Consider the following 71,552-nt stretch of genomic DNA (forward strand, 5'->3'; position numbering starts at 1 on the left):
GTACATGTAAATTCAAAGTGAATGGTTCCGTTATTTTACTTAATGATGTTCTATATGTACCTACTATTTGTAGGAATTTAGTATCAGTGTCTGTACTAGATCAGAAAGGCTACACAGTTGAGTTTAAGTCTGAAACGGTTGTAATAAGTAAGGGTAATATGTCAGTGAAAGGCGTGAGAGATCACAATATGTATGCACTGAATGTTGATATTAATAAAGTACCTATTTCTGAGTATTTGAATGTGTCTACTGATTGTGCATATTTATGACACTTAAGATTAGGCCATATAAATAAAAATAAAATGATCAGAATGTATAAAAGTGAATTAATACCACAAATAAACTCAGATAATTTTGATATATGTGAATCATGTATCAAAGGAAAAATGAGTAGTAAATCTTTTTCAAAAAGTTAGAAATCCGCAGATTTACTAGAAATTATACATTCTGATGTTTGTGAACCTTTTAAAACAAAAACTCATAGAGGAATGGAGTACTTTATTACTTTCACTGATGACTATTCAAGATATGGGTATATCTACTTACTCAAGTATAAATCTGAAGCAATTGAGAAATTCAAAGAATTTAAATTAGAAGTAGAAACCCAGTTGGGTAGACCCATTAAAAATTTGAATAGTGATAGAGGAGGAGAATTTGAAGCTTTAGATAATTTCTGCAAATTGAATGGTATAAGACACATTTATACTATGCCATATAAACTCTAACAAAATGACATTGCAGAAAGAAGAAATAGAACTCTATTGGATATAGTGCGATCGATGATGGCATATGCTGAACTACCAATACATTTTTGGGGTGAAGCATTATCGACTGCTACATATATATTGAATAGAGTTGAAACTAAAGCGAAACCTCTTACACCTTACGAGTTATGGACGGGACACAAACCGGACTTAAGTAGGCTCAAAGTGTGGGGTTGTAAGGCACAAGTGCTTATCCCAAGGCCACTAAGGGATAAATTAAAAAGTAAAACCTGGGAATGCAGGTTTATTGGGTACGTAGAAAATGGAAGTGGCTACAGATTTTATCATTCTGAAAAAGGATTGATAGAAAGTAGGGATGCCGTTTTCTTGGAAAATACGAACCTTATTACTCCTATTGATCAAATAGATTTGTTAAATGATTTAGAGAATCAACAGATCTCCACAGAATCTGACAATGAAAATTCTAATATTATTCAAATCCAGAATAATAAAAAAAAGTCAGATGGAAATCAATCTTCAGGTATTGATGTTGGAGATAGTGGGAGTAAAAGATCCAGAAGACTATCAATATTATTTCAAGATCATTATGCACTAAATACCAGTTTGGAAAATTTAGATAATGATCCTGAAAATTTTTCTGAGGCAGTCAATAGTATTGATTCAGATAAATGGCTTGAGGCCATGAAAGATGAAATAGAATCAATAAACAAAAATAACGTTTGGGAGTTAACAGATCTTCCAAAAGATAGAAAAGCTATTGGCTGTAAATAGGTACTTAGAAGAAAATTTAAAATTGATGGTAGTTTGGAAAGGTACAAAGCAAGGTTAGTGGCCAAGGGATATAACCAACAACCAGGTGTAGACTTTGTGGATACATATTCGCCTGTGGAGAGATTCACATCCGTAAGGATTATCATGTCCATTGTTGCCAGAATGAATTTGTAATTACATCAGTTAGATGTAAAAACAGCTTTTCTCAATGGTGAATTAAAAGAGGATATCTTAATGATTCAACCAGAAGGATTCCAAATTAAAGGATATGAAGAGAAAGTCTACAGGTTGAAGAAGTCACTGTATGGACTTAAGCAATCTTCAAGACAATGGTACTTGAAATTTCACCAAGCCATTTTGGAAATGGGATATGAAATGAGTCCACTAGATCATTGTGTATACATATGGAAAAATGATAATAAATTAACGTTATTATCATTATATGTTGATGATATATTACTGGCAAGTAATTGTCTAGATATGATGCATAAAACAAAAGAATTCTTGAAATCTAAATTTGAAATGAAAGACATGGGTGAAGCTGCCTATGTTCTTGGTATAAGAATTTCTAGAGATAGAAATTCAAATCTATTGTATTTAGATCAAGAGAAATATCTAGAAAAAGTATTTAAAAGATTTGGTATGGAAAATTATAAATTTTTAAGTACGCCTGTTTGCAAAGCTCATACTTTAAATAAAAGTATGTGCCCAAAAGATGGGGATGAAATAAGTGAAATGCTTAAAGTTCCCTATGCTCAAGCTGTGGGAAGCCTCATGTATGCAATGACAAGTACCAGACCAAATATTTGTCATGCAGTAGGATTGGTAAGCAGATTTCAATCCAATCTAGGTAAAGAACATTGACAAGCAGTGAAACGTATATTAAGATATTTACAAGGTACCAAAAATTTGAAATTGTGCTTTGGAAACAATGATCTAGAATTATTCGGCTATAGTGATGCTGATTTTGGAAGTGATGTAGATGATAGAAAATCTATAACTGGATATATATTTCTATTTGGTGGAACAACAGTTTCTTGGTTAAGTAAGAAACAAGGCTGTGTTGCTAAGTCTACTATGGAAGCGAGTATATTGCTTGTAGTACTGCAGTAAGTAATGCGGTATGGATAAAACGCTTTGTTGAAAGCTTAAATTTGGTTACATCCACAGAACCAATCAATGTGTTTTGTGATAATCAGTCTGCCATTTCTTTGATAAAAAGTGGAACACAGAGTTCCAAAGGAAAACACATTGATGTGCATTATCACTATATTTTAGATATAGTGGAAAGAGGTGAGGTCAAGGTTAATTTCGTTTCCTCGACCGAGATGGTAGCAGATCCAATGGCCAAAGGTTTATCTCTGGAGAAATTCAGAGAACATGCGACTAGAATGGAATTGAGAGAAACCTAGGTGAACCAATCTCATGGTCAGCATGTATAACTCAGCAAATTCTGGGGACGCCTAGAAAATTGGAGTTATGGAGATATCCAAATGAAAATTTTGGTCATTTGTAAAGTCACTGATAAGGTGATCAAGAAAAACCTCAAGAATGGCCTTAGGGTGAGTACTTGATAAAATTTCAGTGCAGGTTGATCAACCAAGTAAAATATTGATCATGGTAAAGTCGCTGATAAGGTGATTAAGGAAATACTCAGGTGAGTAAGTACTTAACGAAAATTCAGTATCATTCACTAAAGTTTTAGTGAAATGTGATTTGATTACCCAAGTAAATGGTTAATCATTTGCATTTGCAAAGTCGTTGATAAGGTGATTAGGGAAAAACCTCAGGAATAGCCTCTAGAGAAAGTATTTAACGAAAATTCAGCGCAGGTTGATACATATGTTATGTATTCGGCTGAAGTCGTCAATTGTGACAGGAGTATGGATTGTTGATCCAGTCACAGAGAATTGATGCCGTTCATTACAAATTTTTTAGTGAAATGAAGTCACCCCTAATATGTGATCAATGGGAGCACATATGGTAAAGAGTGCGGTCAGATAAGGTAATGACAAAAAACGTGTGCACGTAGAGGCTTGTCATGCTCTGACGCCGATCTGCAAGAGTAGCAGATGAGAGTTGAGTAGTGGAAAGCTTATATTGGTACCAAGGTAAAATACTCAACTGGATCATCACCGTTTTGTGTGATCAAGTGGGTGATGTTATTCTAAGGGGTGTGATCACCAAACGGTGTACCCCTTGGAATGATATTCTCTAACATGGTGATGGTTCCCATGAGGGATGATGTTAAAGGAAGTGTCAAGAGACACAACCTTTTGACTGTTCCCATGTGACTTTTGGGTTACCATTGGTTTACCAATGGTTGTGCCATTTCACAATAGGATGTGTCACTCCTTAAGGTTGTGACCTTTGGGTTACCATTGGTTAACCAATGGATGTGCCCTTTACCAACTGGTGCATGATGGCCTATAAATAGGGGTCATTGGTGCACAAACAAATGCACTCAATTCCCTTTGCTCATCACCAACTTGTGGGACAAATACCCTCACGGGAGTGTCACCATATCGTTATAATTTTCGCTTCCATTTGTTGTTTGATTCTCTACACTTGGGACCCGATATATACATAAAGATATGAAGGCGAAGACGACCATGACGATACTGTCTCAGCTTTTAACAATGACTGTGAGTCTATAGAGAGAGGGAGAGGGAGAGGCTACCAACAATCTCGTGGTCTGGCCTATTGCGGCCATATCGGGATTGTTATAATAATGATTATTAATGATCGCGCACCACGTCCAAGTACTGGGATAATTTCATCAACTCGGATTCAATCTACATGCTTTTCGCATGCATAATTGCGATCCATGAAGCTTTAGTCCGACCTAATTTTTTTATAAAGAATTTAAATAAAGATATAAAAATAGGATACTGAAACTGTGATGTATTAATCAATTCATAGGCATACACGAGTTTGAATATGAAACAATGGATATGCACTAAACTCATGCAGATAAGAACGTTTAAATAGTGTGATCTGGTGGTTGTTGTTTCTGATAGGATAATGTCACTTTGAAGTTTATCAATAATATCAATATTGGTTTCTGCATGCAATTTATCTTGATGGTGAGCATCTGTTGAGTTATCAAAGTGTGGGACGAGGTCTATGTCTGAGTTGTTTGTATATAGCAGAGTACTCATTCATCTTATAAACAATTTTAGGCTGTTCGATTCACTGGATAGAACTGCCTGCATGCATGTAGAGGGGTTACAGGCAGATAGAAGACAAACGGTGCTGCAGCAAGTAGCAGCTAGCGGTGAAACTACCACCGCCAATTTATAATGGAAGCCGGCCGCCGGACATAGAATCGAGTTGTGTTGACGTCTGTGCTATCGATCTGTTTCGAAGGTTTCCGGAAGCTACGAGATCAAGTACTTGTGTCAAGTTGTTCCGGCGTAGTACTGTAATTAAGTACTACATGAACAAGTTCCATGCATCTATGATCTATTTGTATTCAACCAGTTTGGACTGCTTGGTTGATCAAGAAGAGTCCGACTTGTCCAATTTGTCGTGGTTCTATTTCCAAAGCATTAAAGCCCGTTTTAATAGTATTTCTTCTCATCGTTAATTACAACTTTTTCTTTAAATTATAATATAAAATATAATAAATAATTTAATTTTTATAAATCTTAAAATAATAATAATATTAAAAAAATAATATTCTAATAATATTTTATTCAATTTTAAACTTTTATTTAAAACTATCTCATTTCATCTCACTATCTAAACCGTACCTAAATGTTCCGATATTAGATCATGTATTATTTTGTTTTTATGGTGCAAATCTAAATAGAAATGACATGATACTTCTATTTTTTATATAAAAATAAATTGTAAATTGAGATTTTTTTTATGTGAATTATTAGCTCAATTTTATAATAAAATATGTTTTTACGTAAATTTATAAATTTATTTTTAATCTACGTCAACAAAACATTTTTCAAATTTTAAAGCCTCTTTTTTATGAGGCTTTTTTTTTTCTTTTTTTGAGGCCGGAAACTTAATTAGGCCTTGAGATGTCCCACCGGCCTATATATTATATATATATATATCATATATATATATATAAGAAAAAATTGATTCTAATTATCATTTAACTTTAAGATCAGAAAGATAAATATACGCGCGTATATATGAATCTTAAATAAAAGTATTTTCATTCAACTTGAAAATTGATAGTATCCATTTTAATTTTATCCGCAATTCATGATATATAGTATCTATTTAGTATAAAACATGGAATACTCTAATCATTTCACATTATGTCTCACAAATGAGATATATATCCAATTAAAACACCCCAATATCATCATGTTTTGCACTAGTTTAAACCGATACTATTGATTTCATTTGAAATAGAGAGGATCCTTAATTATATATCTTGTTGTTTGACTACCCACATCATGAACTTACTCGAACTCTCCCTCATGCTGCTAACTGGGTCTCTTGGACTAATATTCTTACCAAATAACAAGGATATATATGTATAACTAGCATTAATATTAATCATAAAAGGAAGAACTATAAATATGACAATAGAGAAAAGGAAAAGTCTTCTTACAAGCGAGTTTGCGCATCAAACTGCGCACCAATGCTAATATATAAGGCATTTGTTTAATGAAACGATACAAATTGAGACGGAAATGATTTTCGTGAGACCAATAACTTTCTTCTTCTCTCAAAATTTTCTTTCTTTTATTTTTATTTTCAATAAAAAAAATCATGTCAATGTTGGTACATAATTTGGTACGCCAAACCACTTGTACCAAGCTAGCAAGACATGAAAGAAAATAATAATTTCTTGGATTGATCTCCTCCTGTGTTGTTTTTGTTCCACCAATCAAGTATATATAATAGTACTGCATGCATCTACATATTTATTTTCGAAGAATACGTTATTAGTTTTTGAATCCCCGTTTTATTTGGTAAATGACACCAAATCAAAGCTAATATTAGGTGTGCTAATAATAAATTTGCAAAATGTGTTTGTGTTATTGAAGCCTCCGTTAATTAGTAACATTCTTGTAAAGGCTGTAAACATAAGATCAGTACTTTTTTTAGTTTCTTTCCTTCGTATTCTGAGTTTTAATGGTTAAAAGTTTTCAAGTCGAGATCTTTCCAATATCATGGATCGATGGTTCTTAAACCAGATATCGCTTCTTGATCTAGTGCATGCATGCATGCGCAACCCATTAATTCCCAAATATATATATGCTAGCTTTCAGAGCAACAGTACTTTGTTCCCATCGAGCATGTATCCTACAGCCATTTTTAATTATCGTGATCTCTCTCATGATTCTTCGACTCCCTCTGAGCAGATTACAGCTCTTTGTTTCGTGTTCGTAATCGTCGTGTGTGCCACGGGCATGTCCTTGTTACATTTGGCCAAAATAATTGAGCCCCCGAGAACATTATTGGACCTGAGGAAGCGTGCCCTGGAGAACTTGCCGTCGATCTCAAGCTTTGAACCAAGTGATCTCGATCATCAAAAAACAGCAATTTGGAATCAGTACTTCTGTGTGATCTGCTTGGAGGATTTCAAACCCCGGGAGCCGTACCAAGTCTTTCCTTATTGCAACCACATCTTCCATTCGCATTGCATCAGACAATGGTTGAACTTCAAATGGACGTGTCCAATATGTCGTACCTGTATCCTAGAAGCACATGATCATCATTCATGATCACCTGCTGCAATCTGTACGTACGTACATGCTTGTGATCCATTGGTAGATGATCATTAATGGCGCTGAGCCGATTTAATTAAGGAAGCATATATGAAGATTAATTGTAAAAGGTGTAAATTAGGATGTTAGTTTTGTAATATACTGTTTAATTATTCGAAAAATGAAAACTTTCTTTCAGTGGGTGTACGGTGTATTATGATACAATTGAAATTGTAGACAGATTTGAACATAACGAAGAAAGAGTGGCATTCACGTACGGAAATAAATACACAGCTAAGATCAAGACAAGAAAACCCGATAAGAAGGGGAAAAAAAAAAAAAAATCTAGCCTTTGGCGTTGCGGAGCGACTCGCTTCGCCCTTGAGAGCAGGGTTGGGTGCTTTGCTCCTGTGGGTTAATTAAGAGCGGCGTTTCGGAAATTCTGGGTTTAGTGCCATAAGAACACGAGGGCGGAGACTGTAGAGCTTGAAGCTGGAGGGAAGGAGAGCTTGATCAAGCTTGAAGCAGGGTTGGGTACCTTTCTTTTGAAGGTTGGTTTTCGTTCTTAGTGGGTCCTTTTTTTACAAAAACTTGCGCAAAGCTTTCAAAAGTCCACTTGGGAGACATGAATAATAATGTTGATATGATCATGAGCAAGCTAATGTCTGCTTCAGGATTTAACTCGAACCAACCATGCTAATTACAATTCGTTGATCAATATTTTCGTGTTGGTTTCCTTTGTTTGAACCTTTATTTTTTAAGAGATCCTTTGTTTGAACATGAACAAGTATAATATATCCTGATGGAAAATACTACAATCAGCAAAATTTATATTCATTTATGTTATGAGTTGTAATACTAAACAGTCCTAGGTAGGGTCATGTGTAAGTCTCCTCTATTTAAAAAAAAAAAAAATAGTCTATCATTAAAAAAATAACTTTTTCATGTAGAATATCTCAAATTTATTCTTTTTTTTTTAAAGTGCTTGAGATTTACACATCTTAAGACTGTAAATATCATTTCTCTTATGTTATATATATGACCTAGCAGCAGTTCATGTAGTGAACCGCTTATCCTTGATTTAATCTCCTAATTGAGTCTGAATGCATGAAAGAGGTTAGTACTAGGGTAAACTGATTCATCACAGACAACACTATAGTACTTTATGCAGTCATATTCTCATGCATGGCTTCCACTGAAAAAATTGTTGGTTTTAAACAAAGAAGCAAGCAGAGGAAAACAAAGGAAATTCTTGAGAAACCTCAACCCAATTCTATGGTTCTACCTTTTCATTTCACTTTAATCACATATTTATACTATTACATTGAGACTCACAAATTCATTGATTGAAATACAACTTCCCAAAAATAGCTAACAATAGCAAACACTAATAATAATAAACTAGAAAACTGAAGAGTTTCTGGAAAACATAAATTAACTTCAATACTCCTCCTTAATTTGTTTTTTCAACAACTCCAAACATTGATTTGAAGAGTTGAAACTTGTCTCGAGGGAGTGCTTTTGTAAATATATCAGCAAGTTGTTCCTCTGATTTGCAGAACTTCAATGCAATTTCTACATTTGATTCCATTTCACGCAAGAAATGATATTTGATTGCAATATGTTTAGTTCTACTATGCTGGAAATGATTTTTGACAATTGCTATAGCTGATTTATTATCACATAAAACTTCAGTAGATCCCAATTGTTTTTCCCCCATATCTTCAAGTATCCTTCTCAACCAAATGGCTTGGTTTGCACAACTTGCAACTGCCACATACTCGACTTCAGCAGTAGATTGTGCCACATTACTTTGCTTTCTCGAACTCCAGGAAAATATAGCAGATCCTAGGCTGAAACAATAGCCTGAAGTGCTCCTTAAATCATCACATGAACCTACCCAGTCTGTAAATCCCACCAGTTTTGTATTTGATGTTTTCTTATACCAAATACCAAAGCTGATAGTTCCTTGTGGATACCTTAGAATTCTCTTGGTTGTTCCAAGATGAATTTGACCAAGACATTGCATAAATCTTGAAAGTAAACTAGTGGCATATAGGATATCTGGTCTGGTATTACACAGGTACAACAAGCTTCCCACAAGACTTCTATAGATCGATGCATCCACTTTCTTTCCACCATCATCCTTTTTCAATTTCTCATTAGGAATTAATGGGATAGCCACTGATTTGCAACATGCCATGTTGAATCTTCTTAAAAGATCTTCAGTGTAATTCATCTGAGAACAGAAAATTCCCTCAGCCTCTCGGCTCACTTCCCTGCCTAGGAAATAATGCATATTTCTTAAATCACTCATCTCAAAACTTGCCATCATATCCCTTTTAAAATTTTCAATCATTTCAATGTTACTTCTTGTAAAAACCAGATCATTTACATAAAGGGATACAATGACTAGATCACCACTATCTTGAGACTTTATGTACAGTGTAGGCTCACTTTTGCTCCTCCTGAAGCCTTGCACAAAGAAATATTGATCAATTCTCCCATACCAGGCCTTGGTGCCTGTTTTAATCCATACAAAACCTTTTTCAGTTTATAGACTTTGCCTTCTTCCTTTTCAAACCCCTCAGGTTGATCCATAAAGACCTCTTCTTCCAACACCCCATTTAGGAAGGCTGACTTCACATTTAATTGCAAAACTTTCCAACCTTTTTGAGCAGCAAGTGAAATCAAAGCTCTAATGGTGTCCATCCTTGCAACAGGAGCAAAAGTTTCATTGTAATCTATTCCATGTTGGTGCACATACCCCTTAACAACCAATCTTGCTTTATGCTTCAAGATAGAGACATCAGGATTTAGTTTAGTCTTATAAATCCATTTTACTCCAATAACATCTTTATTTGCAGGTAAAGAAACCAACTCCCAGGTTTCATTTTTCTCAGTCATTCTTATTTCTTCTCTCATGGCTTTTTGCCAGACTTCCTCCTTTGAAGTTGTTGCAAAACTGTTTGGTTCAAGTGTAGCATAATTACAATGCTCATAGACTTCACTAAGAAGCCTTGTTCTTCTTATTGGTGATTCAGGAGTTGACTCTTCTTCACTGTCATCAGAAAACACTCAAGTAGCTCTAGGACTTTCTATGTGAGTTTGCTGAGTATTACTTGCTTCAGTTTCAGCTTCTTCTTTTTCTATCTCAGTTAATGGTTGAATTGATATCTCAACACTTTGTTGAACAACTTTCTCAGCTTCCCAGTCCCAAAATGCATCTTCATTGGGCTTTACATCTCTGCTAACAATCAGTTTTCTAGTTTCCAAATTGTAAATTCAAAAACCCTTTGAAACTGAACTATAACCCACAAATACACCATTTTCAGCTTTCTCCTCTAGCTTGGTTTTTTTTCTGGGATAGAATATGAATATAACATATACACTTAAACACCCTTAAGAAACTTGTAGAGAGTTTTATTCCACTCCAAGCTTCATAAGGAGTCTGTTTGTCCACAGCTTTAGTTGGTAATCTATTCAGTAGAAACACAACAGTGTTTACTGCTTCACCCCAAAATTCCTTGGGTAGTTTCTTCTCATGCAACATGCTTCTAGCTATTTCCATTACAGTTCTATTTTTTTTCTTTCAGATACTCCATTCTGTTGAGGTGAGTATGCCACAAACAACTGATGTTCTATGCCTTCAAATTCACAAAATTTTTCAAGTTCTCTTGAGTCATACTCACTGCCTTGATCACTTCTTATTGTTTTAATCTTATAGCCTGACTGTTTTTCAACTAACAATTTGAACTTCTTAAAGGTTCCAAAGACTTCAGATTTTTCTCGAAGGAAATAAACCCAAATCGTTCTAGTAAAATCATTTATGAAAAGAATGAAATACCTGCTGTGATTGTGAGTTGAAGTCCTCATTGGTCCATATACATCAGTATGGACTAGTTGCAGCTTTTCCTTGGCTCTCCAACTACTCTCTAATGGAAATGGATGTTTATGTTGTTTTCCAACCATGCATCCTTCATAGACTGGTGTCTCCTTTTCTAAGAAAGGTAGGTCTGTTATCATTTCCTTTTGATGCATTAATCTTAGTGAATTAAGATTCTAGTGGCAAAATCTTTGATGCCACAATCTGGTTTCATCCACAGTTGCCACCATAGCTTTAGGAAAATTCCATTGAATAGGGAAGTTCCTACTTCTCCCCATTTTTATTTCAGCTAGCTCCACCTTATTCTTGTCATCATAAATTCTGCATAAGTTATTTTCAAAACTCAAGGAGTAACCATTTTCCATCATTTGGCCTACACTCAATAAGTTTTGATCAAGAGGTGGAACTAACAACACATCTTTGATAAACTTAGTACCTTCCCTGGTCAAGATGGCCACTGTCCCTTTGCCTTTAGCTTCAACAAGGTCACCATTACCCATCTTTACCTTTGTTTTGATAGAAGTATCCAAACTGGAAAAAATAGCTTCATCAGATGCCAAATGATTGCTTCATCAGATGCCATATGACATGCAAAGAATAAGTGCTCATTTTCCTCATTTTCTTCTGAATAATTTGCTTGCTGATTGTTCTTATATTTGTAATCATTTTCCATGTGCCCAAATTTTTTACAATTCCAACATTGTGGCTTCCCGGCATGATAACAATTTTTTTCTAAGTGGTTTGTCTTCTTGCAGATACCACAGGGAGGAAATTCACCCATCTTACCTTTCATCTTGCTTTCTTTTTGAACATCAGAATTATTGTAATCCTTTTGAGGCTTTTTTTTTTGTAATCTTTTACTTTTCTGTTTTTTAGATTCACTTTAGATTGAAATGCATGCTCCAAGAAACCATCATTCCTTCTAGCCAATCTTTTTAATGGGCTTGGAGAGATCCCATTAATTCAGTAACTAAAAGTGTTTGCAGGTCTTTAGACTCTTCAACGACTACTATTATATGACCATACTTCTCGGGTGAGCTAATCAAAATTTTTTGAACCATCCTTTGATCAATCACCTCTTCACCATGAGCACGCATCTGATTGACAATTTCTATTAATCTAGAACAAGACTCTTTTATTTCTTCAGAGTCTTTCATTTTCAAATTTTCAAACTCTCTCCTTAACCTTGAAGTTTAATGAGTTTTACCTTAACATTTCCTTGAAATTCTGATTGCAAAATCTCCCATATTCCCTTTGAAGTATTGGCCCTCATCAATCTTGGAAAGATTGATTCAGAGACTACATATTGTAGGATGAATAAAGCTCTTGCATCCTTGGTGCTTTCTTACTTGCTTTGAGTTGAATCCGAGACTCCTTCTACTGATATTGTCACTCCTTTTTCCACAACATCCCATGGATCTTGAGATAGGAAAAAGGTCTACATTTTAATGCTCCAATAATCGTAGTTTTCATCACTGAAAATAGGAACTGATGTTGTTCCAAAGGTAGCCATTTTTTACCCTCAGATGAACCTGGTTAGCTTTGATGCCAATTGTTGGTTTTAAACAAAGAAGCAAGTAGAGAAAAACAGAGGAAATTCTTGAGAAACCTCAACCTAATTCTATGGTTCAACTTTTTTATTTCACTTTAATCACATACTTATACTATTACATTGAGACTCACAAATTCATTGATTGAAATACAACTTCCCAAAAACAGCTAACAATAGCAAGCACTAATAATAGTAAACTAGAAAACTGAAGAGTTTCTGGAAAACATAAATTAACTTCAATAAAAATAAATGGATCCTTAAAGAACAGAAACAGAGAATCAACGAAGCTGACCCTTGTTTGAAACAAAGCGCGCAACTACTAAACAAGCATAAATAACATCGGTTCAATATCAACATGGAGCAAACAATACTAAATAAGGTAGAGGGCTAGGCCACTGTTTTGAAGTGTAAATATTAATTTCTCGGCAAATCAGGCATCACTAATCACTGGCACCTTCTCATCTCCTAAATTCCATCCTAGCAAACCACCGAACCGCTGCTGCAGGTAAACGATCAAGGCAAAAGCCAAACCACCAAGTGGGATAATCACATCCCAAGCAGTGGAGTAAAAACCAGCCGAAGGATCTGCGTATATGTATGTCCCAGCATAGTGGGGAGCATAGTTGTGGGCCCTGTAAACATCATATGCATGTGGTAGGAATCGGAGAAAAGTGTTTCCGATGTAGAATGAACTAGAGAGAGCACTCTTTCTTGAGTTCCAGAACATGTTGAGCAGTATTTGAGGCAAGAGAAAACCATCCAAGACCAAACCAGCATAAGATTTCAAGTCCTCCCAAAGAGAATGGTGTCGATAAGTTATAGGGGAAGCAACAAACATCACAGGGTCATGATTATCTTGATCTTCATTCCACCAGCTCATCGCCACAGCAATTAAGGCGCCCGTCACATATAATGGTAAAGCTACAAGGAGAGCTTTCCTCTCCACAACCCAAGTGCCCCTTTGATTCCCAGTGCTCCATTTTGTTGACCATATTTTTTGTAGAAGACGGAATTGTAATAACAAAGCTACCATTCCAGTCGTTCTTACAATTACCTCATTTGCTTCGACCCATCGGTCGGATTCAAGCCACATGTTCCTCCTTGGTTTTCTCAAGAACAGGGCTTCAAAGTTAAGCACGAGAGGTATTAACTGGCCAAAAGTAAGAATTGATTGCATGAAAAAGGAGATGAAGGGAAGCACATCCGGGTGCCTTTTCACATGAAAGATTTGTAGTACCACAAAAACGCATGACAGTGTGCTGGATATAAGTGCCATGATAATCTCCACATCCATACTCCAAATGGAAGATCCATCCTCGTAAAAATCATATGAACTCGAGTCTAAACGTTCAAAGTAAAGAGGATCAGATTTTTCCCTCGTGCTACTAATGCTTCCCTTGATGTAACGTGCCTTCTTTGAATTAATGGGAGGAAAATGAAATTTGACTAGAATCTCACAATCCCAAGAACCAGCTCTTGGTATTTGATTTTCTGAGCCAAGATTTCGGCAGCCTACCATACACATGCTTCCGGTTTCATCATCGTACGTGCCTTCAGCTAAAATCTCCAACATCTCGTATGATGTTGAAGATGTACTGTTGAAGGGAGAGAACCCAGTGGTTGAATAAAGGCCTATACTGCAGCTGATATTGACTGAACCACGTCTGCTGGAACTTGCTGGCACTACAAAGCCTTCGGAGCTTGAGTAGTAAAACTGATCGCCAATGGACATGGGAACTGAATTACCCCATGCAACTTGACCTGTAGAATTTTTCACTGAGATTTGGAATCTCATGACATCAGAGTGCCCACTTGGGTATCTTTCCCTATTGGCTTTAGCTGGTTTCTCAGACTTGGCGCACAACTTCATGGCAGTATTAATTTTGGTATACTCATACTTCAAGTCAGGAACCCCAACCCTATTTCGAGAGCTTCGAAGTATGATCCTGTCGAAGTAACCCAACTCTTTCACAGTTTTGTTTGTCCAAACCTTCCCCGCAATGTTACTAGCATCTTTGATTGACCAGATCGCAGGAAACCTGAAGCTCAATCTTGTTGAACAATCACCCACACGGGCATTAGCAAAAGATTCGTTGAAGCCCAAAAATTGGCAAGCAACAATACAAAGCTGATGCTTGCTCTCCTCCCATGATCCTTCTCCAACCAGAGTCGTCTCGGGTTTGAAACTCCGGTAATAATCAACGTAGCTATTGTTGGAAAACTCCACCAAAACTCGCATCCTTTCTGTGTCCTCAGAGCACACAATTCGATGCAAGAACACGACACGAGGCACATATCCGATGCCTGCAATAAATGGATTGCAGCTCTTTGCAGAGTTGCATTCTGAGGCATATCTCAAATCAAATTTATCGACTGCCCAGCTTGAGGCTATCGAACAGAACGTTCCTTTTGGAAGAGAACTAAGTGACATACCTCGTGGACTCTCACTTCCACCCGAACATCCTTTTATGCCATTTTCAGAAACTGGAGCGTATTTGTAATTCACTTGAGGAAGTATCAACATGGAAATTGGTCCAAAATAGGCTGGATCGTTGGTAGAACTCAGACTCTCTAAAGTCCCAGTAATCAAACCAGTAATACTAGTTGAATTTGTGAGATTATAGAGTTTGAGAATTGCAGAAAGAGTAAGCAAATTACCTTCCTCAGTGTAAGCATAAGCCGACCCAACCATACAAAGCTTCCCTTTTGATTTTGACCAGAATCCCTCCATTTCAAAACTTATCGAACTTCTATCATGAGAGCTACACGACAAATCTTTCTCGCAGTTGTACTTATTCGCCCTTTGAAAGGCTAAGCGCCCTTCAAACTTGAATAAGTCTGGGATGTTAGTATCAAAGACAGCCAAGGTGCGAAGTAGCAAGGAGTTTGAGAAAGTCGATTCGTACACAAACGGGTTCGGGTTCGGGTTCAAAACTGGATTGCCACCAGTATAGTAGCCATTGTGGGATCGAGCAATTGGAAAGTTTGGGAGCCGTGCTTTGTTATGGTGCGATCCATGGACGGTTGAAGAACAATGATCGTCGTAATTAGGGAGTTGAGTTGAGGAGGATGAGACAGAGTTCAAAGAAAAGGTGGCGTAAAAGAAGAAAAACATGAGAAGCCTGTGCCATCTTTGTGAAGAGGTGGTCATTGCAGAAGAGTTCTTAGTCATTGCTCTCAGCGATTCTTTCATGGGGTGAAAGAACAAGATCAGGAACCACTTGTGTGTGAAGAAGACTGAACTACCTATGGATTTTATCATTTTATGGTTGATAGTTTTGAAACTTGGACCCAATAATGGCCAAGACTATGAATAGTAGGTAGTTCCATGCAGTAATGAGGGACAGCTTGACTTTTGGAGACTAGAGCAGTTCACCTTCAAGACATTATGGTTGGACGGGGACTAGTACTTTCTCCATTTTTTTTTTTTTTTTTTTAAATAAACCATTCTTCATTCATTTATATAAAATGTTGATCAATACAGTGTTTGTCAAAATGTAAACTATTTAAAACAAAAACTGGAGCTTCTTCTATCCACACTTATTGAAATCATCAATCTTACACTTATTTTATTCTTGTTAAACTAAAGAAATTATTCTACTTATCATTAATATACCACAAATTTAATAAGAAAAAATAAAATAAAAATAAAAATTATGTATAGTGTATAGTATAAGAATGATAAATAAATTTCATTGAAATAAAGTTATTTGATCGTTAGTCTATATATAATCTCCAATGGGAGAGCTCATACAAATTCATACAATTATGTTTAAAAAAAAATTAAATTACAATAATATTCCTTTTAAAATAATAATTTTTTTTTTTATCTTCATTTATCAATAAAATTATACATACAATTCTACACTCAGAATTGCAAATAAAATTTTGCTCTGAGCGTAAGGATATTGGTTTAGGTGGCTGTCTGCAATATTAGGGAAGTTTTGGACAATTATAAATGTAAGAATAATGCAGTAATCAAAATTTGAAAAAATTATCAAGTTTTTCTTTTCTTTGAATTGTTGTTTTTTACTCCTTGCCGATTGTAAAGAATTCACCCGACTAATTGGTTTGCCACGTGACCGTTTGGATCCTACTTTTAATCTATCTCATTTTATATCATTTCATAATTATAATTTTTTTAAATTTTTATATAAAATATAATAAATAATTTAATTTTTTTAAATTTTAAAATAATAATAATATTAAAAAATAATATTTTATTTTATTTATTTAAAATCATCTTATCTCATCTCATCTTCCTGTCTAAGCGATTCAAATCTTTTTAATTCTAGTGTCGACCCTTCAGTAACAAAATATTAATATTTCAAAAAAAAAAAGCAAGGATTTACACAACTTTTAAGTTGCTTTTATTGAATTAATTTTTAAGTCCAAGTGCTCTTGACCTGTCGTTTCTTTCTTTTGTATGGATAAACTTGAGTCTTTCCTCATCCCATCCAAACGCGGGTGTGAGAAAAATCTCCATGCCCATCCGAAGTCGTTAATGTGGTAGGGCCAGCCTAGAAGTCTTCGCTTACTTGGAAGAAAAGCTCGTCCACAAGCAATCAGATAATGAAGAAGAATAAAGACGACTACCTCGACGTCGACGAAGACCTGGAAATTTCGATTCCCCCAGCCAGCTACAGCCCAAATAATACGTCGAGCAATAACTTACCAAGTCCAATCATTAGACAATCAGCACGCTGTTGTTTGCCCAATTTTCTCAACTAACTAGGTCTGTAAAGCGGTGGTCATTCGTTTCATGAACTGCTTTCAGTACCTAATCCAGGCTTCCACATGCACCCACACCATATATATCCCATATACATGACACTATAAGTGAGCATCATGATAGATATCAGAAAAATAATAGTAAGGATGTTTTAATTGCTTTACAATTGAATCATATGACGGTGCCAATGTAATTTAAGTACGCTCCATGAGAAGAGCCAAGTTCCTGATAGAGGTTAGATGTCAAACACACAAGATTTAGCAAAGTAAATGAGTTTTTAAGAGCTAAGTTGTAAAAACCGAACAAAGCAAAGAAGAGAAGAGAAAAGTGACACATGTAGACGACACCCTCTCTTAAGAATTGGACTGCTTTAATGATCCCATCCATATCTAGAAGTATGTCCATGATCTTTTAAGTGTACCCTCGGGGTATAAAATATAAGAAGTTGAGGATTGAAGTCTATTCAAGATGAAAACCGAGATCTATAAGTAACTTACAGGGGAATCCGGCTTCATCCCAATTTAATTAGTCCGTCTCTGTAAGCCCATCCATATCTGCAGCTATATACAGCACCCAAAATTATGTCCTCAACCCAAAGGTACGAATGTAGGTACTCTTTAATTTAACTCTATAGTCTTCAAAATAAAATCAGAAGCCTAAGTCGCATGTCATGGATGTAAGACAGTTTGTTTCACGTCTCAATTAGTCTTTCACAAAGAAAAGGCTCGTGCTGCAGCCTTGGGCATGTCAGACTCCTGCTTGTTCCCATTCATTGCAGTTGAAAGGAATTTCTCACAGTCCTCGGCCCCGATTTTGATAAATGCTTTCACAAGCATATCCACATACCCGGCCAAAATACTCTTAAACCCTCTTGAGCAGCTCTTGTCGCTAACATCAACGTCCTGCACCCCACCTTTGACCAAGCATCCTACTTGAGCACCATCCATATATGCTTTACATGCCACCAGAATATCGTGCGCGCGATTGCAGAAATGTCCCAGAACAAAGACCAAAAAAGGCTGCATCACACATGACATGGGATTAGATGTTGAACCTTCAGAAGGAAGAAACGAGGATGTGCCGAAAATGCCTTCCCCACACAGGCATACACAATTCGTATAAACATAGTATGGACTATATCATTGCCCATCATGAACTATTGAAATAGTGTACAGTGGACAGAACTAATGCATATTCTGAAGCACACAGTCAGGACGACAGTTACAGGACTTTTTGATTGCCAATGGTGGTAATGAAGCAAAACAATCAGAGAAGATAATCGTGAAGCCCTTCCATGCTAAAAAAGAGGACAACCTTTGATGTAATATCAGTTTGCTTACTCTGTTTTTAACTCGAATTCAAAACAATAAAGGTTACAATTGAAGCCCCTTTAAATCATTCTAATGGGCTTGAACTTCTCCCTCTCGAGCATTGAGGGATCTCATTCACCACCTACCGGATATTACAATATCAATGACATTCCTAGACAAATACATTCCTTTTCCTATTTTTGTAACAATTAACAAGGTACCTTTAGAAAAATCATAATACTATATTAAATAGGCATTTGATATATAGCTGGAATTTCAGGTGAGAATGCTGAAGAGAAAAGAACAAGGTGCCCAAGCATGTCATTGGGTATAAGGAGTCCATTGAATGCAGTCTCAAAAATATTTATAAAAATAAATTAAATAGGAAAAAGTGAACCATAAATCCCCTGTAACTCTTCTTCTCAAAGTTCTTATGCACTGAATTATTGCACATAACTTGGTTGTTGGCTAGGACTTCAGGAAATTTACCATTTCATTGAACAAAAAAGGTATCAGGAATTTTCATGATTGATGTACTCGACCATGATAACAAAAATTGAGTTAGAAAGCCAGCCAAGGATGTCATAAAATTTTTCTTGGAATTTAAATTTATCAAATGAATGGTACCAAACTCAAAATATGAAAAGACTTAACAAGGAATGATCAATGGAATCTAACCTTTGGTGGCCTCCTCATTGTGTAAATCATTGTCCTCAATGAGAGAATAAACACTTCCTCATTGTAATGCTGGGACTTCATTTCACCAGAGGCTGAGCCACTCATATGTGCATATCCAGGCTCATTAAAATAGGGCTTTGCATTCAAGATCAACCCTTGTATCGAGACAAGAACTTGTAGTATAGTTGAGACACCCGGTATCCACTTCTCATTCTTGTTTCCAGCCCATGTGTTAAGAAGACTGAGGCATACTTTCCCGCAATTGTACAAATTAGGATTCAGTCGAAGGCCACCAGAGTGGTAGTAGACATGCTGGCAGAAGCAAGTTCCTCAGTTGTATGACCTGCGATCTAAAACTAGAAGGTACAAATACAATGCCACAAATTTAAAGCCTCAATCACATACCGGTGGTACATTAGGATAGCCACTGGGGAAGAAGACATCAAAGAAGAATAGACCATCGTGGTAGGGAGTGCCTTCCGCTCCAATGATGACAGCCCGCAGAAGATCCATCCTTGTTTCGTAAACCCTAACAAATATTGTATCTGTTGAAAGGATAAAAAGGTGCATTAACAAAAGGGGGGAAAACAAATGTGGATTGGTGGGGAGGGGTGGCAGACACTAAATACATCCCACAATATATTTTATGTTTTAATTGCAAAGTAAGCTTTCGGGGTCTCACCAACAAATTTACATTAGAGTGTTTAGTAAAAGTAAAGGCTATGTGTTGGGACATAAACATAAATAGAAAGTGTGAAAGCTCACCAGGCAAATCCTTCTCCAGGATCTTCCACTCCTCCTGAATCCTCTTTGCCCAATTCTTTGATGACTGCAAGGAAGAGGGTGACAAAAACCTAAATTCCATAGGTTTAAAACTAAATATTGACTAGGTGACGAAGCCGGTGACTAGGTTTTTTTTTAAATGTAGTGATAAAAAAAACTAGATATTGAAAAAAGAAGTACATAATTCATCTTCTAAACCTAGTCACCTGCTTCATGGAGGAACCATGACCAGAATAGTGATGGTCTGAGTGATCTTCAACAGTATCAAATTGTTTAAAAAGCTGGAACTTTCTGAAATTTTCATCTTTGTCCCCGACAGAGATTGCCTCAACAGTAAATGCTGAATTACCCTCAGCAATATTAGACTGATTTTGGATAAAATTCGGAACCCAGGGGATATCTGCCACTTCTTCAGGAGAATGTAAACCATGAAATGGAACATAAAAACCGGGGTATGCTGCATGGTTAGTGAAAGAAGGCTCCATCATTTTAGCTTTTAAAGCCTCCGGCTGCCAGAGTGTAGATGGTTCAACCCCAGGAGGATAATTCGATGCATCCCCATGCACTGTGAACGTTGGATAATATGGAGTACTTGTACCGACTTGCGTCTTTACCATCTCGGGCTTATAATGTCCCCAAATAGATGAGTCAACTCCAGGAGGGAGGACTGGGTCAAACTGATTTACATAACTATAATTACTTGAACTGCTTGAAGCAACTGGCTTCTTCTTGTTTTTGAAAGCCTCCAAAAACCAGCGTGATTTAGATGATTCTTTACCAGGTGGGAGATTCAGAGCACTTCCTCTATGCGTCAAAGTAGATGATTTCTTTTTATCGGAGGAAACTAGTGGGTGATTCCGAGGTGAAGACAGATCCATTTCAGGAGAGGGAACCATGGAATCCGTTTTGGTTTGCACACCTGACCTGTGCACTGAAATTGGATTCCTGTTTATGTGAACAGGCTTTGCTGGCCATGAAGACCTTGATGCTATCTCATTGGTACCAGCAGAATCCAAGTGGATTTGAGCACCCGTAGAGTGTGAACTATCTCCAGTAATTGGCTTTTTCTTATGTTGAGCAAAATATGGCAACCAAGGAATAGGTGCCTCTATTCCAGGAGGAATATTCATGTTATCAAAGTGGGCTTGCACAATGGCATACTCATCAACATCCATAAAATCATCAACATAAACATCATTATTTTCATCATAAGATAGATCAGAACCATGACTGTCAAGGTTGATTATATTATGCAACACGGGGGAAAAACTCACTGGAGATTCAGCCCCATTCACTGGGTCAAGGGTTTCTACACCAGAAGCACCCAAAAGATAATTGACCAAAGCTTCCTGATAAATAAAATTAATACAAAACAAATCAGATAATGAATTGCTACCCGGAGTGTTTGTTGTATTAATGAGTCACAAAGCAACTGGTAGAACATATTTAATCACAAACCTTGGCTTGATGATCATCAGAACCATGAGAAACATCTTCTATTGCTTTCCCTTTGTTACTCGCATCAAATTTTTCATTACCGAGCATGACATCAGAAGAATCTAGATCTTTGTCTATATCGATCACATCATGCAGAATAACCTAGAAAAGTACAAGAAGATTTCCTTACCTTCATTAAGTGATAATGACACAAAATCTATAAAAATGACCGAGTTAAACTCAAATCATGTAAGCCAACAAGCATATTTTAACTCTGCACAAAGATTCTAGATCTATCTTATTTCATCTGTCTCAGAGCGTACAACAAGACAGAAAATGAAGCCAAGCAAGAACAGAAAGAGAGAGGAAAAAGCATACTCACTTCCCTACAAGCATTTGACCGACACGAAATAAATTCCAAAAGAAAGATTTCACAGCCACACACATCTATTACGTAAAAGAAATATGAAGGTCTGAGTTGGACGGCATATTTTGAGCCTTTCCGAAGTGTTCACATAGTTTATGTGATGTCTAAGTCAGCATCTTAGCTACAAGATTTCATACTTTAAACATCTCAAATCTGCATTCTCCACCTTTTTAATTTGTGAATTGGCAACGAATCTGTCAACAAAGTGCCAAGTGCAGTTCCAGAGCAGATGGCTCTGACACCAAAACTGACATTAGAGTAGCCAGACATGCATCACTACATGCATCTTAAAGTCAGTTAATGTTGTTCTGAAGATCAAAACACTGTGCCCTGGTCCTGTATTGTGCAGTAAATACATACAACTACCAGAAGTAATTCCATTTAGAGCATAACCAAATGGGGACATATATAGGAAACAAACTCTCCTTTGAGATAAAAAGAAACGTTTACAATTCAAGGAGGGTCTAGATATACAATGGACAGATGGGCTTAAATAGTTTGAAGTGTGTCTTGCCAAACAGATGGTCCTATTTCCCAATTTTTGAAAGAATGTTGTGATACCCCCCATTCTAATAAGTGATAAGGGTAGGTGGTGTATGAGATCCCACATTGCTTGGGAATGAGAAGTTATTGCTCTTTATAATGTTCCAATGGGACTCTAATTGTATCATTGACTAGTCCCTTTGGAGTATAAGCCATGTGGCTTGAGTCTTCCATTGGAACATTATAAAGAGAAAAGACTTTTCCTTCTCAAGAATTGTGGGATCCCATACACCACCTACTTTTATCACTTATCTACAACGGCAAAGCCTTGGAAGGAAAAAAATGTGTGGCAGTGAACAGACACAACAAAAGGATGATGTACAGAAACACTGAAAGTTAAATGCCCATTTCGTTGCTACTCAAATCTGGTTTACTACCTCAATGGCTTAAGATAATTTGTTGTTGGTAAGTGACAACAAAATATAAAATCTATGTCGGATAATATAAACATACAATGAATAATCATATTAATATATCACTCTTCTTTGATTTATAAGGAGACTCGCCATTTACAATAGCTCTACTCGTTAATTCTTTACACTGCCACCAAAGTTTTTTGGTGAAAATTTCTAACACAAACAGAAAACAGAAAAGATACCAAAAACTTTAGAGTAAAAACAACCCTAAAACAGGAAATTAACTAGGCACTTTAAGTCCCCAATGTTGCAAAAGCAAGCAATATTCTACACTGCCCTAATAAAGACGCACTCGACTTTTCAAAAACTAAAAAGAGTCACTCTCCTTAACAATTTCAAGCGATTAAAAACTATTTGCAGCATGACTAGCTAACAACGCCACGTCGTAGTAGAAACACTAATTAGAGTAGGAGACTTAAGCAGTCCGGAGGGTGCGATCGACAACCCAAACGAAAAACTGATAGTTAAGAAATTTAAAAGCCACTTAAAAGAAGCGAATTTTCAAGAATTCATTTATGCGCACGAATTAAGGCATGCGATCGAGCCAAAATAGAAGAGGAATAAATTCAGAGAATCAAGTTGAAAAGGAAAGGAATTTTGATTGTTTAGACCTCTTTTTCTCTGAACAATTTGTAAGGTCGGAAAATCGTCGGTGTAATTTCGACGACTTCAGGGTCCATGAACAAAGAGCCGTTTTCGTAAAACACTCGTTTCCTGTATGGAGAGAGAGAAAGTGAAGGAAAATGAGAGAAATTTGGTTAAAACGTATGTTATGTGCGAGAGAGAGAGAGACAGAAACGGAGAGAGTGCGCGTCTGTTTTATATATTAAAAAAAGAGGAAAGAAAGAAAGTGAAGAGAGTCAGAGAGAGACTGAAGAGACTTGAAAATATGGAGGAAGGTATTTACATGGCGGCGGCGGCGGCTGCGGCTGAATCGGTCGGCTTCATATAGAAAAAAGTAAGACCAAAAGGCTCGCTGCAGAATCGATGATGGCTTAACGACTAGGACGGCTTTTGGTTCGCCTCAGCTCCCTGGATTTTCTGTTTGGAGAGAGAGAGCATTTCTTTTGGCTCTCTGGCTTCGCGCCTTTGACGAAGCACATCAGCATAAGATATCATACAGAACTGCACACTTATGATTTAATATTTAAGATTTTGTAGAATTTAAAAAAGTTATTTAGATTTGATGAAATCCAGATTTCAGTTTTAAATATGATGATCTAAATAAGGGATTTAAAGTTTGAGATTCCACTCTTTAAATTCATACATCCAAATGCACCATTAAAGTTTCCATCTTACCATTATTAGATAACTGTATCAATTCTCAACCATTTCAGCTAAATTGCTCACAAAATAAAAAAACCATAATGGCTAAATTGTCTCTTAGTTAAGATGAGATTAAATTAATAATTTTGTCTTTAATATAATTGATTGAAACTGTCAGCATTCATATAATATCACAAAATCATAATTATCATTATGCGTCTAATTGGCACAAATCTTATCATTATTAATAATTATTTCTATCAATTTTCATGCGATTTGATGTAAGCAAGTTTATTGATTAAAAACATTTGAGAAGTACTACGTGCGTAAAAAAATTGTATAAAAATAAACTTATAAATTTATATGATTTTACGTGATCCGTTAAATTTATTTTATAATAAAATAATTTTACAATATAATGTATTATATCAAAATATATCATTTTATAAATTTATTTTTATATAATTATTTTATAGTTAAAATATTTTTCAAAATATTTTAATAAAATGGAAATCCAAAATTTTAACGTTATTTTCATCTTTAATTTGATATTTTAAACTGATTGATAATTAAAAACAAGAAAAAATCTATTCATCATCTTAACTTTCATCATCATCCCATCATCCCATGATGTGGCATTAAATGATAGGTTTATAAGTCAAATATAATAAATAATCTACAATCATCTAATGACACATCATAAGATGATGAGAAGATGATAGAAGTTAGAATGATGAGTAGCATTGCTCTAAAAACAAAATTGAAGGCGGGTGGAAATTATGTAGGCTGGAAGATCAGCGACGAGGAGGCTACAGCGGTTCGAAGTAGCAAGCAGATAAAGTGCATGTTTGGGATTACACTAAGAAATATAGTTTATAACTTAAGTATTAAGTTTTATTGTTAAAAAATTATTTATTATTTGATAATTTTATATTTAAATCACTTTTAAATAAATTATATTTATTTGAAAATAAATTAAAAAAATATTTTTTGAGATACATAGAAATTACGACAATTTGATTTTTTTTTTAAATTATATTATATCTTTAAATGTTTTAAAATTGTAATTATTTAAAAATTGTATAAATATTTTCGTCCATCGATAAAATTTTTAAAATTTAAACTACATTCTAAATTATTCAAAAAAACATATTTTTTTTCTTTAAATATATTTTTTAACTTATTTAAGATTAAAAAATATTTTAATACGTAAACAATATAATTTTTTTATTAAAAGACTTTCAAAACTATTTGAGTATTTTTTAAAACTCATATCGCAACCCCCGAACAGCCCAAAGACTAGTGGTTGGACCGTGTACATGGCCTCTCCGCCGTTGGATGATTAGTCCCAATTATAAAGAGCGTTAAGGTCACTCTCATGCATCGTACTGGGCCCACTGCCTCATTTGACCTCTGTGGGATGTCCACGTGGCTCGTTTGAAATTAGACGATGATTTAGGATAAGTTTTTTTTTTTTTCCAAATCAGGAAAGTAGTAATTTTTTTTTTTTTCTTCTTTCGAACAGGCTCTGAAGATGGGGTGTATCGGGGACTTACTAAAAATGGGTTGTTTACTGTAAAGAGTGCCTACCGCATGGCAGGTCATATTTTAGAAGTACAAAAGGGTGAAGCATCAAGTAAGAAGGATGCAGAAGGGTGGAAGAAGATTTGGAGCATGCATGAATGTTCCGAACACAGTAAAAATCTTTCTTTGGAGAGCAGCAAATGAGGCATTGCCAACAAAGAGGAATTTTGATACTGATAATGCTCTTTGTCCTATTTGTGAGCAGGTGAAGGAGACTACATGTCATGCATTATGGACATGTAATGCTGCCTCTTATGCATGGGCAGAGTTACAAAAATGGGCTTGTATAGATGAAGATTTCTCAACTTTATGGGAGAAGCTGGTTGTTTGTGACACTGCAGAAACAAGAACTAGAGGAAGAGGAGAATATGGTTTAGACAAGGAAGTCATGCAAAAGCTGAATTGGAGGAGTATCAAACATGCACAGGTTTTGTTAAGGGGTTCAACTGAGGCAGGAAGTACTACGAACAGGAATGTAACTTGGAAAAAGCCAGCAAACGATTTGTTAAAAGTAAATTGGGATGCTGCATTGGATGTGCATAACTCAAAGATGGGTGGAGGTGTTGTGATCAGAAATTCTGAGGGTGAACTGGTAGCCACATTGTGTATGCCTCAGTTTTTTGTCTCTCAATTCAATGCTTTATGGAGATGTATGACTCTTTGCATGGAAATTGGGTTAACTTCTGTCATTTTTTAAGGCGACGCTCTGCATATCATCAAGGATGTCAAGAACCAAGACTACAATGGTAGGTGGTATGGCCAGATCATTGAAGATATATTGAGAAGGTGTTCACTGAGAGAGTATGCTGGCAGTTGAACTACACTCCAAGGCAAGGGAACAACGCTTCTCATCTGCTTGCTATGAAAATGAAGCTTTGGTTGGAGGAAGGACCAGAGGTCATTGAGAGATGTATTCCTATTGACAAACTCTGTAATGGTTGATTTTATGAATGAAAGAGGAAGGGTTTTTTTTTTTTTTTTTTTTTAATAAATAAAATTCTTTCTTGATCCTTAGCATTGCGCAATACTGTTTTTAAAATTCATATTCTAAATTAAATTATGTCAAGTAAATAATATATATTGTAAAAGTCTTAAAATAACAATGCTCAAATAAAGAATTATCAAAACCATATCATTAACTTATATATCTTACTCTTCCACATGAATATAATTTATAGCCTTGCAACAAGGGATAAAGATTGTTTCAGCCTATTTTTTTCTCTAGTCATTCTTTTAAACTATAAATAGTTATTTACCAATCAATATTAAAATTCCCTACTATGGTAATTAGATTTGTTTTGTAAAATTTTAATTAAATTTTTTTTTCAAATCAAATTACACCATATAAACACTTTATTAACTGTGTTATCTATACTGGTTTATAAATAAAAAATTTCTCGTCAATAATGTTTATCCTTAAAAAAGAAATTAGAGAAATAAACATATGGTTTGGGCTCGAGTGATTAATGCTAGGGGTTTGAGGCTAATTATATCCTATGTATGTAATTAACAGAAACAGAACATAAATGGGTCTCCATGAATTTCTCCGACCTACGTTAATCTTTATATATCCTATATATGTATATGGATGTTTCACGTTTTCTTGATAGTATTGACATAAATGATTGTAGCTAGCAATGGAATACACATATATAATGGCAGACTACTGCATTAATGGCATGCAGGCTTAATCCTGACTGATCTATTTACTAATATAACAATAAATGATAATCTCTTCCTTTAATCAAAGCATATGTTTAATAAAATTGAAAGTTCATATCCTCCAATAGCTTGTGATGAATTTTCCATGAAGTTCGGGTAGATTTGGGAGATGAGATGAAAATTTTGTGTTTTATTTTGAAGTTTAAAATATTAAGTTTTAATATTATTATTATTTTAGAATTTAAAAAATGTGTATTGAGATTTGAAAAAGCTGAATTGTTTATTATATTTTGTATGGAGATTTGAAAAATGTGTAATGATGAGATGAGATTAGATGAGAATTTTGTGTTTTGTTTTGGTTACCAAACCTGCCCTAAGGGTTCCTGCAAAAAAAGATGAAATTTTTCAGTTATTGAAATAACTACTTTCTATCCCTTTTGTTTGATTTTCGTTCTTGCCCTACTTCCTACCCCTTTTGTTTGATTTTCGTTCTTACCTAAGAGAGAAGAGAGAAAGAGCAATAAAATTCTATAATTCAATGAGCTAGTTCTATTTTAAGTGAGGTGAGAGTAGGGGCCGGCCTCCATATGTGTCTATTAAAATGACTAATCTCATTATAGGCTCAATGACTAAATATTACAAATAAATACAATAATATTATATTATTATTCACCAATAATATTAATGTACATATATATATATATATATCATGTAACCAAGAAAGTACGTACCTGACTATAATAATGCAATTCGATCGGATGTTTTGGTAATCATACAAAATGTTGATTTGAACGTGTTTTATTTGGAGCATATATAAAAGCTGTGGAGGAGATCAGGCCGTATCGATCGAGGGCTAGCTAACCTTCTTTGTGCATGGATGATAAGATCATTGAAAAACATGTATAATGAATGTAAGGCTCAATTTCTTTGAAAGCAAAGTTGGCTACTTGAAGATCGCAAGTGCGCGCGCTGTGGAAACCACCAAGAAGGTTTTGTTTGCTGCCTCAAAAAAAAATAATTAAAAATTAAAGTCAGAATATTTAGGCTTTAATTCCATTCATCCACATGATTTTGTTGTTTGATTTTTTTTTCCCTCGCTGTGATCTTTTTGTGAGTTAAAACTTTTATGTACCAACATCTACGCGCGGTTTTTGGCAAGCTAAGACCAGGGTTATCATATTTTGTGTGGATCGATCCACGCGGCCTTGTTTATTTTTATAAATATCTCATCTTATATAATCTAATTATTATAATTTTTTTTAAACTTCTACAAAATATAATAAACAATTCAATTTTTTCAAATTCTAAAATAAAAATTATATTCTAATAATATTTTATTTAACTTTCATCTCATTTCATCTATGTAAACAAACGAGACTTGACTGTGGGATCCAATGCTAGGGTTTGATATATCGATCCACACAAAATATGTTAACCCTAATTATTAACCCTAAGCTCAGCTCACCAAAAACCCTCGCAGATGTTAAAGATCATTCATCTCATTTCATATGTATAAAGATCAAGATTAATTCCACACATTCAATTCCGGATGCTTAGATTTTTCTCATTTTTTTATTTTCTCTCTATTTATATATTTTTTTTCCTGGATTTGACTGATTTGTTTTACAGTTTTTAATTAATAGGATTAAACTAGGATCGTATTTAGTATTATGGAACCATCTGATAATTATATATATATAGTGTAATTAAATAGAGAAAATATATAGATGAATCGATCCACATGGCCGACCAAACACATATATAATCATCTTTCAGCATCGATCCGATATACGTACACATTATCACAAGGAATAATCCAAATTTGACTCTTCTTGAAAACCATATAAAAAATAAAAATAAAACAATGAAGATACAAAGGAAAAAAGAAAAAAGAAAGAAAGATGAACAATGCATATATAATTGATATATATTTATATATATAACCATTATTATCCATCACATGCTCCCAAGTGCTGCATTTGCATGGGATCCAATAAAGGTCATATCAATGGCTTAATTTCATAGACCTGAAAATTGATCTGCGTGGGATTTTATAGAAAAGAGATATGAAGTTGACATGAGAGGAGGATAGGAGGCCAAGCCCTCCATTATTTAGATTCCTTTGGATTGTTTCTAGGAGGCGTGTGCTCCTCTCATGCCTAGCGCCTAGCGGACCCCGCCAGCTCCAGGCTAGCTTAGCACCATTGAACCCAATGTTCTTCTCCATCTATAAAAAGTGGATCGCCATGTAGAGCTGGGAGATATAGCAGCAACTAATACCAGCTAAAACATCTTCTCTTCAAGTTCATAATTTTTTCGTTCATCTAGCTTCGCTCAATCAACGATGTCGGACAAGTGCGGCAACTGTGACTGCGCTGACAAGAGCCAGTGCGTGTACGTGTTTCTATATAATTATATGAGAGCGACTATGCATGCATGCATGCTTCATGCTTGAGTTCCTACATAATTTCCAAGTTTAAAACTCGATCGAATTATAATTATCAGCCAAGTTTTTAAATATCAACTTTGCGCATGTCATGTGTTGTGTAGATCACATACATACATATATATTCTTGCATCGATCCTGCATCTTGGCTTACTTTCAAACCTCTTGTTTGTTTATGCACGAGTTTGGAACTTGATCGGTTATTTAATTAGCACTTAAATCATTGAAATTACGTGTATTTGAATCGCAGGAAGAAGGGAAACGGGTACGGCCTGGTCATCGTGGAGACCGAGAAGAGGTAATAAAGGATTTCAGATATTATTCAAGGAATTTTTTAATTTTAGTTTTAATTTTATTTCTTTCCTTTGGTCCCATAAAAAGTAATATACACGATGGCCATTAATTAGAAGCCTCTCTTGAAAAAGGTTAGTCGAACGACAAAGACAAACTGTGAAAATAAAATGACTAAATCAATAAAAATCTCATCAAGTGATACTGTCTTTTATTTTTTCGTAAGCCATAAATTCGTAAGCCATCTTAAGATGTGTACGTGCCATTCCTTTTAAATTAAAGCAAGTAAAAACATTAATAGGCCAGTTACTGCATTTCATAAGATCTTAATTAATTCAAACTCCAAATGCAAGTCATCATGTATAATTAATCTAGTACGGCCTGTTGATGCCCATTTTGGATATATATCTTGTTTTGCAGCTACATAGACACTGTTGTCATGGATTCTCCAGCAGCAGCCGAGCACGATGGCAAGTGCAAGTGCGGTGCAAGCTGCACCTGCACAAGCTGCACCTGTGGTCATTAAGCCCCCACCGATGCAGGGCATCTGTGTGGAATTGTGGGAGTCATGAATAATGTAATTGTGGTCAATAATGTATTGTGTCGTAGTACTCTGCGCTTTTTATTTGTTATGTGAGATGTGTCTGTCAACTGTCGAGTCATCTTAATTTCATAGTCATGTAATGGCCATCTCTGCGGCCTTGTGTGGTTTAATGGATCTCTAATATATATACACGTTGTTCTGCTTGATTTATTATCATTATCATGATCAACACGTACACAGGCTATGTAAAGAGGCTTTCAGGGGCACATAAAACGGAAAATTGTTCCTTTAAGAGATTCAGTCCGAGGAATATATAGATATGGCCCTCAAAAACAGGGTATTTTAGAACACCAAATTGGAACTACTCGCTTCAGAACACTCCAGTGAATAGGAGTGAACAAAAGGTTGAGAAAATCAAAGATAGAACTTGGAAATTTCGGGGCATTTGCCTCGTGAATGTCTTGTAACCTCAATCACAGAAATCCTTAGAAACGCTTTTATACCTCGGAGAAAGCATAGATATCAAGCCGAATGTATGAAGGAATGGTATGGATTAATGGTCACCACGTACTCACTACATTCCTATATCAAGCTCAATCCAAACACAACTCAACATAACTCTGTAGATTCTTAATACTGTTACCTGATGGGCAATTACTACTGACAAGTGCAGAAAACATTATTCTTTTTCGAGCAACGCTACTACAATCACCGAATTTGTGTTTCGAAGAAGTATTTCGAGTAGTTTATTTTATTTTTTTATTTTTTTATGTATTTTTTAATCATCATAATTATTTTTTAAAAATAATAAAAAAATCACAATATCATTAAAAAATACTTTATTAATCACTAAGTTAAAAAAAAAAAAAAAGTCATTCGGCCGGGACCAAAGCATTTCTGTTCTTTTTCTCTCTTTCACGTGATTGACACAGCTCCCTCTCTCTCGCTTTTTCCCGTTGAACCTGTCTTCTTCCCCCAACCTCCCTTTTCCGGTCATGCTGTAAATGTGGGAAATCAAATCCACGCACGGCTCCTTTTTTTTCCTGCGTGAAGTCCCTTCAAATGTGCAATAGACGCCTGCCTAACTCCCGAATCGGCTACTTTTTTTAATTTTCTCCTGTACAAAAATTTTTGTACTACTTATTAAATAATATATACACAAATAATGGAATAAAATGAAGGCATGATACTGTTGTCTTTTTTATTGATATTTTTTTTTTTTAATTTCGAGTAAGAAAAAATTTGTATATAAAAAGTAGTGGAAAATTATTTTTTACATGTATTGAGGAATTTATGTTTGATTTATGTTTTTTTTTTTTTTTTGCTATTTGATTTATGTTATTTATTAGTAATAGGTTTAATAAATTAATTATTCAAACATTACAACAGCTTCTCAATTATTGGTGGGACTATATATTTTCAACTTTACATAAATAAATATAAACTCATTTTAACATTTAAACACATCTAAACCCATCTTATATGAATCCTACAAAATCCACTTCACAATTTTAACTCATTACTATTTATAAAGAACTCATTCATCTTAGCTCAACTGAAAGAACTTTTATGCTTTTAACGTACACCAAAGAAATATTTCCTTGAAAAGCTGCTCCTGTCGTCTGCCTTCAGTTCCCTAATGCTGAGCAAACAAACAGATGTCATCCTCCTAACTGTTATCTAAAAATTACACAAACTAGGGTCAATATGAGATCCATTTATATATTTCTGGGAAGCTCTTGCGGTTAATTATGATCTCTGAGATTTAATTATTAGATCAGCAATCCAGCTGATAAAATAGGAAAGATCAGATCCATGGGTAATGGCCGATACCATATTGGCTGTAAACACGAGTATGATTATCCCGGGAAATCATTCTACATGAATTTCTTCCAAAAAAAAAACAATCCCCAATGTTACGTGCCCAATGATAAACCATATATACTGATCGATGTCCATTAATACATGAAACCCACTAATAATAATTTTTTTTTTTTTTTATGATGGAACTCAGAAGCCGTGCAATAGCAAAATGTCTTCGAACCAGTCAAATCCTAGACCCATGTTATATGCCCACATCACACAGATCAAGTATTCATTATGAAATAGATAAAACAAACACAAACATAAGTGCAGTAAATCCTTTTAAATATATTTTGGCTGCTTTCGCTTTGTATCAAGAAAATAAAAGTCATGAGCCCGTGGATGCATATAACAGTACAGAGAGGCTGCCTCTCCTGGCCTTATTCCAAAATGTTAATACCATCTGGTGTGTGTAAACCTAAAAAATCAAAAGTGTAGACTTTCAACTTGTTTTTTCCTATCATATGGTCAACCCAACTGCCTCTTCAAATCTCAAATATTAAATCCCTCTGCACGAAGACACTTACGGTGAGCCTCAATCCATTTTGCACAAGCTTCCTCACCGTGCTCCACAATGCATTCATCTCTCAGCTTCTTAGTGTCAGGGCAAGCACAGCAAATCTTTTTCTTTGGCTTGGATTCTGGAGTAGTTGTAATAGCTGAGCCCTGGTTCTGCTGTGAAGCTGTGAAACCTATGGCAGAGGAAGAATTAACTGTGGGCAGCTCACCCATCTTCACTAGACCCATAGAGAATAGATTACTGAAAAGAAGAAGCCAGAGAACAAATTTTGGTGAGCAAAACAAAAACTCAGAGAAGAGACAGATCTGATGAAAAAAATGCAATTACTAGACGTGGAATAAATGTTAGCATCCAGTCACTTGCACATCTATCGATTCTTTAAGATAATAATAAAAGAAGATGACGGTTCCCCAATTTTATATCATGTATTGATTCATTATGTCGAGTTGACTACCAGAAAAAGAAAAGCAAAGCAATGAGATGTTAGTAATTTCTGCCTCATCAATACAATACACCTTTTACATTGCACACGGTATCTTTAACAAAAGTTTTGACCCCTATATGTATTATAATTTTATATTTCCTATTTCTTTTTGCCAATCGATGTATCAATCATGCTTAGACGTTGCTCTTGTATATGCCCAGTGTACTTGGGTTATGCCTACTATCATCAATAAAATTCTTATTTACTGAATAAATAAATAAATAAATAATTTATCGGTAATTTACTGAATAAAAAAATCGATGTACCAAATATCAAGTTCAATCATAGTAGAAGCATCAAATTATCAACTTTGTTGAAGCAAGGGCAAGAAATCTTATTTACGAGCAGCATTTTGCTCATAACATTTCGATAAGAAATTGGCAGCTGGGTGAAAACACACAGAAAATAAACTACTTGGATTAAAAAAACAAGCGGAATAGAAGAAAAGAGAATCAGAAATAAATAAAGCCCGTTTGAGTGTTCAGTTGGATGGTGCCTAAAAGCTGGACAATAAAACAAAAAGGACGAGAGTTTTTTAGGTCCATTCCAACGGATAAATGAAATTATGTGTTGCAGTTATCATATTCAAAACTCAGAATAAAGATCACGCAGGACGAGCATAATGCAAAGGTGACAGAAATTACGCAACGGCCTTGAAGAAATTATATTAAAAAAAGGGTGACAGCCTTGAATAACTGATAAGTACAAAAACTAGGGTGGTGTGAAATCATTGGGCTAATTATCAAACGGGTGGTGAGCAAGATTTGATTCATCTTCCCAATCTTTCCACAGACAAATCGTCAAACAGGTCCACAACGCAAACTAAAAAGAATATGAGAACAGCTAATACAAGTATCAGAAAACAAAAATCCATGCGCCAACCAACCAAACCCCCACAATACTCCTGTAATAGATGAAAAACTAGAACAAAAGCACAAGCATTGACATCGTTTCATAACTTTTTGTTTATAAATATTAATATATAATTATCGATTCATATATATTGGAAAAGGAAGCAAAGGAGGGAGAGGAAAGCTGACCTCTGGAAGGGCGAAGAAAACGCAGGAATTATTCGTTGGCGCTGTTGAATGTTGGGGCTTAAGAGAGGAAGAAGAGCTGCAGCAGCGTGCAGGGTTTTACTTGTCTTTATACTTTATGTTGAAAATTTGATGGGCCGGTGAGGAGCTGATTTCAAGGTTGGGTCAATATTCTCTGGCCCCATTTCGTTACAGATATAATATTTCCCCCAAACATCCGTTAAAACATTTATTTATTTTAAGATTAATACTTAGATATAATTTTCGGAGATATAAGTCTTATATATTTCTTTTAAATAAAAATAAGCTCCACCGTTAAGAAATAAATTTTGTTGACGTATATCTTATATTTGTCTATTTTTTTCAAATGGAATTCGCGATACTTGCACATTTTAAGATTGTATTTGTACCAATCATTTATCTTATTTCAAATAGATAAATGATATTTACAATCCTAGTATATGTAAATCCCGCATATTCACTTTAAAAAAATTAGATAAATCTAAGATCCGCGTGAAAAAAATTTTTTTAATGATAAACTCTACTTTTTTTTCAAATAAAATGTGTAAAATTTATACTTTCTGAAACTATATCTAACATTTTTCTTTCAATCACCATCTTTTCATAATTAATTAAAAAAAATTCTTTTTTTATGTGAAGCGTATGGAAAGTTATGATTTAATTTCAAATTTTAATAAAAAAATTTATGACTAATTATTGTTATTCGCATCAATGATTTTACTCTTATTGGGGATGGCAATCCTCTAGCTAATTGAAACACGATAACGCAGGGAAGCCATCGTATTGACCGATTAATACGGGCACTGGAGGTTTATCATGTCCGAGTTTTCAATTCAGAGCATTTACAAAGCTGCAATCACTAGGATTAAGGATTCTTCTGTACCTTCCTTTAACATGCATTGGTGCAGAGCAGAACAAGGCCAAGTGTCAGTTTACCAATCCAATACTGGCAATAATGGCTACAACATATGCCAGTTAGAGCCATTTGGGCGCAAATCAGTGTCCCTGAAAAAATTTCCCTGGCATTCTGAAGTGCAAAGACGCAGGCTTTGTCCCATCAAGATTCAAGATAAAATATTCCAGTTTTACTATCCCTCCCCAGGTTGGCATGCGCATCCAACAGGTTTATGTAATTTGTTGAACATTATTAACAGAGAATGTGATTTAGAACAAACTACAATCGTGAATCAAAACTAGAACGATTCCCATGTCTGATGTCAAGTTCCTTTCCAACTGGTCCAGCGCAAGCTTTAAGGCAATGAGAAGTTGCTGCTCTGCTTTTAAAATTTTGTCATTTGGGTATGAAAAGAACACTTTATCTAAAGGAAAAAGTGGGAATAATAATGATGTTAATGCCCCAGAAGCAATGAATTTTAAGAAAGGAAGAGTAGTACAGGAATTAAGCATTTCTAATTCTTTTGCATATCATGATTCATGGCATATATGTGGAGAATTTTACAAGGATCTCTTCAATACAGGAAGCCAACATGGGCACTGATACACGAGCAAAGCAAAAGCAGAAGGGAAAGCATTTGTAAGATCGTCAAAGAAACTTAAGCAAACATACGAGCCCCAGATCCCATTCACTTCCTTAGAATTTAACAAGTTTGAAGGGAACATATTACCGGAATGCAATCTGTGCTCAGTTTCCAATATGCTCATACTCCAACGTAGCCCCTGCAACTTCAGAGCACTGAAAACCAATCAAACCTCATTCAAATATGTCCCTTAATGCAGAAAGAATCAAGCAGCAGAGGAAGCAACAAGCAAGTCACAGCTCCATTCAACAAGGTAATTGCAACTCAACAGAGTTTTTGCAAAACTAATCATACTTCTCTCTCCATGAGTACATGAGAAAAAACACCCAAGAAAGCGCCAGTGCAATATCCCCAACAACCTGCCTCGGCCAATCACGAGCGAGATCCTCGAGCTTCCTCTCAAAGTACACTCTCCAAACGGCCATGGAAATGTGAAGAAGCACACACCCCTTAGCAAAGAAGCTCTGGAATTCCCTGTCCTTAACAAAAGACACCATGAACAGAAGCAACCCAATGGTAAATAAAAGCAAGCCCGAGAAGGAATCTGAGGTCCGAATCAATAACTGATCCTGGGGCGTGGATCCTTGAAGCTTACGTGCAATCTCAGAGCCATGGCCAAACACAGAGACCTCATTGGAGTAAAACATCATTAAAGCTCCGCAAGTCAGAGCTATCAAAGAATGGGGAATACATATAAGAAAAAACCCAGATGATCCCATGATTCTATTGAATTTTCTTCTCCTCCAATAAGTTCAACTCTACTATAAATTCAAAAATGGTTCAACAGAAACAGCACAATCTTTTCGTTTTCTTCTCCTCCAATAAGTTAAACTCTATTATAACTTTAAAAATGGTTCAACAGCAACAGCACAATCTTTTCGAACCACTTTCAATGAACAAGCCGCACTCTTTACTGGGATGTATATAGATATCGAAAGATGCGATCGTTCATCAAGATCAATCCTTCCCCCAAAAGTCTCGTTGGAAATTTCTGGGAGATCAGAGTGAGCTATTTGATTAGAACCCAATGTTAGGTTTCACTGTACAGCTCTAAAAACCCAGATGAACCCATGGAACGAAACCATTATGGAGTTTCAGATCAATTTCAGAGCTGAACCAAGAACCATGACTGAAACAAGAAAGCATACGCAAACCCTAACCATGATATCCAATGCTTAACACAAACAAACAAAACGGCCCAGCGATATAAACTATACAAAAGAGAGAGACAAAAGAAAACCTTGGATCCAAAATTCTAACCCTGAACCAAAAGGCTGAGGCATTGAAGGGGGATTAAACTGAAAAGGGTTTTCTATAAGTAGGGAGAAGGAGGAGAAAGAGCAGATACAGCGGTTGGAATAGGCTTAGTGACCTGTTAGGTCAGCAACAGCAATTCATGTTTGGAGGTTTTATTTATAGGTGGTGTTTGGGATATGGCTATTGGAGATAGATGGCAGATGCCTTTGAATGGCATAGAGATAACTTCCTTCACCGGACACCCCAATACATGCAGAAAATGCCATGCTTTTCTGGTCAATCCCTTCCTTCTTCTGCAAAGCAATTGAACATTGTGGGTCACAGACTCATTACTTTGGTTTTTGGATTCATGGTTGGCCATTTGTTATCAGCTGATGAGGAAGGTCATATCTTTTTGGTGACTACAGATCAAGTTCTCAAATCTGTCAATTCCAAATTTAACTACTGCTTTTTTAGCAATTTACACATTTGACCGTTAAGATTCATGAGAATATATGATACAAACTACGATCGTAACTATCGTATCATAATTAAAGATGTAAATCGTCATAAAAATGATAATTTGAAGTATAAATTGGGAAAAAATGACTATTTGAGAGTGAAAAATTTATTTTTATGAACTCATTCATTATATTTCATGTCTTAAATGGGGGGCAAAGGGTTTTGATTCTTGCTTTTCCTGCCTGACTGACTCAAAGGTCATTAATTTTGCAGCTTGACCAGCACCCAGCATAGGAAATGGGCCATATGGGAGAGCTGATTTCAGATCTACATCTCACTTCATTCATTGCAAGAGATCATTTTTAGTGTCTTGACATGGAATTGCAAATCGGACACTCAGACGAACAAAATCTGCAGAGAGAGAATCGCTTTTGGTCATGAATTCTATCTATTATGCTCCCCATGTTAAACTTATGTGTACATTGGAAGGCATCAAAGAAAGCGTAAGAAACAATGCGATCGTGTCTTGAAGTCAGTCCTTTTAACTTTGATCTGTAATTGGGAGACGCAAAACAATAAAGGGATATTTAAAATCTTACAAACTAGCTGTATTGTTTTGTACTGTACACCAAACCAATGACAGCTCTCTTATTAATATCCTACAAGTTGAGATCTCTAAAGAGGGGGGGCTGGGCCATCATTGCAGACTCTCCCGTACAGCTGTTAGGGATGGACTATGGAGGGTTCTTCTGAGAACATAAATTAACTTTTATGCACTGAGCTACCCTGAGTCGTGTGCATGTAAGAAATGGAAGTGGCAAACGTGGGCACCATAAGGTTGCATTTAGTTTGAAATAGTATTAAAATGTGCAAGAAGAATGTTATCTTTCATTCAGCTGATATGACACATTTTAAAGCGTCTTAATTGAGAAGTCACTAAATATATCACATTAACAAGATGTATAACTGGAGACGGTAAAATTCAATATGACAACATTTTTCAAAATCAATCCTTCTTAGAAAAGTGCTATTCACTTGTCGAGAAGGGTCTCCTCATTTTTAAGCCATTCTGCAGGCTCTTGCCATTTTGATGTTAAGAGTAATGGTTTTTCTCATAAAATTTTCAACCACAATAGTTTTCAGAAGGCCTTTATCTCCATTATCACTATCAAAACGACAATTATCATTTCTATCTGATTTTAGAATTTAAATCAAGGTCTTAGACTATAAAACAGTAACCACTGTATGTTTGCAACCACGACCTTCCCCAACTTCATTTATATTGCATGCATCCAGCAAGTATGTTTCTGGATCCTAAACAAAGTCAGGGTTAGAAAATAATCAGGTGTTCGGCAAGTTTACAGTACCCTGAACATGCTAGAACCATCTTCTCTTTACCCCACTTATAAAAGCCCTGAACATAGAAACTACTTGTGATATAGATAACTGAAATCTCCAAGTTCAAGGAGACATGGGACTAAAAGCATCCGTATTCAGAAAGAAAATGAACATTAATTAGTAAGGGAGTGGAATCTTTTTTTTTTTTTTTAAAAGTCTGGCCTTTTCCATCTAGCATGGCAGCAAAGCACAACTAGTAAATGAAAACGAAACCTCCAAAAACTATGATATAAACATGTAACTTAACAACACGGGGAAAACTTGGTAGTGTAGAAGGTATGAAAATGACAGCAGCATCAACGGAACTTATTTGGAGTGAAGGTATTTACAACAAAAATCGATGGTTAACCTTTTTACTTACCAAAAATAACATTTTCTGAAACAAAAATTAGAGCAATGTTTGTCCTTGTGGCCATCCTGCTTGAAGCCACATCCTCACAACCCGTGCCGTATAATTTGAACAAAGAGAAAAAAATTCTTTACTTCCCACCTCCCTTCCAAGAAAATGAAAACCTAGAATGGATTGTTGTCTCTATGACCAGCAACAACTTTACGATGACGCTTTTGACCAGATTTCCTATCTCCTCTTCGCCTAATAATCTTCTTCATAGGAGGCCTTACCATTGGATTATAGACAGGCAAAGCGGCTGGAGAATGGATTATCCGACCAACTGGAGGAGGCATTTGCTCCAATAAATCTCTGTGGTATGCCTGTATATTAAAAATTTTGCACTCAGAATATAATCTTAGTGTTTTTTTCATATGATCCTCTGAAGTACCTTTTTGCTTTTAGCTTTTTCTTTTTTCCATTCCTAAAACAATATGAAGACACTAACCTGTATCACAAAGTTACGCCTTTCACAATCCATAAACATATTGATGCCCCAACTCACTGTTGACATCATTTTGTCTCTCACTGTGGAAAAGCTTAACTGATCCCTGGGAGTAAAACGATCAACTTCATTGAACCATAGACAGGTAAATAGATTTGTGATGGGAATGTGCTCCTTTACGATGACACAACCTTCAGGAACATCTGCAGAAACACATTCATAAAACAAAATATTTGACAGGGAAAACACAACAGACCAGCGTCTGCAAACAAATATGTAAAATACCTACATTTATAAACATCTATAAAGTTATTAATGAAAACATGAATGCAAAAATCATGCACCTACCACTTGTTATTGGAAGCTTAGCCAGAGAATATGGTGTTAAGCCCTCCCTTCTATAAAACTCAATCTGGTAGTCAATAGAGGCATTGTCGTATTTCCCAGCAGCTTTATTAGCTTCAGCCTCTTCAAAAACATCAAAGCGTTTATAGTGTCTTGAGATGGCAAAATTAGCATTTTCACGCCACAAAAACCTGAATGAGATTTTGGGGATTGAAATATCAAGGTTAGACTTTATATTTCCTATGAAGCTCAGAGAAGCACATCCATGTGTCCCATGCATGAACATCAATGCCACAGTGCTTCAAAATAAACCTGAGACAAAATAAAGCAGGTGCCTTCCTTTATTGGATTCTGAGGCCAGAGTAGATCTCATGAGACCCACCCATTATTACTACAGACAATACATAAATTACAAAAAGAGAAGTGTGTACCCGATCAAGAGGATATATGCAATTATATCACTCGCATCCATTAACATCAGCAATGATATATACATACTCTAGAAGAAAAGACATCAAGATATAGTATATTTCATTGACATTATACGTTATATTAATAAGATACCTTCTTATTGAAAAAAAAAAAAATATACATTATAAAAGTTGAAGCAGAAAAAAGCTAGTGAGCAGTAAATATGCAATCACACCACCTGGGTTAATGAACATTCTAAGAAACCTAATGAAATATGTCTGCCAACTCTCTGCTTTCTGAATCTGTACGGTATCTTAGCCATACAGGAAATCCAAAATCTGTATAACAACACTAATTCAGGCTCCCACATACCAAGAAATGAGAGGCTAACAAAAACAGAAGATGGATGTACCTCTCAAGAATTTGATATGGATCCACAACAAGCTGGAGCTTTCCATCGATCCATATGGAATACCGAACATTGGGGAAGATCCTATGCAATAGAAGCTTTGGAACCTGTCATAAATACTTAAGAGGGTCAACAACATCAAACACACTTGAGTTTTTTCACAAAATTTTCCCAGAATTGATTTCGAGGACACCCAGCATCACAACTGTAACAAAAAGTAATCAAGGTTTTAGGTCAAGCCCCCATTTTCTTCTTCTCTCCCCTTCAAAAAAAAAAAAGGGGAAAAAAGGAACTGTCAGCACATAATCTCATCAACGTCATTTCCCTCCATGCATTTCTCTATCTGATAACTTGAAAAGAACATAATTAGTTAAATGGTGTCATATCACAATCTCCTGTCTGCAGATCTGCTATGATATAACATCATCCATACAAGAAAAGAGAGGGGGAGGGTGGTCTAATAACCAAGAAAACTACAAATTTTCAAGACGCAGAAGAAGAAAACAAAGAAACAAAGAAAATACATAATTTATCTGAGCTACATTTTAGTATAGACCGAAACAAAAGAAACAAATTTTCCAAAAGAAAGTAGAGAGACCTTTCCATTACGTCTTGGATCAGTGTATGGAATATTATGAACGACAATAATTCTCCATAAACCAATCCTCTTACTGCTGTCCAAGACACTAGAATTCTTCATATAAGCTTCAGTCTCTTCATCAATAAACATATAAAAACGAACATTTTTCCTTGCCGCTTCACTAATGTTCTTGGGCTGCTGTATAATGTCATAGTTTCCTAAAAAAAGGTGCACTCATAAGGAATAGAAAAGTATATGCGTAGAATCAAGTAGATCTTTACAAAGTGTCTTATACTAAGCAATACCAAATATGGCTGATGCAACCATAACCTCATGAAACTGCTCCAACTCTAGAAGGTCAGCTTCATCAATATCAAATCCACTCTGGTGACCGGGTTTGCTTCCCTTAACAAATCTGTTAAAAATTAAAATTAATGCACCAACAGAGGAGGACAGGAAGGAGGATGCATTTAGCTGAAAAAAAATAAACAGAAAACACTGCAGACAATGGAAGATAATCTAGCTAAAATGAACCAATAGGAACGAAACCTAAACCTACCCACAGTGCACTGCCATTGACTCTTTTATTTCAAAGGACTCATTCCTCTGCTTTAAAGAAGGATATCCACCAAAGTCAGAGCCTCCATGAGTCTCGGTTTTGATAGGATTTTCATCACGGATATATGTCAAATTACGTAGCACTGGTGAAGCTGATGGGGAGCTTGGCATACTAGCTATAGCCTGCTCTACAGGGAGATAACATACTGGGCATGCTGAAAATAAAATGAAAAGAAGAAGTTATCAATGAATATTTTACCAGAACAAATTTTAGATGTGGGCTGTAGCCAGTACTTTATATGTTCTTGACAATCAGTTTTACACTGAAATTACAAGTGTGTGGGTGCAAGAAATTCATTAACAATACAATATGCAAGAAAACCTCAAACTTACGGCGTGGTCCAATCCTTTTACTACCAGCTGGTGGGGGAGGAGGAAACACAAAATTTCCACAAAGATGGCCCGATGAAGGGTTAGACCATGTAACACTTGTAGCTGTTGCACTAGAAGTAGTAGGAGGAGGAGGAGGAAAAGATGAAGCTTGACTTTGATCATTTCCTTTCAAAGAGATCTCTTCAAAATAATTCTTATTCCCATGATTATCTTCTACTCCTGGTGGATTTGAAGATAGAGGATAATCTGACCGATAAGGTGTCATGCTTCCAATGTGTGAAGTGATGTTCGATTCTGGTGCATCACCATTCAAAAACCAAACCAGTAAATAGGGAGAATATATGACGATCAAAAGAAATCAATAAGTAGCACAATGAAAATTCACAAAAGCTAATTGAGACCTAGCAATCACAAGTGTGCCTAAAAAATATTGCTTCAGCTACACAATGACAAGATGCGTCAACTCCATCAGATCATATTTTGTCTCATAAAGAGGGAAAAAAATGATAGCGCCTCCTAACTATATTGTAAAGCCTCCCACACATCAGCATAATTACAGGTGGCAATAATTCCAGTTATAAATGACTATCGAAGAAAAATACAAGAATGGGGATAGGAAAACAAACCTTTATTAACCGTAAAGGAACCGAATACAAAAACCAAAAGAGCGAGGACAATCAAGAGGAGCATCGCAACCCTCCTTCGACCAACGTATCGGCAAATAAATGGGAGAAGCTTTTCCTTCTCCCTTGAACTAGAAAGAAGCATCTTAGAAGGTTTTCGCGCCTGAGAAGTCTGCAAGGTACCGTTCTGTATCTGTTGTTGAAGTGATCCATAACTCCCCGTACGTAAACCCAATGACCCTCCAGTCATTGTATCTTGAGACCCACAAGTTTGGGTTTCATCTCCTTTCTACTTTACACAACCCTCTCATTCACAAAATCCTAAGTTGTCTTCTAACACTGATTTCCAAAATGCCACGACCAAATCCAAATTCAATACCAACTCACAAATCCCATCCCCAAATGGTCCACCGATTCACTGAAATCTCCAATGTACAGCAACACATTCTCAAACCCACCATTATTTTTGCAGATTTATGTTCATAAACACCAGGCCACCTAACCCACAATTCCTTCTAAACGCTAAATCTCAAAATCGCAATGATCACTTCCAAGCTTTTTAATTCCAAATTTCCAATGACAGAATCCATGAATCCCGAAAATCAGACCCACTTCTCAGTTTGCACTCAACATCGAAACATACGATCTCAAAATGGTGATTTATTTTTTTTATTATTAAAAAAACCATAGACAGAAACAGTTCCAATTTACATCAAATCGAACTGCTTCGAAGTTTCGAGTCTATCCAAAAAATCGAAGGCTCAACGTTCAATGTTCAAACGGAAATTCAATAATGGGGGGCGGAGATTCAGACAAAAAAAAAAAACAAAAAAACTTACCACTACGCCAAATTTCCAATGGGCTCCAAATCAAAATCCTAGACACCTTTTTTCCTGAACTGGGTTTTTATCTTGTACCCAAATTCTAGGGTTTCGGTGTGAAAATTTTGTTATGAAAACTCTTTCTTCTGTAGGATTAGCTTCCGCATCTCTCTCTCTATCCACGTTTTTTTATTATTTTTAGTACTCATTATTTACCATGAGCATAAAATTCCACATTCTACTTGTAAAAGAAAAAAACCACATTCTAATATTTTATCTTATTTATAAAACCCAAAGGAAACTTTAATATTATAAAACATGGGCTGTATTTGAATTTGGATCAAAATTATATTTCAACACTAATGTATGGCTAAATGACAGGTCATGACGAATCACTTACTAAACATGCAAATTTATTTGTACCCAATCTTGGGTTTCTGCAAACTCTTATAATCATAATTTCTTTTTTAAAATATTTTAATTATAAATAAATTTTATAAAATAAATCTAACGTATCATATCAAATTATATATTTAATTTTATAAACTATTTTTGTAGAGATTTAAATCTAAAATTTTTTATATTTTTGTATTGTGATTATATATATTTTAATATTATTATTATATTTACAAAAAAAAAAGAGAAAATTTATAAATTTTTACCGTATGATGTGATGTGTTACATTTATTTCGTAAATTAGACGCATCTATCGATTCATGTAAGTTTATAAAAATGATTTATTGTATTTGTCTTCGTATGGTTTCCATTTCTATTTTATAAACTTATATATTGCACATTCAATTTTTTTTTTTTTGTTGGAAAAATTTTACTCACCACCCCTAAATCATACACTTATCTTTTATTTTTTATTTTTTTATTTTTTCTTTAATATATGTCCGGTGTAAAGATGATGAATAAAATAATCATTTTTATTGATTATCATCGTTAGTCTAATTCTAACCGTATTTAATTTTCTAAAGTACTTAGAGCATGCAATTAATCAGTTTTGACAATTCATTATCTATTATGTAAAATATTAATTGATGGTTATAGATGTATTTTTCACGAAGAGGGAATATTATTAATTGATGGTTAAAATGTATTTTTCATAAAGAGATAATAATAATAATAATAATAATAATAATAATAAATAAGAATTCGGTGTTCGATGTTCGTCATAACTTCTTGTGTATGACGGGCCGACGGACTAAGTCAGTCCAAAGGCCGAAGCTTGTATAGCAAAATGGGCCGACCCGAGTTTAGGAAAGCTGTGGCTTGCTAGAATTGGGAAAGCCCTTTCCCATTTCACATGAAGTTGGACTCCCATAAATGCCTGGTTGTCTCAAACGTCCCTCTCCAAGCCATCCCCCAAAACCCAATATTATTTAAACAATAATTTTACGTGCAGTCACTTTCATAATTTTTATACATTTTATTAATGTGGTTGATTATGTCATTTTTTTAATATAAAATAATTATATTAGTCAATCAGATCGGTGAAATACACAAAAAATACATAAAAATTATTATATGTAGCATAACTCTTATTTAAAATACAAAGAAAAATGAGAGAGAACCATCTCAAATAAATGATTAACCTATCGATATTGGGTAGTGCATGAGCAACACATGGAGTTTTCCCCAGGCATGACCCTTTTTTCATTTTTTTTTTTTCGATAATGATTTTAATTAATGCTTACTTATTTTTACCCCACTTTCCTTTGCATCATGGCTGCTTTTTAACTTGACATGATTGGCTATCTAATGACACCCACCACCAGAAAAAAACTAGCCACTCTCTGTATATTTCCGTGCCACCTAATTTTTCCTTTCTGTCAAACACCATCTTTGAAAGCTGCATTTATGGGTGTAAATCGGTCCAGTACGAGGGGTGAATCGGGTGATAGCCTGGACCGGAACGAAGATATATAGGGATTGAATTGGTAGCTATTAGTCGGATTAAGTTTATTTTTTTTATTATTTTTTTTATAAATAAATTATTAATATGAATTATATAAAAAATTACCTAATTATTTTAATTAAATATAAATAGTAGAGTATATATGAATATATGACATAAATTGTCTCGTGATTTATAATTTATTATTAATTGATAATATGTATTATTTTATATTTTATATGATCAATGATAATAAATTAGATAAAAATTACATCATTAACTTATATAATTATTATATAAAATTTGTAGACTTCGAGATGGGACCGAATTTTTTTGGCCCACAATTCATGGGATCGAGACCGACCTTTTCAGCTTTGGATTGGTTTGGTCCAGACTGAACCGTTCAACCCGGTCAATTTTTTCAATCCAGACCAAACTCCTTACAGCCCTAATTGCATTCTCATTGTCGGTCCCTAAACAAGTAATCCATATTTCTTTGCTTTGTGGAAAAAACATAGACCTGGTTTCACAACTAGGCCGGCTAGGGTCTTTGTTCTTTGTGAACAGTATTATAACTTTCAAACATTGAGCATTCACATTGGCATATTCATCTGTATATATAAAGTCATATTTGCATAATATGAGTCTAAATTTCTCTACATTGAATTATGGATCTCTAAATATTTGCATAGTTACGAACAATAACTATACAAATTTGGAAATCTATCGTTCACTCCACAAAAATATATTTTACTAATTCATTCTCTCTCCTCCCACCCTCTCTCTCTCCAACTCCCCAACAAGATTATTTTCATCCCACTTCTCTCCCACAACCCAGTATGTGCTAATTGCAAACTCTATAAAAAAAGAAGACAACAAATTAATAATAATAAAATAATAATATTTTATTATTATTTTACTTTAAATATATATAAACTAATGTGAAAGTTTTGTTCGAATGATAAAGTGTATCTCTAAAATATGTGATTTTGCATATGCATACACACAAACCAATGTAAATGCTCTTAAGAGCATTAACAAATGGCCTAGCCATTGCCAATTCTAAATTTTGGCTAAAACATCAAGTTTTGAATATAGTCAAAACATTTGTCTGGGTTAATCTATATTGGACTATACATATTTACTTTAAAATAGTAATATAATATTATATATTTTAATAATATTTTACATTCTTTTTAATATTTTACATTTTTACAAATACACTTCATACTTTCTTCAAACTGGATTCAACTACCAGATGCCATAAAATTCAGGCAAAATATATTACATACTGTTAAAAAATGAAATAGAATAAATTAGAAAATAATAAACTATTTATCAAAATTGAAATGAATAATATAGACTTTCAAATAATTAGATAATACAAACATTAAAATAAGGAATATATTTTTGAAATGAATGTAAGATATTACAAAACAAAAAAGGCGTGAAAAGTAACATTTATGTATATAATATATAATGGATCAAAAAATTCAAAATCCGCATACCTGATATAAGATTAAAATATAATGATTGTTATAAATTATTAAAATATTAATATAATGAGTGAATAGTATTTAATTAAAGATGACTAGGAAGTTTAATTGTAATTTATATGTTGAGTTTTAATGATTTGACTAATCTAATATAGAAGATTTTACTCATATATAATTATGAAAATGTATTTACATTTGGTTAATCAATTCCAATGCTCTAAGGCTGTGGTCATTGGTCAGGGCTCATGAGAAGCTTCGCTAAGTGTTAGGCTGCATGGAGACACGAAATACACGGGCCGGAGGAGTGGACCCAGAACAAGCCGTGTCGAGAACTCAGAGAGAAGAGAGGGAGGGAGGGGTCCCGGTAGAGTTGTTTGATTGATTGTCCGAGTGGGAGAAGACTGCCATAAATTTCGTAGAGGTGCATGATTATGTGGATAACTGTTCATTATTTAATGGAGTTTGGACAGCTGTTTGGTCGTGGCTTGGGGTGGGGGTGGGGGCTGTGCTCTATATATGCAGGCTCTACTCAACTGTCCATGATCTTCTTCTCGGTCGGGGAAATTGTAATTCTTATGATTTCATTCATTACCCTTCCCTAACTCCCTCTCTGCTGTTGTTGTTGCCCCTTGTACCCTTTTTTTTTTCTCGATATCATCGCTTCCAATTTCAAAGCCAAGACATGTGTTCTCGTGAGAACCGATGAAATATCTCTTTCTAAAATTCACCTCAATTTCTTTTTATAGAAAATATAATAAATAATTTAATTTTTATTTTATTATTTACAAATAATTTCAACTCATCTATAAATTCAAACCACTTTTAATAAGATTCATGTTTCTAATTCTCTTTCCTTTTATTGTAAAAAGAAAAATACTACATATATAATAAACTTATAAAATAATATAATTTTATGAAATTTTTTAAATTTAAAAAAATAATTTCATCAATACTTGCATAGACTCGAATTCTCCTGCAAGTCAATTTTGACAGGCTATGCTTGCATTTATTGACATGCTTATCATGTTAGATTGCATCTAATGCTAAAAAAATAAAAAATTGAAAATAATGATAAATAAATAACATTTAGGGGACCATCTCGAGCCGTTATGCAAAAACGGAAATTGATGTCCAACTTGAGTTGAAAAACATGCACGCATTAGTATCATGTTATAATCAAATGGGATGTATTCACTTCTCATTCTTTAACCTTTTATAGAGATTTTATATGTTAAAACAGACATATTATGCAATCAAACTATATTATAGGATTGTGTCCAACATTATTTTAATGTTATTTATAATTTAAAAAGTAAAATATATATTTTTTTTTTAATAAATTCACAAGTGATCTAAAAGAAATAAATTGACCGTTGAAGTTGGTCAAGCCAAGAAAAGAGACTTTGATCGGTCCCATTGGCGGAAAAATGATGAGAGTCCAAAATTAGAAATAAATGTGGTTTAATGATTTGGTATGAAACCCTACACCATTAAAAACAGTAATAAAATAATTATAAATAAATAAATAAATATTGTTGAGTGGGGTAGTATAGTTGAATTACACTGTTTCGGGTGTGAATTAGTTGGATTCTGATTTCTCTCACCTAACAGCCTTTACATTATTTATGAAGTAAACACAGCTTGTAAAAGCCTTTTGGAAATGGAAAAAAGCCAACGACCACATCACCTCAGCATAACGCCCAAATTACGAACGTCGTAAGTCCATGCACGCTCTTTGCTGAGCACGTGAATTCATACGCGCCGCAGTTACATGCTATGAAAATTTTATTATTATTATTGAGAATTTAGGTGTCGTTTAGATGGTGAGTTGAGATGTGATGAAATGAATTAAAATATAAATTAAAATATTATTTTTTAACATTATTATTATTTTAAGATTTGAAAATTTTGAATTTATTATATTTTATATAGAAATTTAAAAAATTTATAATAATGAGATAAAATAAAATACTTATTGTATCTAAACTGCTCCTTATCAAACTATTTCATCATGATATTGTTCATTATTATATTAATCTTTATTTTCTAAAGTAATAAATAAAGTGTAAATAAATAGAATAATGTTATACATCACAATCTTATCTTATTTTTATCTCACTATGTAAGATATGACTCATTTATCACTAGATAAATAATCATTCAATAAATAATCATCTAATAATAATAAATGTGCCACATATTATATAATAGAATGAAAATAAGGCAGTAGTATAATATATATAAATTTTACAATAAATAAACTATCATACTAATGCAATACTAAAATAAGAATATTATATGTAAATTTAGAATGTACAATTTTGAAGTAAATTTATTTTATAAAAATAGGACCATCGAAAAAAGTAGAATCTAATTATACTTATTTTCAATGAGTCATTCTACTCAATATTTCTACACTATATACCATACTTGATTTTTAATTTTATTGTTGTTAAGCTAAAAGAATTATTATACTCATCATCCATACATCACAAATTTGATAAAAAAAGAAATTATGTGTGATGTAGGGATAATAAGCATAACTGTTTTTCAATACATTTAAACAACATAACATGTACACTTTATCTTGCACAAATATCTTTAAATAAAATATATAATATTTGAGTTATTTTATACTCAAACCAACGTGTAGAATATATTATCTTAAATAATGGTAAAATTTAGAGTTTATAAAATTTAAAACTATCTTCTAAATTAAATTATATAACAAATATAGAGCCTATTTGTAGTTGTAGTATGATTTTTAAAAAGTATTTAAATTATCTTAAAAGTTTTATAATGTAAAAATTAAGTTATTTGAATGTTATATATTAAATTATTTTTAATTTTAAATAAATTAAAAAATATGTTTGAAATAATCTCAAGTTTTTTTTTTAAACGTATTTTTTTAAATAATGTAAAACGTAAATCGAATTTTACAAACGGGACCAAGAGCACGCTGTCACCGAACTTTAAAGTTCCATGCAGACTGGCAGAGTATAAGATAAGAGGAAAAACAAAAAAAAATTTCCTCATTTTTGTACGAAACCATAAATCCACGAGCTTCCGACAATGAGTCAGTCTTTGAAAACCAACCATTTATGATTTTGAAGAAACCAAATCAACGTAGTATTAGCATGTATTAACATCTGTAACTTGTAACTGCTATCTGACTGAAATATGCTAAATAACGTCCTTTCAGCGTAGAGCGGGGACTGAAGAAGGACACGGGAAGAATGTCTTTTTGGCTTTTTTTTTTTCGGTAAAAAAAACCATAAAATGCCTTTTTATCTTCTCACTCACTCTGCATCTTTCTCCACTTGAAAGGGGGGTTTGGGGACACTTGGGGGACTTGGGAGAGGGACACACTCACTCTTCCTACTATAGAGACAATCTTTTATTTTTATTTTTTCAGTTGAAACTCAATCTCACTGTCCCTTCCTTCCTTCCTTCCTTCCTCCAAATCTCTGCCCTAGATCCTTGGCTTCCCTACCCATATTCTAGATCACTGTACCTGGGGGGTGTTCAACCCCTTGCCGCGAGACTAGTTCTTCCAGTGGTGTCTCTGCCGCATAGGAGTAATTATTTTCGATGTACTGGTAGTGAAATGAGGATTCTGAGCGTTTCTTTATTTATTTTTTAATATTTGCGTGATTCGAGGGTTTGGGTTTATGCAATGGGTTTCGTTTGTTGGTGATCTTGTTTCATTTGTAGCTTGTGAAGTAGAAGGGTTTATAGAGAAGTGATATTCCAGTGCAAAAAAAAAAAGGGGCCCTTTTTCAAGGCATTGCGGATTGATTTTCACTCAGTTCTGCGAGAATTTTGAAGAATTTAGGGTTTCTGCTTCTTCAAAAGCTGTAACTTTCTGGGTTGTGAATTGGTGGCTTTCATGGTAATACTGTGTTTTTTGGTTGGAACTCCATGCTTCTTTAAAGTACTACTTAGAAATTAAGTTGTCAATTATGGGGTTGGAAGACGAGGAAAGCAGGGCAAAAATAGCAGATTTGAGGGGTGAACATTGATTCAGGAGAAAGATTTTTTGTGGGGGGTGGTTTTGGTGCATAATGGGTTGCAATTGTTGCAAGCCCTCTGCTATTGAGGATAGCAAGGAGAGCCCGAGGGAGAGGTTCTCGAAGGCCCCGTCGGACTTGCGGGCGTCGAGGGCAACCTCTTCCAGACGGGAGGAAGTGCATCGAGCCAAGGATCGGTATGACAGTAATGATGGGAGGACAACGTTGATAGACAAGCACGCGAATGGTTCGGTCCGGCTACACAGTGAACATTTGGAGAGCAAGAGGGAGAAAATGGAGGTTCTTGTTGCTCAACATCCGGGATTGGGTAGTGTTCCAAAAGCTACGGAAGGGGAGCAGGTTGCAGCAGGGTGGCCTTCGTGGCTGGCTGCAGTGGCTGGAGAGGCTATTAGAGGATGGACTCCACGGCGTGCTGATTCTTTTCAAAAGCTGGATAAAGTATGCTCCTTTGGTTATTGGCTGTTAAGTTACATTATTTTGTTCGTCGCGGGAATGGTTATGGTTCAATGCCGATGATCATTTTTTATTCTAAGATATTTACTTGCTCTACTGATCAGCCCAACCACCCAATCGTTTGTTGATTCTAATATCCACTTTGCATTTGGGCACATATACTACTTAGAGTGAACCCTTTCCTTGTGTTTAATATGGACTTTTTGAGCAAAAAGATTGGGCAGTAGTTAAATTTGTACACCATATTCTCCCACATTGTAGACAAGGTCCTAGAAATTGCGCACATTAGCCTTATCTCTATTTGGGGTCCATTGGGTGATGCCTAGGACTGCAAAAAATTTCGGTGGGTATGAGAGTGGTGCGATGTGGGGAGCTGTTCCTCTTATACTATGCGCAAGTTTTGCAGTGCTCAGAAAAAAATGTAGACAGTATGGCAAGAAAGGAACAACCCAACTTTTAATGACCGAGCTGAATGGAAACTCTGAAATCCATCTTTATCTTTCCACCAATCTTTCTACATCTATATCGGGCTTGCTATCTGTTGCATTGTCCACTGTGATGCTTTCTTGAATTTTATCGCTCTTAAAAAGTTCAGTTGCAAGCATTTGGAAGGATGCTAAACGCATCCTGCTGTATTTTTCTTATTTGTAACTTAATCTTTTATATCTTATTATTACTGGTAGCAAGTTTCAAGTATGAAAATATTGAAAAAATTAAATAAAAAGGGCCGTTTGCTGATTCAAAGAAAAGAAACAAAGGCATGATAGTGATGAAGGAATAGTGATAAAGAACCAGATTAGTTAGGACTTGACCTAGGAAATATTAGGGTCTTGGTTACAGGTCTGCTTAGGTACTATAATAAAACAAAATGAAACGATATTCGAGGGAAAATGCTATCTAGGTATTGTTCTGGACAGAAAAGTAGAATCCTAGCGAGGAAAATTATTATACATTGCTACACAATGAAATGATATTCGATGGAAAATGCTATCTAGGTATTGTTCTGAACAGAAAAGTAGAATCCTAGTGAGGAAAATTGTTATACATTGCTACAGTATCACCCGATGCTTATTATAGTTTTTACTGAACCGGCCGTTAAACATGATGTGACAATTAAACATGTAACTTGGTCCAGTTTAGAAAACAGATTGCAGAGTGGATAAAAGCTCCATATCAGATTTGGGAAAAAGAAATGTTTCTGTAAAGTGTAAAGGAGCTATTGTCTTATTTTTAATAGATTTTTAGATTCGTGATTATTTAATCTGTTAGTCTGCCATGGATTGTTTGTAATCAAGGCTTTCCTTTTATTAATCTTCTGTTTTCCTCTTCTTCTTTTTTTTGGGGGGGTTGGGTTATTGTACTTAGTTCTTACAAGCAGTCCTTCGGTTTCTCTTGTTTGGTTACCAGCTGCTGTCCACTATAACATGGTATTACCTGTTGGCTGGTTTTGGTTTGCTTTATGATAATATATTTTCTTTTCTTGTTGCAGATTGGCCAGGGAACTTACAGTAACGTTTATATGGCTCGTGACCTTGAACATAATAAAACTGTTGCTTTAAAGAAAGTAAGGTTTGATAACCTGGAACCTGAAAGTGTTCGCTTTATGGCTAGGGAAATTCACATTCTGCGTAGGCTCGATCATCCAAATGTGATAAAACTGGAAGGTCTAGTTACATCAAGGATGTCTTGCAGCTTGTACCTTGTTTTTGAGTACATGGAGCATGATTTGGCAGGCCTTGCTTCACACCCTGGTCTGAAATTTACAGAAGCACAGGTATTAGAGATGCTTTTTTTTCCTCTTCTATAAACTGCAATTTGCTGTTTTATTCAATTATTTAAAGCAATTCTCTCAAAGAACAATCTTGGATTTTTTCTTCTGTACTTTGGGTTCATGGGCCAAGGCTCTTGTACTGAATGATGATAATTTTCAGGATTTGCTTTAGGCTCTTTTTTGTTCCTAGTGTGGTGTAGGTATTTCCTTTGTATACGTCCTGTGTACTTGGGTTTTGCCTATACATGGTAATAAAATTTTCTTATTAACCATAAATAAAAAGGTTTCCCATAGACGAGGGCCAGATGATATTCCTTGGTTATATATATTTTTTTACTTATCCAGAAAAAAATTGAGATACTATATTTATTTAGTTCCTGTTTGTTTGGTATTTCAGTTCCTATATTTGTTCATCTATTTGCAGGTTAAATGTTACACACAGCAACTTTTACAGGGACTTGATCATTGCCACAGCCATGGCGTTCTGCATCGTGACATAAAGGGTTCCAACCTTCTGATTGACAACAAGGGCATCTTGAAGATTGCAGACTTTGGTCTTGCAAGTTTTTTTGATCCCCATCAAAGTCAGCCACTGACAAGCCGTGTTGTCACTCTTTGGTACCGGCCACCGGAGCTTTTACTTGGAGCTACTTACTACAGAACTGCTGTGGATTTATGGAGTGCTGGTTGCATACTTGCTGAATTATATGCTGGCAAGCCTATTATGCCAGGAAGAACTGAGGTGTTTATTATTTCTTTTTTTGATAAGTAGGTGTTTGTTATTTCTCTTTTATATTATAGGATTAATGCGCATGCTCTGCTGATTTTAGTATTGATAGCAATCTAGATGACCATTATTCAAGTTACAAACAATTTATTGGATTGAGCACCTTATTGGACATGTCTTGGAATTTTACTCACGAGGAGCGAGAGCATACAGTTTATGTCTACTACTTGTTGCTGATCCAGTTTTTAAAGAAGATCTAATGATTTAGACCACCTTTTTTATTAAAGTGATGGGACTTCCTTTTTTTGGTTGCGGTATGGAGGACTATATTTCGGATTAAAAAAATATGGAGGACTATATTTCCACTGAAAACGTTGTGAATGTGGAAATAGGGCATGGAAAGAGATGGTTCCTGTAGAGATTTTGGATATGCAACATGACAGTCATCACTGGTTATGGTAGCCACCTGGTAGTTTTGTATTGTTCAGACTCCAAAATTACCTAAATTTTCGTAATCATCATGCTGAATTTGAGGCAAATTATAGGTTATATGAAAAAGACGTCCCGAGTCTTAATTGTCTGGATGATTTTGCATAACCGGTCATATAACTAAAATATCTGTTTATGTTTCTTCACTTTCAGTAGCTCTTTTTGCTTATATTACGTAGAAGTAGCCTAGTTTAAATTTATTTTTGGACTTGACTTGTAAGAAAAAAAGTTACGTTTGGACTCTATTTTTTTGGGTTGCAGGTGGAGCAATTGCATAAAATTTTCAAACTTTGTGGTTCTCCATCTGAGGATTATTGGAGAAAATCTAAATTGCCTCATGCAACCATATTTAAACCCCAGCAACCTTATAGACGTTGTGTTGCAGAAACATTTAAGGATTTCCCTGCACCTGCACTATCATTGATAGAGACTTTACTTTCCATAGATCCTGCCGACCGTGGATCTGCAGCTTCTGCTCTCAATAGCGAGGTATGAACTTTTACATAAATGAAACCAATAGACTTTCCAATTATTGTTTTACTATTGAGTGTGGGTTATCCTGATATTTTTTAAGGTATTTTTTATATTCCATTACCTGTTCTTTTGAGTAGTCATCATGTTATTACCATAACTAGTTTAATTTTGGAGTTATTACCATAGTTGGTGCTACTTACTTTTTTTTTTTCCTTATTTTTATTGGTTTATGTTTCCAGTTCTTTACGACAAAACCACTTCCTTGCGATCCTGCCAGCTTGCCAAAGTATCCTCCTAGCAAAGAGTTTGATGCAAAAGTGCGGGATGAAGCCAGAAGGTGAACATTATTTTTTTCTTTTCAATTTATGAAATACTATTTTGTAGCTTCAAATGAAAGCATGCCTTTTGATGTTTATGATTTTATTTAAGAAGCATGAACATGTTAAAAATCACTATCATATCCACATATGATGCAATATTAAATATATGTCAGCAATAGTACATATTTTTTAGGATTTTTTTTTTTTAAATATCAGGAATACTGTTGGACTATGCTAGAGATACAGCACATAAAAAGCAATTCCTCCTAATCAAATAAATAACATATCATAGAAACCCTAGCAACTGACAGAGATCAAATAATTTCATGGAAGGGGAGAGACAATTCTTTTCATCTTATCATTCTTATGGAATGTATTGCTGACCTCATTGAGCTTAATGATTGGGATAGCCTAAGCTTCAATGTCTTCATACACAATGGTGGGTGCTTTGTCATTTTCTTTGTTCTTGTCCATTTTAGAGGTTTTTTTGGGTGGAGGGGGTGGGAGTATCAAGAATTGACAGATCGCCGTATCAGTAACATATCATGTCTATATCCCATATCTGTATGGGTGCTTCCTAGGGTGTTTTGAAGCTTGGGTTGTCTGTGCTTGCAGATCTGTGTGAAATTTAGACATTGCCTGAGAATGTTAACCGAATCAGATTTTGGTGATTGAGTTGACTGCAGTACTTTGGCAGTTCCAAGATACATATTGTGATGGTTTCTTCTTGGTAAATGCATTATCATAAAATATCAGTTAATTTAAAGTCAATAGATTGTATGGAGGAAATGTTACTTGTTTGCTTAGACTGTGGAGAACAGCATCGGTTCATATAGTTTGTTGTTTTTAGACGAATTATACCGATGACTATTGGTCCAATTTCTAACTCTGTTGGCTTTGTAGGCTTTAAATTTTGGTTGATTATAGTGAAAGAATGTTTATATAAGTTCCAATAACTTATAAAAAAATAATAAATAATAAAAGTTCCAATAGCTATTGGCATTCTGCTAACGCCAAAGGGATTTAGCTGTATAGGTGTTATATGTAACCAATAACCTTGTTTTTGTTTAACATGGATAGACAAGGAGCAGCAGGAAGCAAAGGCCAGAGACTGGACCTTGAAAGGAGAGGAACAAGGGAGTCTCGAGCGGTCCCAGCACCTGATGCCAATGCTGAATTAGTATTATCGATGCAGGTAACTAATGTTTATATTAGTTATTGTTAGTTCTCTATTTCCAATGGGATTTGAAGATTGTAATTTGTCTGTGATGATTTTAGTTTGTTTAATATTATCATTTAAATTAAGCCAATTGAAGTCTATAAAAGCCGTCCAAAGGAGTAGAGTGATAATTAGTCAATGACAAATTTATATAGTTCACTGTTGTTCAACCATATTGACTCAGTTCTATTGATTCATTGGATGGATGACATCTTTCAATTTAGATGATGGTTCATCCTTAGTATCGTGTTTTGAGCATAGGGATATGCAAAATGAGCACCGTGATAGCATTCTGAAGTTACCGTGCCAATTTCAACTTTTGGAAATAGATCTATATGGTGTCTCCTATTTCATAACAATAGACTATTATTTTTTGTCTTGTTACCTGCGAGTTATCTAAGCCCTATATTAAGTATTCTCCATAAGATCATCACTTCTTCTTTGTCCTTTTCTTTTGAATCAATCTTGCATCTATATCATATTAATCGTGTTATTAATAATGCCTTTTGTTGCAGAAAAGACATGCTCAGTCGAACTCTAAGAGCCGGAGTGAAAAGTTTAATCCTCATCAGGAAGACGTTGCCTCTGGCTTTCCAATTGATCCACCTAGACCATCACAAGCTGTTGAAGGAAGCATAGAACCCCAGGAACATCATCATAAGAGAGCCTCCCATTCAGGGCCACTGACTCACCGGGCTGCGTGGGCAAAGGCTGGCAAGAACCTGGATGATGCCGCAAAGATGTCAACTGGGGCTGACTTGTCAACAATATCAGGTTTTGTGGAGGCAAGGAGGATGTCTGAGGATCGCAGACAAAGGTCTAGTTCTTCGCAGCCAGAAGTTGCAAAATTTATAGGCAGGTTTCCTGGATCCTTTAAGGAGGGCTCAGAATCCGTGACACAACATGATCAAAAACATCCTTCACTGGGAATTGCAGGTTCTCATAAAAAAGAAGATGCAAAAATTGGCAGCAAAGATCCAATTCTCGTGAGTAGTTTAATTTTCCACATTTAAATATTTTTCAATTTCTTTTGAAGTTTTATGAATTATAATAAATTTTCTTCATATATGTGTGTGTATATATATATGTTTATATAGAAAGAAAGAAAAAAAATTCTGAAATCCCCATTTTCACAAAAATTTCAGTATTACGTGCTGGTTATATAACATGCACGTCTTTATTTATTTAAATTTGCTATTTTAATGCCTTTTAAGCCGTTTTAATGGACTTTCATCCCAGTAGTAGCATGTTCTCTTGTTTTTGCTTTCTAATAGCCTATTGCATGATTCTTGTCTTTATTCGGTTCAGCTCGGTTATGGATCGAAGGGTCACAAAATACACTACTCTGGTCCATTGCTAGTTCCATCGGGCAACATGGATCAGATGCTGAAGGACCATGATCGCCAGATCCAGGAAGCTGTGAGACGAGCACGCATCGACAAGGCAAAGGTCAGAAAAGTTCAGGCTGAAGGGAATAAAATTTCAACCAGTTCATTATTTGTTTCTGGCCGTTAAACTGGTCAATGTAAACCCCAAATGAACCTGACCATCCTCAGGAAGATCAGTGCACGCAATTTGGCTGATGATTTTCTCCTGCAATATAAGTTAATTATTGGCTGGGGGTTTTCTTTATCTTTCTTCCTTTCTTTTTGTATAGGTCCTAGAAGGATGGCAAGTCGCCATTTTAGCTAAGCTTATAGCTTGTCAAGAAAACTCTCTCTCTCTCTCTCTCTCTCTCTCTCTCTCTCTCTCTCTCTCCCTCCTCCCCCCGGTATATTTTCTTTCCACTCAACTGAAATTGCTAAAAAGTATGGGCCATTCTTGTAGATCTTATTTGTTATTATAAGGTGTAGAGTATGTGGAATGCGTTAGCTTTTGTGATGAAAAGAGTAAGATATTGCATCCTCTGCACTCAAGGTACCAAGGTAAATGCTTCCTGTGTAGAGCGCCCCAAACGCTTTTCTTTAGTACTACTGTCTGTAGTGGCCGTCACATTATCCAAACCAAAGAGCATTCAGCGTTTCTGCTGCATTCTTTCATTATTTACCTTTCTTTTTATTTTTTCCCCCTAATTTTGAAGGTAGACCCAGAATCTACCTTGCCAACAGAGTTTACCTTGGATGGTTTCAATCCTTCAGACCTCTTACTCTTATGGCACTGCAACACTGTACTCCCTTGTTGGTTTCCTGACCAAGAACGCTACCTTTTTCCATTGGTAGAGCTCCATATCATTCTAAAGATCCCCAAATTCCTCTAAGCCACTCCCCTTCTCTACCTCTTCCACTAGAGTCCAAGGTGGTGCTTCAGTCCAACAACTCGGCTTCTTGAACCGCTCCAACAATGGCGATCCCAACAACCGTTGTTTGGATGCAATTCAAAACCAAGAGTTGAGGATATCGACGACTATCTTGTTGGTGTGGACGTGAATTTTCTCGCATCTTTGGTTGCAAACAATAATGGCTCCCGCAAACATGAAAAATCCCTGGAGAACGTTGATCTCAAGGTTTGTCTAGACCTATCCCAAGTGTCTTTTGCTGATGAAATGTAGGCTGGGTTCTGTGCATCTACTATTAGGCCCGTTTGGTTGTTAAATTTATCCGAGTCAAATTCAATTCATTCTAATTTTAAGTTAAGTCTAACATTTAAACACTCAACTCTAATATTACTAAATTCATTTCAACTCAAAACTTCTTTAAACTTGAGATTCATAATTTTTTTCAATTCAACATTTCTTTATACGTATGAAACTCACAACCTTTCTCAATGTCTCAAAATACATTTAAACTTATTTTAACATTTAAATATATTTTAAACTCATTTTAAATAGATATCATAAAATTCACTTTATCATTTTAACTCATTAGTATTCATAAAAAATTCATTACTTTAGCAATCATCGAATCTTGATGCTCGAGCTTCGTCTAAACTTTTACTGACAGATATTTTAATGTCAATTTATTATGTCCCCTCCAAGATAAACACCAAAACAGATGGACCAACATGTTCAACGAAAATAATAATTTATTTGAGGAATAAACCCACCTTTTTTTGTCCAGCCAACTTACCATCCGATCCAAGAATGGAAATGCCTTCTTCCCAAACTTCATAATTAATGTAAAAGATATTGGGGTGTTCATCCAAAGATATTTGGTCACTTGGAAGTTGGAATAAAAAATAAAATAAAATAAAATAGACAGTCGTTGCCTCGTTGGTCCATTGGCGTTAAATGGACAGAGTAAAATGGAGATTCCATTGTCACTGTCTCGACTCTCAATAACAGGAACTGGAGCAGATTACAAGAAGACGAGATGTTTTTTTTCCTCTCTTATAAAAATATTTTACAGATAAAAAGTGTACCTTTTTTTAACATGATCATCGAAGTACGTACTCCCACTCCTTTTATTTTATTTTATTTTTTATTACTCATTCGTTAAAATGGATAAAAAAAAAAAAAAATAGATAACATGACATGATTCTAACTATTAAATCTTCATAGATTGATTGACAAATCATCAATAAATAATATTTAAAATAATAAGGTGACAATTTTAATAAGTTAATAACTTAATAGCCATATTTCAATTAAAATTAAAATTTGAATGAAATATATTATCCTTAATTTCCCTATGACTTGAGGAGAATAATAAGTATGCATGTGTAGTATAAGGAGTAATGCTAGTTACAATTTTATCATGTTCATTTTGAAAAAAGTGAGATTTATCATTTAAAAAATAATTTTTTAACACGGGTCTTAGATTTATCTATTTTTTTAAAATGAGTGCACGAGATTTACATATTTTAAGGCTGCAAAATTACAAATATTATTTTTTATATATATATACCCACACGGACAATACGAGTAACCCTAGGTACAAGTCATAAATAGACAAGTCTCGTACAAGTCATTTGTAAAAAAGTGAATCCTACTAACAAAAAATAATTTTTATTTTTTAAGATAGAATCTATTTTTTTACAAGGACTTGTATATAAATTTCTATTTCAAACTTGTAAAAATCATTTCTGCCTACTATTTTCAGCACACCTGTTTGGTGACTCGGAATATGATGTGGGGCATCCACAACCACAAACATTGAAATGAAAAATGAAGTAATTGTGTTGGATACAGTCGAACAGCTTTGCAAATGCAAACAACTAGTAATTGAGTTTGATAAATTGGGTGCATGAACTTGCGAGCTATGAGAAATTGGATTGAAATTCCTTCAAAAAACAAAGCAAATCATCCTGCTCCTCCTGTAGTTTCAAAAGCATTATTTTCCTTCACCAAAAATTCTTGGGCCTTTTTTCCCAGAATCTACCCAATGGAAATAAGCTTTTAACTTTTTTGGCCTTTTATTTTTTCCAGAACGGAAATTGGATCCAAGAAAGATCTTAGTACCGTTGTCAAAGGTAAGTACCGAAACATTTGCTTTGATTGATCAAATTCTGCTACAAGAAAAAGAAAAAGAAAGGGTTATTTAAATACCAACTTTCTCCAGCACTCGCCGGTTGTCTCTGAGAATCTCATAGGAATATAATAATAATAGAAAGTAATATTTAATGAATCTGTATAATCACACTGTTTTGGATTGAGATCCCATTGGAAGTAATAGACATCAGGGAGATATTTCTTTAATGAAATAATTGCTGTTGAGCCGTTCCATTCTGAATCAATCTTTCATTATTGTCTTCGATGTTGGTCCCACATCTTGATTGCACTAGACTAATGCTTTACTTTAGCTCAAACAAGTTGTTTACTGATAATTAGGGTTTCTGACGGGAACCAGGTTTTTCACGTCGGGAAAGCAACTTCCACTTTCTCTGACTCAGGTAACAATTCGGGGATATTTTTTTATTCAATTATTTCCCAAAACTTTACGCATGTAGAAATGTTCAGACGATGCCCCCACAGGTTTGTTTATGTTCAACCTTGTCTCTGTTCCAAACTAGCTTCAGGCCATGGTTGTGCCACGTAGGTGTTTTAGAATAAAGCGGGAAGATAACGAAGAAGTGTGCCTAAAGATTGGCCTCACAACTCACGAGGTTCAAAAAAGGCAATAAAGTAGAAACATTTTTTTGTAGACAATATAGTAGAAATATTTGATAGACACCAATAAGGATACAAAGAATGGGGCCTTGATGTTATTGGGAAGTTGTTTTTTTATTATTATCATTCACAAATGGTCTGTGTTTTTTCTGGGGAGATTTTGTTTTGTCCTTTTGCGTAGTGGGGGGGATTTTTCATTTTTGTGAGGCTGTGGAGCTTCTGAGTGGTGTGATAGTATTGCAACTACAGTTTTTAGTGTGTGGTTCTGTTCGTCAGGTGGCCTAGCCGAAACAGGAGACCCTCCCATGGTGGTACAGGCACCTCTCTCTCTCCTCTCTCTATATATTTCTGAAGATTTCTTTGATGACTATATTGTGGTACTGTTGCTTGTGTTGTATGCCTTAAAAAGCTGAATATAGTTAAATGTGAATATACTGGATAATGAGTATTGTAAAGTATGTTACTTAAAGAGTTTATTGAATACTGTCGAGTAATTGTTGTGGTGGCAACGATGCATGTGTTGTTGGCTGTGCCGAAATTTGTACGCTGATTTATATTACTTTTGTGCCAGCAGGATATTTGTCGTTATGTTTGTCAAGCCGAGGTGTTGATAATGATGAAAGGTTAGGTTTTTCTTATATGCTTGCACCACTGTAATGAGTTACTGATTCAAAATGGTAATGGTGGAAGTGAGCGAGTGTAATAGAAATCGGAGAATACCTCCGTTTCTTGGATGTGTTTGTTCTGGTCTTCATGCAGCTCTAGGTGGATAGTAATGGAGGGTTCATCCGAGTCTGCCTGGCAGAAATCTGATAGTTCTAGGGGATTGAATGTTTCTGGAGTCTCAGACAGGAATCTGAGGCTTCTTCCTGCCAACAGAATTGGCTTCTCAGGTGATGCATGGCATGATTCTGTGTTTGGAACGGATAGAGGTAGGGTTGCGTTGGCTCACACGGATCATCTAAAAAACCAAGGTGGTTCTTTTGGAGTTTGTGAGGATGAGGTAGCACTTAACCGTTTTGTCCATACCATAGAATGGGGTGATGCTAGTTTGAGGGAGTGGTTGGACAAACCAGAACGCTCTGTTGATCTCTTAGAGTGCTTGCACATATTTAGGCAAATTATGGAGATTGTTAACGTAGCACATTCCCAAGGAATTGTTGTTCATAATGTGCGGCCTTCCTGCTTTGTGATGTCCTCTTTCAATCATGTCTCCTTCATTGAGTCTGCATCTTGCTCGGATTCTGGTTCTGATTCTTTGGAAGATGGGACCAACAGTCGAAATGTGGAGGCTAAGAATTCATCCTTTTCGTTGCCCTATGATGGGAATCAACAAAGAAGCAACCTAGGAAGTGAAGATTTTCGATCCGTTACAGCACCAACTAATGCCCTATCAGACACTGCTTGTGTGCAGTCAAGTTCAGTCTACACAGCACGCGTATCATTAACAGAACAGAGTGAAGAAAATAAAGACAGAGATAGGGGGAAAGTTGAAGCTGCAGAAGAAAAGAAGCAACCATTTCCAATGAAACAGATATTGCTCATGGAGATCAATTGGTACACAAGCCCCGAGGAGGTTGAGGGTTCTCCAAGTTCCTGTGCTTCAGACATTTATCGGCTGGGGGTTCTTCTCTTTGAGGTTCATAAGAAAAAAGATTCTCAAACTTCCTATTAACTATTCAAATTGAAAAAGGATTTTCAATTTCTATTGCATTTATTTCATTTTTGTACGTAGAAGTGGGAGTTCAGTTGAAGTTATACTGCTCATTTATGCTTCTTTTTCTTATGTAGCCTAATATGAAAGTTCTAATTGTGACCAGTTATTCTGTCCATTTAGCTCGAGAGAAGAAAAAGGTAGAACTATGTCTAGTCTGAGACATCGAGTTCTTCCACCTCAATTGTTGCTGAAGTGGCCAAAAGAAGCTTCATTTTGCTTATGGTTACTGCACCCTGAGCCGAGTATTCGGCCAAAAATAAGGTAATCTCTTCCTACAAAATGCCTTTTTAGCCATGCTTTTTTTTAATAACATAGCACCTTGACTATATGAAAGTAGATACAAGGTGAAGACTTTTCAAATTGGAGATACAAAGAAAATCGGTTTTATATGCTATATGATATATAATTATATAACAAAATATTTGATGCATTAATGTTTAAAGAAATGTGACTGGAGTTGACTTTTAAAGAAAATATGAACTAACTCAGTCTTAAAGAGTCGTACTAGAGTTACCGATCGAAAAGAAAATTATAAAAAGTTGTTGTAAAAGAGTTTATACTTGTGATGGTGTGGGAAGGGGTAATAGATTGGGGAAGATAATCCCAGAATAAATATTACTAGAAGTTATAAGACGTTTGCTTGTAAATTATCTAGATGGACGATGTTGGATTGCTTTTGGGGAAGAATTCTCTATTTTGAGGAATAGCTTGATTGATTTTAAATTAAATAGTTACCTACTTATATGGTATATCAAGTTTCTATCAACTGCCTTGGTGAATAGAGAATTTTGGCTAATTGAAATCCTTGTGTAAGTAATCTGAATGTAAGTGATTGTCACACATATTTTGTTGCATCTGTTTTTTTTTATTAGTATTATTATTTTGCATTCCTATTTAACTACTGTCTTTTTTCTTTTTTTTAATAATAACTACTACTTTTTAATTGATGTTTTAATATGATTGCCTTATTAGTTTCTTTACTGATAAAGTAATCAATGAGAGGAATAACTTTCGTAGTCTTCATTTATTTTTCCATTGCATTTCAGAAATCCCTCCCTATCTTCCCAGGTATTCTACTCATAATTTGATTCTGTTGACTTATTGCTTTCAAATCATTGGTGGTTAAGAAGAATCATACTGGCATTTAAAGACATTTTTATGTGTAATGTTCACAGTCTTACTTTGTCACATGTAACAGCGAGTTGTTACAGAGCGAGTTCCTGAATGAACCAAGGCTTGATTTCAAAGAACGTGAAGCAGCAGGTGTGCTTAGAGAAAGAACAGAGGAGCAGGAGTTGTTGCTGGAATTCCTTTTGCTTATTCAACAAAGAAAACAGGAAGCTGTTAATAAGTTGCAAGACACTGTTTCCTTTTTGTGTTCTGATGTGGAAGAAGCAATGAAGCAGAAAACAATTCTTAGGAAAAAAAGTGGTTCATGCCCAGAACTGGGGAAAAATGATTATTTGATTTCAAGTCCCCCATCAATGAATATTGTTGATAGTGATGATTCTACTAGCTTGGGGTCTAGAAAACGATTTAGACCAGGACTGAAGATTCACAACACAGAGGAATGTGATGATAATCTCGATGATGGTCTGAAGTCAGATACACTCAGTGGCAATAGTGAAATCTTTCTTTCAAGAAGATCTCGGTTAATGAAAGACTTCAAGAAACTGGAGTCTGCATACTTTTTGACAAGATGCAGGCCAATCAAGCCCTCAGGGAAACCAGTGAGCAGGCACTCGCCAATAAGTAGTGATGGTAAGGGGTCTATTGTTGTAACTGAGAGGAGTTCCGCTAATAATTTGGTACCGAAAGATCAGTCAAGCGAGGGTAGACAAAGTGGCTGGATTAATCCATTCCTTGAAGGGTTGTGCAAGTATCTATCCTTCAGTAAGTTAAAAGTTAAGGCAGACTTGAAGCAAGGGGATCTGTTAAATTCTTCAAATCTAGTATGTTCTCTCAGTTTCGATCGAGACGGACAGTTTTTTGCTACTGCTGGTGTAAATAAGAAAATTAAAGTATTTGAATGTGACACGATCATAGATGAAGATCGTGACATCCACTATCCCGTAGTTGAAATGGCTAGTGGGTCAAAGCTAAGCAGTATATGTTGGAACAGTTATATCAAAAGCCAGATTGCTTCAAGTAACTTTGAAGGTGTTGTGCAGGTAATTTAAGCCTTCAATTCTATTCCATTCTTCTGCTTTATATTTCTTTATAGTAAGTCAGTTAAATGTCATGTTCAGTTATGGGATGTTGCAAGAAGTCAATCACTGATGGAAATGAGAGAGCATGAGAGGCGTGTATGGTCCATAGACTTCTCATCAGCAGATCCAACAATGTTGGCCAGTGGGAGCGATGATGGTTCTGTTAAGCTATGGAGCATCAATCAGGCAATTCTATTTTTGCACTTGGTGGATGTCAGCTTTGAAACTAAACGTACTGCAGTCATATCATTGCATGCTGTGTATATTTACTTCTGGATGTGTGATGAGTTTTTCTCTTACCTGGGTATCTACTGCAGGGAGCCAGTATTGGTACCATCAAAGCAAAGGCGAATGTCTGCTGTGTTCAGTTTCCCTTGGATTCTGGTCGTTCCCTTGCATTTGGTTCGGCAGATCACAGAATTTATTACTATGATCTCCGTAACCTCAGAACTCCTCTCTGCACATTAATTGGACACAACAAAACCGTGAGTTACGTCAAATTTGTTGATGCAATGAATATTGTTTCTGCATCCACGGATAACACTCTGAAGCTCTGGGACTTGTCAATGTGCGCTTCTCGGGTTATTGACACTCCGCTTCAATCATTAACAGGGCACATGAATGTAAAGGTACATTCACTTGTCATTCTATGCTAGGCATCTCTTTTCATATATAACGAAATATTATTTCATCAAGGTCTATTCCATTTCTAGTACACTCTTAATTTTCAATTATCTTGTTCTGTCATTATTAAATGATTAGGTGGAGCAAGCAATTTATAAAATCATCAAAGACGGAAAAAAAGATCTAATCACTTTATTTAACTATAAAAAACTTTTGGTCAATATGTGCAACCTCTAGTGCACTTGGATTGTGCCCCTAGCGCTTTTAAAATGCGGTACCTTTTCTTAAAAACAGTGGGTCAATAAACATAAGTTTTGGTGCAAGAAACATTAATATTGGTGTTTATTGACCAACCTTATCACTGAAATTCCTGAAATCCTCAAAGTGCTGCACCAACATTGATCCCCAAAACTTGTGATTCTCCTTCCTTATTTTTATCCTAAATATTTTCAATGAAAGCCTCAATTGACGTATAGTGTATTTACTGAATGGATATCATATTTTCGAAAAGAGTAGGCCATGCTAGAAGCGTAAATTGTTTTTCCTACCATAAAAATTGAGTGTGCCTCTATATACATTGGTGATTGTTATCCAAGGAACCAATGCACTCAGGCCCGCAAAAAGTCTACAATTTTTTTTTTTATCGGTAATCAAGAAATTTTATTCATAATAATAGGCAAAACCCAAGTACACAGGGAGTATACATGAGAATTATCTAACTATAGTTTACAACTTAAAGTAGAAAGTCATGGACATTAAGTCCGTTACAAACAATGGCCCCCACCCAAGAAAACAATGTTTTAAAGAAAGAGACTTTCAGCTCCTCCCTTGTTCTCTCATGGTTTTCGAAACTTCTATCATTTCGCTCCTGCCAAATACACCAACACATACATATGGGGACCATTTTCCAAATTGCTGTAACTTGTGAATTTCCTCGGAGGCCTCTCCAGCATGCTAGAAAATCCACCAATCTACGGGGCATGACCCATGATAATCCAAGTCCTATAAAAAAATCAGCCCTCATGGTCCTGGCCACCTCGCAATGTAGAAACAAATGGTCAACTGATTCACCATCTTTTTTACACATGCACCACCGGTCCAATACCATTAACCGACGTCTCCTTAGGTTATCTATGGTGAGAATTTTGCCCAATGCTGCTGTCCAAACAAAAAATGCTACTTTTGAAGGAGCTTTGATCTGCCAGATGCTCTTCCATGGGAATATGGGCATGCCTAGGCTCAATAAAACTTTGTGAAATGATTTGACCGTGAATTTACCTTTCTTGGAATGGCTTTAAAACATCCTGTCCGTAGTACCCTCGGTCATACGTACAGAATACAGTGTCGTATATAAGTCTGTGATAACCTCCAACTCCCAGTCTTGGGCTGTCCTAGTGAAGTCCACATTCCATTGAGGGGAGCCACTAGAAAAAGCCAAAAGATCCACTATTGCTGCATCCTTTAGTTGTGCTAGCTCAAATATGACAGGGAAAGTGTCTTTGAGACATCGTTCACCGCACCATTTATCATGCCAAAATCTGACGCGAGAGCCGTCACCCACTACAATCACCCACTACAATATGTGGATGTCTCCTGAAAGTCTCCCAATCCTTCATAATGTTTTTCCACAAATCCACACCATGTGTGCCGTGTACCTCATTCGAGCACCAACCACCCCATGCCTCCCCAACCTGTGCAACTATGACAGACTTCCACAAGGCCCCCCTTTTTTGTTGGTATCGCCATAACCATTCACCCAATAGGGTTGGTTGAACTTTGTCAAGTTACGAATCCTCAATCCACCCCTAGAAAATGGAGTGCACACCATGGACCAATTACCCAGATGGAACTTGAACTCGTCCCCCAAACCACTCTACAAGAAATCGCGTTGTAGCTTCTCAATACGGTTGACAATCTTTGCTGGGAGTAGGAACAGAGACAAAAAATAGGTGGGGAGGTTAGAGAGAGTACTTTTAATCAATGTGAGCCAATCACCTTTAGATAAATACAGCCTTTTCCAAGATGCTAAACTGCGCTCCACCTTTTCAATCACAACATTCCAAATTTGCGTTGATTTGAAGGAAGCACCAAAGGGTAAGCCAAGATACTGAAGAGGTAAAGATGATACCTTACATCCCAAGAGAGAGGCTAGAGCCACCGCTTCGGGAACATTTCCCACCGGTACCAATTCAGACTTTGAGAGATTCACTCTCAAACCCGAAACGGCTTCAAAACAAAGAAGTAAGGCCCTCAAAAACTGGATATGCCCAAGGTTTGCAGTGCGGGAAACCAAATAAACCCCGCCTCCCATAAATGAACCGCACAATTGTACCTCACATTGTGTCTTTATCTTGAAAAATGATATATTAAAGAAGAATCCTCAGTAGTCGGTACAACAACTATACCTTTTTGTCCTTGTTCCCCTCTTTTTTTCCTTCTAAATTGTGTTTGATGTCGCCTTTTGCTTCGTTTTCTTTATAAGTTCATATATATGCACGTAACAACTAGAGATGGAGAACTTTATAGGCTAGCTAGCTCTTGATCTTTTTCTTGAGAACTGCACAATTGAAGAGGTACAAAGAAAGCAAAAATACGTTTTTGTTTTGCCATAGCCATCTTTGCAGTGTTGGTGCGGGAGATTTGGGTAATCTCTTTCGCGTAGCATAGGGAAAAAAAATACTACACTAGTTATTTGATTATTTTTTTATCTTTTTCTTGAGAACCGCACAATTGAAGAGGTACAGAGAAAGCAAAAATACGTTTTTGTTCTGCCATAGCAGTCTTTGCAGTGCTGGTGCGGTAGATTTGGGTAATCTCTTTCGCGTAACATTGGGAAAAAGAAATCCGGAAAAAAAAGGGTTCAACCCGGAATCCGGAATAAACCCATATTCATCTGGGTTTCGGCCCAGGTCTGACCCAGGCTAACCTGGGCCGGAACCTTGAAACCGGGGTTCCGGTTTGGATATACCCGAATTCCCATGCCGAAACCTAGATGAACAGTCCTAAAGATGGGAGTTCTCAAGTGTTGGACCAAGTATATGTACCTCCCGTTAGTGGGATATCCATAAGTGCCTGTTCTGAAATGAAGTCAGAAAATTCCCTCATAGCGGGTGTGATGTGGGATGTACCTAACCTTTTACTTAGGAAACAAGATACATTGAAATCACCCCCTATACAACTTGGTAACTCCCACCAACTAAGAAGTCCCGCCAATTCTTCCCACATTGATCTTCTTTCCGTGTCAATATTAGGGCCGTAGACTCCTGCAAATGCCCATCGGAACCCATCTTTTATATTTACAAAGGAGCAAGCCACAGTGAAATCACTCACAAATTCCTCTAATATTTCCACCATTTTTTTGTCGAACATGATAAGAACACCACCCGATGCACCTTTATAAGGTAGATACGACCACCCAACATGATGGTCTCTCCACAAACTTCGAACTATTTGCCTTGTAATTAATTCTAACTTGGTCTCCTGTGAGCAAATGATATCACCCTGCCATTGTCGAAGTTCGTTCCTGACTTGGAACCGTTTGGCCTGCTCGTTTAGCCCCTTACGTTTCATGATATAATTTTTGGCTTCATATCGGAACCATCATTGCCCTTCCCTTAAGACGCGCTCGGCTAGAGCTTCGCTCCTCTCCGCTCCCTCATCGTTCATTGCCCACGTAAGCCTCTTGAGTTCTCTTTCTCTTTTTTTGTCAAAAAAAGTGAGGGATCAGCTTTGGCTTGTTCATGTCCAGCTTCAATAGCTGTGAGTAATGCCAAAAATTCATCTTCAAAACCCTCACATGTAATCCCAACAAAATGTTTGATCTCCATGGCTTTTTGAATTACCCAATTTGACACCCTCGGATGAAACGAGTTCAATGGAATAGGTTTTGTCCCCTCAACAGAGCATCTGCCCCTCGCTACATCCTTCCCCCTTTCAACCATCATCTCTACTCCACTTGTAGACTCACATAGTACCAGAGCCCCTTCCATTGCAACTTCCTCTGAGTTATCCAGGCTTCCCGCACTATCAGGGTCAACAGATATGGATTTTTCGGTAGCTAAAGAGGATTCTGGGGCCTTTAACGGTTTTTGGGCAGCTAAGGAAAGTTTTGTTGGCCCAGAGGTCGCCGCTGGAATGTTCTGTGGCTTCTCAGTGTTCCAACCCTCCCAACAGCTCACCCATTCTCTCCTTTGTAAGATGTTGTGGTAACTCTACATTCGCCGGCGTCGGTGACGTCGCTATCACAACCGTTATGGTGGTAGGCAACGTCGCACCCTTCTATGCCTCTCCATTGGACATTGACCCTCCCGATGACACAAGATCCAGTTGCATAGCCTCTTCAAACCGCAAGCTCACTCCCGACGCAAGGTTTTCGGTGCAGAGGTTACTAGAGATAGCCCCTAAAGTTGCCGGCAACGAGCCGTCGATGTTGGGCTGTTGTCGCTATTGATGGACCATTGCCGGCGATGGGATAGTCCCTTGCAGGCTGTCATTGGGTTGTTGCCGTTGTTGGGGCTGGCAGCTCAATGGGACCAGCTAAGGATGTGGAGCCTTTCTCCAAGGAAGGCCCAATCCTTTTAAGACGCCAACTCATTTTGGGTTGGGCTTGGCGTGTCCGGCCCAAGCCCACTCCCATCTTCACTCTTGATTTCAGCCTTGACCCAGACCCAGAATGGCCTAGGCCCAAGCCCAAGCCCAGCCTAGGAATGAAATCCCAATCCACATTACCTATAAGTGCTTCGATAGCCTTCTTCAAACAACAGAGCTCCTCCTTCATGCCAACCAGCTCCTCCTTCATCCCAAAGAGT

The 71,552-nt window shown here is 35.7% G+C and overlaps 7 protein-coding genes and 1 long non-coding RNA gene across 15 annotated transcripts in view; 3 read left to right on the forward strand and 5 right to left on the reverse strand.

Annotated features, from left to right (window-relative positions):
• Positions 1–12,676: 12,676 nt before the first annotated feature.
• LOC108992726 lies at positions 12,677–15,933 on the reverse strand. Its single transcript, XM_018967354.2, has one exon. The coding sequence runs from the start codon at positions 15,878–15,880 to the stop codon at positions 13,049–13,051; it is 2,832 nt and encodes a 943-aa protein (XP_018822899.1). The 5' UTR covers positions 15,881–15,933; the 3' UTR covers positions 12,677–13,048.
• A 1,770-nt stretch (positions 15,934–17,703) lies between these two features.
• Positions 17,704–24,060, reverse strand: LOC108992732. 2 transcript variants are annotated; one of them, XM_018967361.2, is made up of 8 exons: positions 23,852–24,060; positions 23,556–23,658; positions 21,580–21,720; positions 20,328–21,470; positions 20,104–20,167; positions 19,744–19,883; positions 19,339–19,650; positions 17,704–18,369 (listed from the first exon to the last, which is right to left on the reverse strand). In XM_018967361.2, exons 1-8 carry the CDS (start codon positions 23,890–23,892, stop codon positions 18,061–18,063), a joined length of 2,253 nt encoding a protein of 750 aa, XP_018822906.1. In that variant the 5' UTR covers positions 23,893–24,060; the 3' UTR covers positions 17,704–18,060. The 2 variants fall into 2 exon arrangements, with proteins under 2 accessions (XP_018822906.1, XP_018822911.1); XM_018967366.2 differs by lacking the exon at positions 23,556–23,658 and having other exon boundaries at positions 23,852–24,058.
• Positions 24,061–29,690: 5,630 nt separating this feature from the next.
• On the forward strand, positions 29,691–30,947 carry LOC108992761. The gene is made up of 3 exons (XR_001996394.2): positions 29,691–29,850; positions 30,153–30,200; positions 30,614–30,947. It is a non-coding gene; the product is annotated as an uncharacterized LOC108992761 (long non-coding RNA).
• Positions 30,948–32,810: 1,863 nt separating this feature from the next.
• On the reverse strand, positions 32,811–34,736 carry LOC108992754 (cytochrome c oxidase copper chaperone 1-like). The gene is made up of 2 exons (XM_018967388.2): positions 34,645–34,736; positions 32,811–33,360 (listed from the first exon to the last, which is right to left on the reverse strand). The coding sequence occupies exon 2, from the start codon at positions 33,345–33,347 to the stop codon at positions 33,093–33,095; it is 255 nt and encodes an 84-aa protein (XP_018822933.1). The 5' UTR covers positions 33,348–33,360; positions 34,645–34,736; the 3' UTR covers positions 32,811–33,092.
• A 1,641-nt stretch (positions 34,737–36,377) lies between these two features.
• LOC108992746 lies at positions 36,378–37,010 on the reverse strand. The gene has a single exon (XM_018967377.2). It carries the CDS (start codon positions 36,917–36,919, stop codon positions 36,485–36,487), a length of 435 nt encoding a protein of 144 aa, XP_018822922.1. The 5' UTR covers positions 36,920–37,010; the 3' UTR covers positions 36,378–36,484.
• Positions 37,011–39,497: 2,487 nt separating this feature from the next.
• On the reverse strand, positions 39,498–44,448 carry LOC108992766. The gene is made up of 9 exons (XM_018967407.2): positions 43,452–44,448; positions 42,826–43,119; positions 42,434–42,647; positions 42,180–42,289; positions 41,893–42,092; positions 41,298–41,401; positions 40,478–40,665; positions 40,133–40,332; positions 39,498–40,007 (listed from the first exon to the last, which is right to left on the reverse strand). The coding sequence occupies exons 1-9, from the start codon at positions 43,696–43,698 to the stop codon at positions 39,810–39,812; spliced, it is 1,755 nt and encodes a 584-aa protein (XP_018822952.1). The 5' UTR covers positions 43,699–44,448; the 3' UTR covers positions 39,498–39,809.
• A 6,528-nt stretch (positions 44,449–50,976) lies between these two features.
• LOC108992774 (probable serine/threonine-protein kinase At1g54610) lies at positions 50,977–58,975 on the forward strand. Its single transcript, XM_018967420.2, has 8 exons — positions 50,977–52,134; positions 53,639–53,923; positions 54,345–54,662; positions 55,398–55,625; positions 55,850–55,947; positions 57,011–57,125; positions 57,665–58,135; positions 58,458–58,975. The coding sequence occupies exons 1-8, from the start codon at positions 51,730–51,732 to the stop codon at positions 58,662–58,664; spliced, it is 2,127 nt and encodes a 708-aa protein (XP_018822965.1). The 5' UTR covers positions 50,977–51,729; the 3' UTR covers positions 58,665–58,975.
• A 2,358-nt stretch (positions 58,976–61,333) lies between these two features.
• Positions 61,334–71,552, forward strand: part of LOC108992784 (protein SPA1-RELATED 3-like) — a 13,996-nt gene continuing 3,777 nt past the window's right edge. Inside the window, exons 1-6 of one of the 7 annotated variants that reach the window (XM_018967459.2) lie at positions 61,334–61,556; positions 62,768–63,832; positions 64,014–64,171; positions 65,109–66,081; positions 66,160–66,306; positions 66,438–66,749. In XM_018967459.2, coding sequence (XP_018823004.2) covers positions 62,927–63,832; positions 64,014–64,171; positions 65,109–66,081; positions 66,160–66,306; positions 66,438–66,749 — 2,496 coding nt within the window. In that variant the 5' untranslated portion in view covers positions 61,334–61,556; positions 62,768–62,926. Of the gene's footprint in view, positions 61,557–61,913; positions 61,977–62,166; positions 62,505–62,764; positions 63,833–64,013; positions 64,172–65,108; positions 66,082–66,159; positions 66,353–66,437; positions 66,750–71,552 lie in introns of those variants that run through there. The other 6 variants (XM_018967445.2, XM_018967468.2, XM_018967437.2 and 3 more) reach the window with 6 other exon arrangements.

The sequence above is a fragment of the Juglans regia genome, chromosome 9 (genome assembly GCF_001411555.2).
Source record: "Juglans regia cultivar Chandler chromosome 9, Walnut 2.0, whole genome shotgun sequence".
NCBI classification, from domain to species: domain Eukaryota; kingdom Viridiplantae; phylum Streptophyta; class Magnoliopsida; order Fagales; family Juglandaceae; genus Juglans; species Juglans regia.

Excerpts from the sequence above, each read along its gene's own strand:
- LOC108992726 (XM_018967354.2), bottom strand. The coding sequence starts at position 15,880 with ATGATAAAATCCATAGGTAGTTCAGTCTTCTTCACACACAAGTGGTTC.
- LOC108992732 (XM_018967361.2), bottom strand. The coding sequence starts at position 23,892 with ATGAAGCCGACCGATTCAGCCGCAGCCGCCGCCGCCGCCAT. Across the intron at positions 19,884-20,103 it reads CCTGGAGAAGGATTTGCCTG|ATACAATATTTGTTAGGGTT; the intron begins GTGAGCTTTCAC and ends TCCTTTCAACAG. Across the intron at positions 19,651-19,743 it reads GCTATCCTAATGTACCACCG|CATGTCTACTACCACTCTGG; the intron begins GTATGTGATTGA and ends TGCTTCTGCCAG.
- LOC108992754 (XM_018967388.2), bottom strand. The coding sequence starts at position 33,347 with ATGGGTCTAGTGAAGATGGGTGAGCTGCCCACAGTTAATTCTTCCTCT.
- LOC108992746 (XM_018967377.2), bottom strand. The coding sequence starts at position 36,919 with ATGGGATCATCTGGGTTTTTTCTTATATGTATTCCCCATTCTTTGATA.
- LOC108992766 (XM_018967407.2), bottom strand. The coding sequence starts at position 43,698 with ATGACTGGAGGGTCATTGGGTTTACGTACGGGGAGTTATGGATCACTT. Across the intron at positions 42,648-42,825 it reads TAAAAGGATTGGACCACGCC|CATGCCCAGTATGTTATCTC; the intron begins GTAAGTTTGAGG and ends TTTTATTTTCAG. Across the intron at positions 40,666-41,297 it reads CCATATCAAATTCTTGAGAG|GTTTTTGTGGCGTGAAAATG; the intron begins GTACATCCATCT and ends AATCTCATTCAG.
- LOC108992774 (XM_018967420.2), top strand. The coding sequence starts at position 51,730 with ATGGGTTGCAATTGTTGCAAGCCCTCTGCTATTGAGGATAGCAAGGAG. Across the intron at positions 54,663-55,397 it reads TTATGCCAGGAAGAACTGAG|GTGGAGCAATTGCATAAAAT; the intron begins GTGTTTATTATT and ends TTTGGGTTGCAG. Across the intron at positions 57,126-57,664 it reads AATTAGTATTATCGATGCAG|AAAAGACATGCTCAGTCGAA; the intron begins GTAACTAATGTT and ends CTTTTGTTGCAG.